Here is a 72,089-nt window from a genome sequence, read left to right on the forward strand (position 1 = left end):
AAGGGAGTGAATTTCAAAAAAACCCTTTCTATCACTGTAGCAAGAATCTACACCACAGCTGAGCAGATGCAACTGTAATACTTGCAGTATAGACATAACCCTTTGCTTCCTAGCCCCTATTCAGATTTTGATCTATAAGAATACTTCGCCTCTCAGTCCGTGACTACTTAGTCTCTTTATTGAGGGACCTGGACAATGGCCTTTTTGGTAGTCCAGATAAACATCAACCGGTTCTCCTTTATTCACTATTTCATTGACATGTTCAAAGAATTTCAATGTGGAGTCCTCATGGCACCTTGGAGACTAACATTTATTTGGGGATAAGCTTTCGTGGGCTAAAACCAACTTCATTAGATGCATGGAGTGAAAAATATAATAAGTAGGTATACATTTTCTATCTGCTGATACTCACACCTTCTTGTCAACTGTTGGAAATGGGCAACGTCCGCCTTGATTGCATTGGCCTTGTTAGCACCACAAAAGCAATTTTCCCTCTCTTGTTAGTCACCCCTTCTGGTCAACTGTTCAGAATAGGCCACTTCCACCTTAACTGAATTGGTCTCATTAGCACTGACCCCACACCTTGGTAAGGCAACTCCCATCTTTTCATGCGCTGTGATATATATACGGCTTACTGTATCTTTCTCTCCATGCATCTGACAAAGTGGGTTTTAGCCCACAAAAGTTTATGCCAAATACATTTGTTAGTCTCTAAGGTGCAACAAGGACTCCTCAGTGTTTTTCCTGATACAGACTAACACAGCTACCCCTCTGAAAAGAATTTTAAGACAATAATGAGACATTTTCCTCTCTAGAAACCATGCTGGTAAAACTCCATCATACCATGATCCTTCAAACATTTTGTTTTCTCTTTTAAATAGTTATTTCAATAAATTTGCCAGGCACAGATGCAAAGCTTTGTGAATCGTAATTCCAGTCACCCACAGACCCTTTTTAAAACGGATGTACAAATTTGCTGCCCTCCACTCCTGTGAAACAGTGGCTAACTTAGATACCAGTCGAGCTAGTTCTGATACCTGGAAACATATGGAACAAATTATTAAACAATCTCGCTGTAGGCATCTAGAGGATAACAGGGTTATAAATGGAGTTGTCAAGAATGAATCATGCCATATTAACTTGATTTCCATTTTTGTCAAGGTTATTGGCCAAGAAGTTAGAGGGAAGCCGTAGGTGAGAGACATTGATGTTATTAAGGCTTCTGACACTGTCCCAGAGGACATTCTCATCAGCAAACTAGGGAAATGATTAAATTACTATAAAGTGGGTAAAAAACTGGTTGAAAGACCATACTCAAAAAGTAGTTATCAATGGTTCTGTGGCCAACTAAGGGATGTATCTACTGCCTGCAGAGGTCCGTCCTGAAGCTGCCGCTACTCAATAGTTTCATTAATTACTTGGATAGTAGAGTGAAAAGTATGCTTATAAAATCTGAAGATCCCACCAAGATGGGAAGGATTGCTAACACTTTGGAGGGCAGGATTAGAATTCAAAACAACACTGAAGAATTGGTCTCGAATCAGTAAGATGGAATTCAGTAAAGACAAGTGCAAACTCTACTTGAGAATAAATAGAGCAATAACACCTACAAAATGGCAAATCACTGGCTATGCAGTAGTACAGCTGAAAAGGATCAGGGGGTTACAAAGGACCACAAATTGAATAGGAGACAACATGAGGCAGTTGCTAAAAAGGCTAATATTCTGGGGGAGTCTAGAAGACATACTAAGTAATTGTCCCCCTCTACTCAAAAGTGGTGAGGACTCAGGTGGAGTACTGTGTTCAGTTTGTGGCACAACACTTTAAAAAGATGTGGATAAATTGCAGAGTCCAGAGGAAAGCAAAAAAACTGATAAGAAGTTTAGAAAACCTGTTCTACGAGGAAAGGTTAAAAACACTGGGCGTGTTTACTCTCAAGAAAAGAAGACTTACGGGAAAGTTTAATAACTGTCTTCAAATACACTGAGGGCTGTTATAAAGAGGGAGGTGATCAACTGTTCTCCATGTGTTGTAAGTAAGACACAAGAAGAAATTTTTCTACTCTACTGCCTGCCAATAATGGCCTCAGCTGGAGTACAGTGTCCAGTTCTGGGCACCACATATCAGGAAAGATATGGACAAATTGGAGAAGGTCCAGAGCACAGCAAAGCTCTAGCAAACATGCGTATGAGGGAAGATTGAAAAAATTGGTTTAGTTTGGAGAAGAGAAAACTGAGGGGGAACATGATAATAGTTTTCAAAAAAAGATTGTTACAAGAAGGGAGGTGAAAAATTGTTCTTGTAAACCGCTGAGGAGAAGACAAGAAGCAATGGGCTTAAATTGCAGCAAGGGAGGTTTAGGTTGGCCATTAGGAAAAACTTCCTGTCAGGGTGGTTAAGCATTGGAACAAGTTGCCTAGGGACATTGTGGACTTTCCTTCATTCAAGGTTTTTAAGAACAGGTTAGACAAACACCTGTCAGAACTGGTCAGTCATGTAGTCCTACCTTTAATGCAGGGGACTGGATTAGATGACCTAATGAGGTCCCTTTCAGTCCTACACTTCTGTGATTCTTCACAATATTCTCACCAGTGAAGACTGATTCAAAAAATAATTTAACTTCTCAGCAATGCTTTTATCTTCCTTAATCTCTCCCTTTAACCCCTTGAGTGACATCATCTGGAGTTCCTCACTCCCCACCCAGGAAGACTCTTGGAAACATCTGAGAACAAAGACTGACCTGGGGGAAGTTCTGGACCTAGGCTAAAGGATTTCTAGCCTGTGAATAAAAGACAAGGGGATTCCAAGCTGTAAAGCAAGTGCAGCTTGGCCCCTATTAACCTGCAGCCTCCTTGTATCATTTCGCTGGACAAAAATCTGCTAATTCATATCCAATCTATTTGGTATATTAAGGTTAGTTTGTGATTTTTATTTATTTGCTAGGTAATGTGCTTTAAGCTGTTAGACCAGTGGTTTTCAACCTTTCCTGATTACTGTACCCCTTTCAGGAGTCTGATCGGTCTTGTGTACCCCAAGTTTTACCTCACCTAAAAACTACTTGCTTACAAAATAATTATGTAGCCTGTTGTAAAACTAGGCAAATACCTAGATGAGTTAATGTACCCCCTGGAAGACCTCTGCGCACCCCTGGTTAAGAACCACTGGACTAGACTATAAACCCCAGAAAGCCAGCATATGCACGCTTACGATACAGGTGGTGATGAAGATCCACACGCATAAGTCCCCTAACCTTCATCCATTTGTGTTGTACAGTAACAACAGGAAGAAACTGGCATTCACTGTGCCCCTGCTGTTACAGAAGACAGCTCCCTCTGTCACCACAAAGGATCATAACGATGTGATGTAACAAGGAGGCTTTTTCAAAAGGTAAATATTTGTCATTATACAAAAGATCAAGATTTGTCTGATACTTGACTTTCCCAGTACGTTCCCTAATAAAGATATTTTAGGTCACACATTAAAAAAGTATAACCATGATTTCCAGAGTTATTTGAGAAATACTATTACATTCTGGTAATTTCTTGCCCATGAGTTTCTGTAGTTATCCCATAACGTCTTCCTTATAATACTTAGGAACCAAACCCTCACACTCCTGCCCAATACAATTTTCAGCCTTCCAGAAAACAGCCTAAGATTACATTTATTCAATACCTTTCTTTTGTGCAGTACTGGAAAGAAGTGGGTGTGTTGGTATCATCTCCACACACAGACCGATTACTAGATAACCAGGATGATTCCAGAGGTGGGGATGGATTTGTGATCTCTCCTAACAACGGGTAGAATATCCACGTGTCCATTTTTGTTTCTTGCCGTTTACCTGAATTGGAAAGAGAGAGTGACCAGTTTTACCATAAGAGGAGTTGATGTAAGTGAACAACAAAGGGCACCTCTTTTGAAAAAAGGAAGTTGGGTTTTTAAAAGAGGCAACATTGTTTCCTTCTGAAAACTTTGTATCTGCCAATGCATACATCTGATTGAAAAATAAAAATCAGGATGTGTTATTTACATCAGTTTTTCTTTTAAAAAATAAACCTATTTAAAATTAAATTTGAAATTGTGACAACTTATGTTAAAGCTTAAATATAGTATAATCTATTAAAATAAACGAACTCATATTAAAGCAGTACATGTTTATGCTGAAATTCTAAAGAAAGTTAAGCCACTGAAGTGATGGAATTCGCTGTGCTGAGCACTGGAAGTACATTTGTTGAAGTGTTAACTAGATTGTGATAACAGACGCCTCTTACAAAGCGGCAGAGAGAATATTTTCTTTATTTCAGCTTATTCAACTAGTTTGTTCAATGGCTACTTCACTGAAAGCTGAGAAATGGATTCAGAATAAAAAAACAGGAGGCAGAAAACCTGCTTTCCTTTCCCAGTCTATGCCCAAGAACTAGGTGAGAAAGGATGAGAGCTCCTGTTGGTAAAATCTAAGGGAAATGGTCAGCAGAAACCAGCAGTTCAATTCTCTAACTACAGATAATATTCCTTGATCAAATCAGCTTTCAATGAAAATACATTGTGCTAATCTTACACTATAAAAAGCATGCAGCACATTTCAGGCAGGTTCAGGGCTGGCTCCAGGCACCAGCAAAGCAATCAGGTGCTCGGGGTCCCATGTGCAAGGGCAGATGCAGCCTGGGAGCTGAGAATCACCAGGGGGCCCTGGGAGCTGTAGTTCCTATAGAGCCAGTCCTGGAGCAGGGAAAGAACTACATTTCCCAGCATTCCTTTCTGTGCACTGCTGGGAAGAGGTGTGGTAAGTTTTCAGGTTTTTCTCCCTTTCAGTGGAGAGGGCGGGAAGAGCTGTTGCTGCAGACACGTGGTGCGGGAGGGCTGGAGAGACAGCTCTGGAATTGACAGTTCTTGTATTTTGGAAGATTATTTCAAAAGTTTCTGGGGAGCTACAATGGCCAGGAGAGTGAAGACAATACTAGAAGCAGGAGAAAGAAAGATCTTTCTTTACTTCTTTGGCCATTGTACAGTGAAGTGTGAATAGCCGGCTTCTATTTTCCCCCTAATTCTTATATGTTCTTTGCCCTGTTAGGCTGCTGTAGCACCCCAGAAACGTAGGTCAGCGGAAGAAAATGGGGAAAATGCCAGGAAAAAGCTTCCTTTTTTTTGGTGCACCTTTCTAAGTTTTGTAAAGTTAACATCTATTTTTGTCCTTTTATTTAAAGTTAAGTCAAACCCATGCTTCAAGGTATTTCATAACCTGCCATGTCTAGAAATTCTTTTCTACCAATACAAATGGCTTCAGGACCAAATACACTTTTCTCTGCACTTCCTGTGGGCAAGTGAACAGAAAAAACATTTTCAATCCCTGTAGAGATTCTTGAATGTAAGCAAATGCTATGACTGGGAATTACCACCTTAGAGCAGTGCCGCCTTCTCTTCCTGCTTGCAAAGAACTAGAAATGAGCTGTATGCAGATACCTCATCAAATATTTCTTTTCTTTTCACAGTGCTATTAGAAGAAACAACTGTCAGGACACCTGGACCAGTAGGAAAGAGGATTTTGTAATTAGCTTTAAGAACTAGGCCAGGCATGTAGGTTCCTGCAAACAAGAAACTTTTTTTTTTTTAAGCAGCATACATCCCTGGGGTTAACCTTTGCTTTTTGACACAACTTCCTTAAATGCTTTACTATCATTAATAGTCAGTAGGGCTCGGATGGTCAAATGTACGGTGTATGTTTAAAATATTTTTTTTCATTTTTATAAGTAAGTTGACATTAAACTTTTATCAATAAACTTTTGGTAACCGAATTGTTTTTCTTAACTATGTGAACAATGGACTGTATATTTTTTTACAGTCTGAAACATACCCACCAGATAGATTTTACCTCTCAACTATGTTAAGCGTGTCTGAATGAAATTTGTATTTGTTTCTTATTGGCATATTCCCACTAATTTTGTGGGGAGGAATTAAAACTAATTTCATTGTAATTATACCAAATCTGCTGTGGTATCTAAATTGCAGAGTTGTCTTCTTGATTAGTCAGTGTCGCCATTACAGTAAAAAGATGCATACAGTGAAGTGCAAGGCATTAACACGTTTATAGCTGTTACCACAAAAGCTGCTCCCCAAACCACAGGGGGAAACCCCAGCCCTGGGGCGGACTCACCTGCACTCAATTGGGCCCCCTGCGCCCAGCCCCCAGCCTGCAGGATCATGCCAAATCCACCAGCAGCCACATAGGCAAGGCCTGGCCTGGCAGCGGGTGTTCAGCTCCCACAGGCTTCCTCCCTGGAGGACCAGCAGCCCCCAAAGCCACAGCAGGAGACCCCGGACCTGGGCCACACTCTCCCAGACTCAATCAGTCCCCCTGCACCCGGCCGCCGGACTGCCCCAAATCCACCAGCGACCTTGCCTGGCGGGATAGATGGCAGGTGTCTGGCTCCCTCCCGCTTGCCCCGTTCAGGACTCACAGCCCCCAAAGCTGCTTGGGGCGACACCAAGCCTGGGGTGGACTCACCCGGAGCCATTCAGATCCCTGCGCCCACCTACCAGCCTCCAGGACCACCCCAAATCCACCAGCGGCCACCCAGGAGAGGCCAGGCCCAGCAGGACAGACGGCAGGTGTCCAGCTCCCGCAGGCTTCCTCCCCGGAGGACCTGCAGCTCCCAAAGCCACAGGGGAAGATCCCAGACCCAGGCCAGACTCTCCCAGTCTCAGTCGGTTCCCCTGTGCCTGGCCACTGGCCCCCAGGACTGCCCCAAGTCCCTCTGCAGCCTCTCAGGATGTGCCCACTTGCATACTGCTGCTCTCTGCCTATGTCTAAGTGAAGCTTTCTACCCACACTGGCAGCCAATGGGCTGTCACTAGGAGAGCAGGGGCTGCGGGTTGGGAGTGAGGAGCACCAGCAGAGCAGTGACTGGGGAGCCCAGGGCTGAGACAACAGGGGCTGCAGGTTGGGAATGAGGGGCACCAGAAGAGCTGGGAGCCCAGGCTTGGGACAACAGGGGCTGTGGGTCGGGAGTGAGGGGCGCCGGCAGTGTGGTGACTGGGGAGCCCAGGGCTTGTACAGGTGGGGCTGCGGTTCAGGAGTGAAGGGCACCAGCAATGTGGTAACTGGGGAGCCCAGGGCTGAGACAGGTGGGGCTGTGGGTTGGGAGTGAGGGGCACCAGCAGAGTGGTGACTGGAGAGCCCAGGCCTGAGACAGCAGGGGCTGCGGGTCGGGATTCAGGGGCACCAGAAGAGCGGAGAACGGGGAGCCCAGGGCTGGTATATCAGGGGCTGCGGGTTAGGAGTGAGGGGCACCGACAGAGCGGTGACTAGTGAGCCCAGTCCTGGGGCAGCAGGGGCCGCGGGTCGGGAGTGAGGGGCATCAGCAGAGTGGTGACTGGGGAGTCCAGGCCTGGGACAGCAGGGGCTGTGGGTCGGGAGTGAGGGGCACGGGCAGAGCAGTGACTGGGGAGTCCATGCCTGGGACAGCAGGGGCTGCGAGTCAGAAGTGAGGGGCACGGGCAGAGCAGTGACTGGGGAGTCCAGGCCTGGGACAGCATGGGCTGCGAGTCAGAAGTGAGGGGCACGGGCAGAGCAGTGACTGGGGAGTCCAGGCCTGGGACAGCATGGGCTGCGGGTCGGGAGTGAGGGGCACTGGCAGACCAGTGACTGGGGAGCCCAGGCCTGGGACAGCAGGGGCTGTGGGTCGGAAGTGAGGGGCACCAGAAAAGTGGTGAGCGGGGAGGGCTGGGATAGCAGGGATAGACTGCTGCCAGTCTGAAGTTCCGTCCGCCAGCTCCTGCAGCTGGATCCTGGCTGCCGGCCCCAGTTCCCGTTCACCCAGACCAGCAGTGGGCTGAGCGGGGCTGGTGACTGCGACCCCAGACCCACACTGGGCTGAGCGGCTCAGCCTGCTGCAGCCCAAGGTTCCGTCCATTGGTCCCACTCAGCCCACTGCTGGCCAGGGATCCTGTTCACCCAGGCCAGCAGTGGGCTGAGCCAGGCCGGTAGCTGGGACCCTGGGAGGCAAGGGGCCAGCAAAAAAATTATCTTCATTGGAGAAGGGGTGTGCCCAGAAGACAAATGTCTCAGAAGGGGTACACAAATGTTGTAAGTTTGGGAAACACTGGTCTAGATGAACATACTGTAAGGTGGGAGCAAAACTGTCTGAAAGATCCTGTCAGAGTAGTTATCGGTGGTTTGCTGTCAAACCAAGAGGACATGTCTAGTGGGTCCCTTACTATTTATTTTCATTAATGACTTTGAGAATGAAATGGAGACTATGCTTTCAAAATACACAGAGAACACCAAACTGAAGTGGGGGGCTTGCAAGCACTCTGGAGGACAGGATTAGAATTCAAAATGACCTTGACAAACTGGAGGATGGGTATGAAATCAACAAGATGATATGCAATCAAGTACAAAGTTCTACACTAGGAGGGAAAAGTCAAATGCACAACTACAAAATGGGGAATGAGTAGCTAGATGGTAGCACAGCTGAAAAGGATCTGGGGTTTCTAGTGGACCAGAAGTTGAATGAGTCAGCAATGTGATGCCGTGATGAAAAAGGCTAACAACATTCCAGGATGCATTAACAGGAGTGTTGCATGTAAGACATGTGAGAGAACTGTCCCACTCTACTGGGCACCAGTATTGCCTTCACTGGAGTACTGTGTCCAGTTCTAGATGCTACACTTTTAGAAAGATGTGAACAAATTGGAGAGAGTCCAGACCAGAGCAACAAAAATGAGAAAAGGTTTAGAAGACCTAACATCTGGGGAAAGGTTAAAAACCTGGGTATATCAGTCTTGAGAAGGACATCGGATAACACTTTTCAAATAAGTTAAGGGATGTTGTAAAGAGGACGGTGATCAATTATTCTCCATGTCCAGAGAGTAGGCCAAGATGTAATGGGCTTAATCTGCAGCAAGGTATATTTAGGTTAGGCATTAGGAAAAGCTTTCCAACTATAATGGTAGTTAACTCTGAAATAGGTTACCAAGGGAGATCGTGCACTCCACATTATTGGAGGCTTTTAAGAACAGGTGAGTCAAACATCTGTCAGGGATAGTGTAGGTTTACTTGGTCCTGCCACAATGAAGGGGGCTGGACTTGATGACTTCTTGAGGTCCCTTCCAGCCCTACATTTCTATGAATCTATGAATCAGCTGAGGAGGTGTGCACAAGGGTATAGTGTCTTGGGAAGGTCTAGATACAACTCCATGTGGCTGTTTTACATAGGTCAACAAGAGGTACACCCCAAAGAGAAGCTTCTGAAGTAGGCTTTGCTCTGGTGGAGAAGGTTCTCACCAATTGCGGTGGAGGAGTGTGACAACTGGTAGCAGAGCAAGATACAACCAGAAATCCACTTCGTTTTTGCAACAAGATTGCATGCCCTTTCATTCATTCCATAAAGGAAACAAAGCCACTAGATGATCTCCTAAATAGCTCTGTTCACTGAAGACAGAATCCCAATACTTGAGGTACATCCAAGATGAAGTTTCTGTTCCTCATTAGTGGTATGAGGTTTTGGGAAAAAACAAAAAACAAAACAGGGAAGTGTGTGAATTGATTCTCATGGAAATCAAAGAAAACATTGGTGACAAATTTAGGGTGTAGTTCCACATGCAGAAAAACTGCAGGATTGAGCAGGTATTTTTGGATATATTCAATCCATCATGCTATCCATTATAAATATTAATTTGAAAACAAAAAGCTTGTCTTTTAAAAATCACTTTTTAATTTAAAAAGGCAACATTTACAAAAGAGAGGGACATATGCTAGATTCCTACAGTATTGATAATTAAAATCATTCACTTGGCATTTTCATAGTGACAGTGTCTCTCAACACCTCTGACCGATGCACAGGCGAATAGGCCAGTCTAGATCAGGTAGAGGTCTCACCTGCTCCAGAAGATGTTTTCTGAGCCTCAACTCCCACACCCGTTGGGCAAGGAGCAGTATCTGCATCTGGTGGAGATGTGTGCTTTTCTAAGGCAGAACAAGCACTTCTGAAGCTTGTCGCTGACCAGGAAGGCTCCAGGGCAGGAAACACAATTTTTGAATCCTGTATCCTTGGGGGTATAATTCAATCTCCACAATGGGACATGGGCAAGGAGTTCCCAAAGGGGATATATGACTTTTCAGTACCTAACTGCACTAAATAAAACTATCTAAGACTACCTGGATGTGCACTAGTTAGTCAAAGTTGAAAGAAGAACTTGGAGGACACTGGATTGTTCCATCTCAGACCATGTGGTGCTAAGAAGGAACAGTAGAGGCAATTGGTACACACCACCCCTTAAACTTTTGGTTCAGAGCACCAGGAGGGGAAGAGCAAAGGCAGACCAACGGACACCCCCAGCAAGACTCTCGTGGTCTCAGGCGCATGGAGCCCATGCATACCTGCAATGGAACACACACAGGGGCCAGCATGTGAAGAACCAGGTACAGAATGGCAAGTGGTGGGCAGAGAAACTGGGAGGCAGTGACAAATTCTTAACTCCCATTTTCAGAAAGCTGAAATAATCCACACTCACTGAGAAGACCAAAGGCTATAATCTGATTTTCTGAAAATGTGATTCCTCTAGGAATTGATTTCTTATTCCTGTGGAATAATTTTGCAGCATTGTGAAGCTGATTCAGTCCACTGAATATTTAATGTTTTGCAAATTTTGTATATAGTATTACTATTGCGTATCAAACTTTTCCAAGGTGAGTATTTTAGTGACCTTTTCAATAGACACTTTGATTTTGAGCCTATTTTGTGCCCTTACTATTCACAATCAATCTTATAATACAGCTGTTTATTTTATGCCACATCTTACAGCACAGAAACTCTATTGGTTAGATATTTGGGTGTGGCATAATAAAGTGCAACACAGGTCCTTCTACAAGGTCCAGAAACACTATCAACTATACTATTCCTTAGCAATGGTACTGTATTTGGGACTGCGTACAGAATGGATCTCTCTGCTCAGCACACAAAATGTCAATCTACCCTCAGGTTATTTGCATGTCCACTTTTAGGACTTTCTGTTTCATGTAACCGTATTTTGGGCTGAATAAACTCTGACGCCAAAGGCTGAGGGGGTTAATTAGCATGGTGGGAAGCACTGGTTAGCTATTAAAATTTTCAATCATGAACATATTTTTAGCTGCAGGAAATGTGAAGCTGGACAACCATGTTTGTTATTCACACTGGAGAAGAAGAGAAGGCAAAGCGTTAACTAATCAGAATGCAGAAATTTCAATACAGGGTGGTTAAAGTAAAGTTTTAACTGTGCAGTTCTCATGTGGATGGCAGAAATAGTCCCATGTCAGTGATAGTCTCTCTGAAATAATTGTTCTCTTAGCTACGACTTCTCTCCTTTCTTCCAGCTGTTAGACTCTCCCTTTCTACAGCAAAATGAGATAAGAGAGAAATCATTATTACTCTTTTATGGATTTCAAGTCACATCTCCCTCAAATCCTACAGCAGTGTCTTCCTCCACCCCCAGGACTGGGCCTTTTGGATGATCAAGTCACAAGAACTTTTTTTCCCCATTTATATATAAAATACACACGTGCGCACACACAAAGTGCAGATATTATAGTTCAGTTTACTCGTTTTGTTTAATGTGATATGTTTTGATTTGGGTTCATCATAGGTACAGGTGTATATAATTTGTTATAAAAATGATACAATTCCATTATGGAAAAGATGAACTGCAATATAAATCAAAGTACAGCCTTCGTGCAAACTACCATTGCATTATCAAACACTTTTCCCACTATGCTATACAACTGTTCAGTCTGAGCTACAAGAAACTTTCCCCATTCCCTAGTAACTTAGAAACACGTGCATTTACAAGGTAATTTTTAAAATATATATATCAAATGTCAAGGACAACATAGATTCACAACACCTCTGCACATGCAAATGACAACTCATTGAGTTTTGCTTCTCTGTAAGTTACCATAAGAATTTTCCCATATTTTTTAGCTTCTCTATAGGAGGTACTTAATTTTGTCCAAGGCCTGGGCTACACTAGCAGGGGGAGGGGGGTTCGAACTAAGCTATTCGTGTAGCTGAAGTCGAAGTATCTTAGATTGACTTACCTGGCCGTCCTCACGGCGGCGAGTCGACTGCGCTTACTGAGGTTGTGTAAGAACACAAAGATGAGTTGCATTTACCCGTAAACACGGAGCAAGATCATTGACTATATGAATCCACAAACCTGTAATGCAGCAGGAACTCAGAACCTTCTAGTTAGCAGAACTCATAGACATTAAGTTCTGATTGTTTTCCCCTTAGTTGGCATAAGTTGTACCTGTCCAAGGCCTGATCCAAAGCCCACTGAAGTCGATGAGAAGCCGAAGAGCTTCCCGCTCTCTTCAAATGACTTTGGATCAAGGTTGCATATACATGGATTTTCAAAAAGTGAAAATATAAGCTGGCAATGAGGAAAAACAGAGCTCATTCTCTAACAAAGAAAAAACTGACCTGGAAGCCTTCAAATCTTTTTGATCATTATATAACACGTTCAAGAAGAAAAAATTAAAATACAACAAATGTCAGGAGGGATTTCAGAAGATGATTTATTACATGGGCTCTATAAATAGAAAATAAAATGTTAAGTTCCCTGAGAGTTGTGAATTCATACACAAAGAACACTAAAATAATGTAAATATATCCTGCATATTTTTTTCCAGCTATGAAAGATTTTTCTTTTAAAGGAAACAGTAGTGTGTGCACTTTGTAATGCTATTTAATTTTAATGGACACTGACAGATAGCATTGATATTTGTTCTTACAAATCCTCTCAGAATATTTTAATTACAATTTTAAGTCACTAAAATACTGATGCATCTGCACCAATGAGCGGTGTCAAGATTGGACAAATGTTTGCAATCACTACAAAGTAGAATGGGCAAGGGCCCCATCCTGTAATCCATATACATCCTTAAAGACCAAAGGAATTCTGTATGCTGAAAAACTGCAGGATTGAGCAAATCCTTTCAGGATTTATGTAATCCATCATGCTATCTGTTATATAATTCAGTTTGCAAACAAGTTTGTCCTTAAGGAAAGGACAATATTTACAAAGACCAGGGGGAAATGTATCAAATTTCTAAAGTATTGCTAATACATATTAACCTTTACAATATGCTACAAAAATTCAATCACTTGGAATTTTATAGTGTCAGTGCTATTAGAGTAAAACAGTATCGGTCACTTAGGAGTAGTAACGGAGTAGACAGATTACCTCTCCCCTCTTCCCCATTCTTCTACATAACTATATATCTGTTACTCAGTTGCGAAGAGGTCGGCAATATCTCTAGGATTTTCATTTAAAAAAAATTATATCCTGTATACACCACCATTTTTAAACTATGTCAGAACTCTTAACATCCAGGAGTTTAGCTTCTGGTGTGGTGTGGACTGGGGGTTTTATTTCTGGTGAGCCAAGTTAAGTCAATCCTTCTAAGCACAAACAGAAGACTGCCAACAAGGAAAGTGTCTCTCTCCCCAAACCAGGGAGTGAACAAGGCTTGGAATCATTGCATAAAGACATGCAGTATTTTTCTATTTACATCACTGCAGAGAGATTTGTGTATTTATCATAATTCACCATGTGATCATCCAAATAGACATACCTTGTATCATTCTGCATGAGATGAGGTGAAGGATCACAAAAAAGTGTACTGAATATCACACATGCAATTATAAACCTTTACGGTCATGAGTAAACAGTCATTTATTCAAACATACATATATAGAGATTTTTTAAAAATCCATCCCATAACATGCAAGTCGGTCTAAGCAGTAGCAAGGATACCTCTCACCTTGTCTCATGAGTCTGTGCATTAAACAACAAAACATCTAGCCTGGTGAGATAGTTTGAGTGTGCCTACATGGCTGTGAAAGCAACATAACACTGTGACAGACTACTCCCATATTGATCCTTCTGACAAGACTATGATACATTTTGTAAAAAGTGAGCTATTATTTGGACACTCGTAATCTGCTGAACATTATTGTCCTGGTAAAATATATGTGGTAACACTGTATATAAACATATACGATTCTACACTGTATAACATTGCTGTGACATGCTCCAGAGTTAGAAAAGTGGATCCTAACCATTTTTTCAGAGAAAAACACATTGACACCCTGGGCAGGTATCGGCATAATCAAATGGGCTATCATCTGGTTAAGCAGCCATTATTTGGTAGGGAAAAGGGTGTGGATGAGAACTTTACATATTGATAATGGAACAGTGAGGGGTCTTCCATGTAAACAGACTGACTGGTGCCTGATCTCCAGCTGAAGCTAATCCTCAAAGAGGGAAGCAGGGTATAAGAATGAGAACCAGAGGCTGCTAAACCACCTCTCTCCACTCATCTCTACTCACAACTTCAAGAACATTTGAAAGGCAAAGGAAGCATCATTGAACTGGAGGGGGGTATTTTATCTAAACCAGTGTGCTTGGATTCAAGTGTTTGAGAAGCCCCACTTGAGATAACAGGGATTTGCACGCTAGAGGCTGTGAATGGACTGGCCAGGAATGGTTGATCTCACAGCAAAGCAGTGTAAAAGGCACCCCAGAGTGGGGAATTGAGGGGACACTGCTGTTCAGCAATCCACACATGGGTCAAGCTAATTAGTTGTTAAACAGTTTTTTAAACTGGTTTAAAAGCCACTGTGGCATTAAAAATAATTACTCCAAAGAAACCTCATGAGCGATGTGTGACTCTCGCATTGGGAGAGGCCGGGCCCAAGGGCCAGAAACTCCCTAGAAGTGTGTGAGGCCCATCAGTGCCTGGACACATCAGCCACATTGAACCCCACTTCTTAGCAAATGAAACAATGATTGTACAAAGCTCTATAGACAACACTGCTATTCAATTTCAATCCCTTCTATAACAGATTTAATTTAATGTAACTGTTACTCTTTCTAAACCAGCCAATCAGACTTGATATCCAGAACCTCATGAATATGCATGATGGACATTAGTGTCAACTTTCTGCAGTTTTTCCACATTTGATTTCAATCTTCATTTAAAAGTTCCAATGTGCATTAATTGATGGTGCTTAATTGAAATAAGCCCTGCAGTCTGAACAGTGATTAAATATCTAACCAGGTATCAGAGGGGTAGCCGTGTTAGTCTGGATCTGTAAAAAGCAGCAGAGAGTCCTATGGCACCTTATAGACTAACAGATGAATTGGAGCATAAGCTTTCGTGGGTGAATACCCACTTTGTCAGAAGCATGTCATGGACATTTCCAGAGGCAGGTATAAATATGCAGGCAAGAATCAGTCTAGAGATAATGAGGTTAGTTCAATCAGGGAGGATGGACACAAATGTAATATACGCAGCCATGTGCCAGCAATGCCCCTCTGCTAGATACATCAGGCAAACTGGACTGTCCCTACGTAAAAGGATAAATGGACACAAATCAGATATTAGGAATGGCAATATACAAAAACCTGTAGGGGAAAACTTCAACCTCCCTGGACACACAATAGCAGATTTAAAGGTAGCCATCCTGCAGCAAAAAAAAAAACAAAAAACAAAAACAAAACAAAAAAAACCCCACACACTTCAGGACCAGACTTCAAAGAGAAACCTCTGAGCTTCAGTTCATTTGCAAATTTGACACCATCAGCTCAGGATTAAAGAAAGACTGCGAATGGCTAGCCAACTACAAAAGCAGTTTCTCCTCTCTTAGTATTCACACCTCAGCTGCTAGAAGGGGGCCTCACCCTCCCTCACTGAACTAACCTCGTTATCTCTAGACGGATTCTTGCCTGCATATTTATCCCTGTCTCTGGAAATTTCCACTACATGCATCTGATGAAGTGAATATTGTTGGGGACTTGAACCCAAAGGCAAGGTTCGTTGTCTGACCGTGCGAGAGAGAGACAGGCAACACCAGCAAGGTCCAATCAAAAGCTCTTTATTGAAGGGTGCACACAATAGAGAGCAGCTTGTCCCCAGAGAGAACCAGCTTCTTCCTTTCATCTTAGTATAAGCCTATATAGACAGTTCCGTCGTGTCATAGATTATTCACTTGCCTAACCCACCCCCTTCTTCTAACGACTAGAAACTAGACACCTTTAGTATACATGCATGCCTATTCCCCTATGTTTTACAGCATTAGATGATTAAGAATATCTTAACAAGCACCAAAAGTTAGGAATGTAGGGGAGTCAAAACAGAAAGAGAACAGGACCAGGGAGTGAAAGCAGGGAGGCTGAGAGGCTGGCTTCTTATCAGTTCTTCAAACAAACTGCTCCTAACACAGCACAGCTGGTACTATGCCAGGAATGCAGCCCCTCTCTTATCTCACTTTTTCCCAGCACTTCGTGAGACATGCTGCTTCTCAGTATTTTTCCACGCAAGGATTTCCCAGAAATCTGTGTTAGCCTGACTTTGGTCAGGTTGACATACCTGGTTTTGTCTGCTATATCTTTATTCAGGCCTAACAGTATTCACCTATGACAGCTCATGCTCAAATACGTCTGTTACTCTATAAGGTGCCACAGGACTCTTTGCTGCTTTTACAGCTCCAAACTAACACGGCTACCCCTCTGATACTATACTGATCAATGTTTTGTTGCATGGCTGGAGTCTGCACTTCTCCCCTAACTCCTGCACGCTCTCATGTCCCTAGCCCCCTGCACTTCCTCCCCTTGTCCCTAGCCCCTGTATGAGGGGTCTCAAACACACAGCCCATAGGTAGTCCATGGAGCTATTTCCTGTGGCTTGCCATAGGCACCTACTCACCCCTCTGCCACTCCCCTCCTCCCCACAGTGTGCCACATCCCCACTCTTCTGCCTACCTTCCAGGGCTTCCTGAGGCCAAACGCTGTTTGGCAGCGCTTAGGACTTTCCAGGAGGGAGGAGTGGGGATGCAGCATGTGCAGGGGAGGAGGCAGAGAAGAGGCGGGGTCAGGGCAGGGATTTGGGGAAGGGGTTGGAATAGGGGCAGGGAGGGTGAGCATGAGCTGTGTGCTATTCTGGTTTATGCATCATCAGCAGAACTTTTGACTACGAGTCGAATCCAACCCCCATTGAATCAATGACATTCTTTCCATTTGATTTCAGTGGGAGCTGACAAGATCCTAAATTCCCATGGTAGAATATAGTACTGGTAAAGAAACGTAAGTGAGACAGAACACTGCTGGACTGAAATTACAAGGGACATTTGCAGACCAGTGTAAAAGGGGTCCACTCACCGCAGGAGCACTTCCTTGTGGGTACTCCACCCTTTTAAGCCTCCTGTAAGAATCCCTCATCCAGGGCAGAACCACAGCTCTAGCCAACTCTCCTCCTCGGCTCTAGCCAACTCCTTTTCCCTTTCGGGAGTGGTTGCAGACCTCCACCCTGCAGCCTCCTTCCTGTGAGCACTTCCTGGCTGTATCATCCTAGGACACGTCTTCCCCCTGCTGGGCTTCATCTTCCAGTAGTTCTTATCAAGCCCTGACTTCCCTCCAGGTGCAACATGTAAGGTTCATTGGCTCTTTCTGGCCCCTGGTTACTCACTCGGGACTTGTGTGGGGTGGACACCCCATCACAGGCTGACAGAAATTTTTATACCTCATACAATTAACACATTAATGCTGCCAGTTATGTGGCCAAAAATGAAATGGCTGTCAAAATTAGCACGGACTTTTTGCATTACAGTTTTTAAAAAGTGACTGCATTGACTTTTACTAGCGGACTGTATTACTTTATTTCTGTATCGTTGTATGAAACGGTTTCAGTGAAATGGCCCTCGGGCCAATGCCAAAGTTTGCAGATGACACTAAACTGCTCAAGATAGTTAAGACTGTGAAGAACTTCAAAATGATCTCACAAAACTAAGTGATCGGGCAACAAAATGGCAAATGAAATTTAATGTGGAGAAATGTAAAGTAATGCACATTGGAAAAAATAACCCCAACTATACAGACAATATGGATGGGAGCTAATTTAGCTACCAGTAATCAGGAAAAAATCTTGGAGTCATTGTGGATAATTCTCTGAAGATGTCCATGAACTGTGCAGCCGCAGTCAAAAAAGCAAACAGGATCTAGGAATAATTGAAAAAGGGATAGAGAAGATGAAGAATATCTTATTGCCCTTATATAAATTGATGGTACACTCACATCTTGAATACTGTGTACAGATGTGGTCACCTCATCTCAACAAAGATATACTGGCATTAGAAAAGGTTCAGAGAAGGGCAATTAAAATGATTAGGGGTTTGGAACGGGTCCCATATGAGGAGAGATTAAAGAGGCTAGGACTTTTCAGCTTGGAAAAGAGGAGACTAAGGGGGATATGATAGAGGTATATAAAATCATGAACTGATGTGGAGAAAGTAGATAAAGAAAAGTTATTTACTTATGCCTATAATATAAGAACTAGGGGTCACCAAATAAAATTAATAGGCAGCAGGTTTAAAATAAATAAAAGAAAGTTCTTCACACAGCGCACAGTCAACTTGTGGAACTCCTTGCCTGAGGAGGTTGTGAAGGGTAGGACAATAAAAGGGTTTAAAAGAGAACTAGGTACATTCATGGAGATTAAGTCCATTAATGGCTATTAGCCAGGCTGGGTAAGGAATGGTGTCCCTAGCCTCTGTTTGTCAGAGGATGGAGCTGGATGGCAGGAGAGAGATCACTTGATCATTTCGTGTTAGGTTCAGGCCCTCGGGGCACCTGGGATTGGCCACTGTTGGTAGACAGATACTGGGCTGGATGGACCTTTGGTCTGACCCACTATGGTCACTCTAATGTTCTTATGTACTAGTCCTCAGGTGGCCCTCGTGGTGATTTGAGTTTGAGATCCCTCCACACGCCCGCTGGTCTCTTACCTCCAGCAGCTACACGCAGCTCAGCCGTGCAGCCCGCCGTGCCCACCTGCTGCTGCAATCCCAGTGCCAGGGAGAACCTGGGTTCCGTGTTATTGTTTTGATTCTGCAGTTCCATCAATGTTCTCGTTAACACAGATAACATGGAAATTGGTATGGAAGAGGCACAAGGATCTCTTTTATTTGTTGTACTGTTAAAATAATTTCAAATTATTATACCAATGGTGCTTGACTCCTATAGGCCTTGAATGCACGGAAGTGAAGTCTATGAAGGGATAAGACTGTTATTGAAAACTGTGTCTTTTAAAGATTTAATTCATGTCTAGGTCAGGGGTTCTCAGCCTTTTTCTCTCTGAGGCTCCCTCCCTCCAACATGCTATAAAAACTCCACGGCCTCTCTGTTCCACATCTGTTTTTCTCCAAAGATAAGCCAGAGCTGGCATTAGAGGGTAGCATAGAGGGCAACCGCCCAGGCCCCATGCCACAGAGGGCCCCGTGGACCTAAATTGCTCAGGCCTTCATCCTTCTGCCTTGGGCCCCAGCGTGTCTAATGCCTGCCCTACTTGGCCTGCTCGAAGACCCTTGATTGACAGCCACTGATCGAGGTCACCCATCCAGTCATTCACCTTTGTGGCGCTCCTTATTCACAGCCAAACTGAATCCAGAACCAAAAATAGATTTCTCTGAGGGCCTCTGCTCATGCAGCTAGTCTCTCTGGTGAATAAACTCTAATATGACCAGCACAAAGAACTAATCCTGCACCCCTTGGCTGCAGCCAGAGATTCAATAGCTGCTGAAGGACTTTTTCTACTATGGCACCTTTAGAATATTCAGACAACTCTCCAGCTACCTTATCTTCTACTTCTTTTTTCTTTACTACTTTTTTGTAGTTTTAGCTTGCAAATTTCATTAAGAGGGGAAAGAGAAAACTCCACTCTTATGGCTTTCCTATTAACCTTCCTGCGCTTCTGCGCTACTCCATCATCATAAGATCTCTGCTCTTTTAAAATGCAACTATGGATCTCCAATAAATTCACACACAAAAATGATTTAAAAAACCACCCAATCACCTGTGAGTGAACACTTTCCACAAAGTGATCACATTATATCGGACGTATCCGTCCTCATCCTCAAAGGAACCTCAAACAACATTTTCAAAAAATGAGCCTGAGAGCTTAAATTCATAACTCTGGTAGACACTCAAATTCCTGACCTGAACAGACACTGGATTTATGGTTCATTACAACAATCTATAATCCATTAGCCCCTTCTTTTTGTCTTATGACTGCAGAGGTGCTAAACAGGCCACTCTACTATGAATGGTCCCTTAGATTAGAATCATAGACTTTAAGGTCAGAAGAGACCGTTATGATCATCTAGTCTGACCCCCTGCACAACGCAGGCCACAGAATCTCACTCACCCACTCCTGTATCAAACCTGTGTCTGAGCCACTGAAGTCCTCAAATTGTGAAGACCTCAAGCTGCAGAGAATCCTCCAGCAAGTGACCTGTGCCCCACGCTGCAGAGGAAGGCAAAACCCCCCCAGGGCTTCTGCCAATCTGCCCTGGAGGAAAATTCCTTCCCAACCCCAAATATGGCAATCAGTTAAACCCTGAGCATGTGGACAAGACTCACCAGCCAGCACTCAGAAAAGAATTCTCTGCAGTAACTCAGATTCCAACCCATCTAACATCCCATCACAGACCACTGTGTAGTCAAAGATGAATTAATTGCCAAAATTAGGCTATCCCCCCATACCATCCCCTCCATAAACTTATCAGGCTTAGTCGTGAAGCCAGATATGTCTTTTGCCCCCACTGCTCCCCTTGGAAGGCTGTTCCAGAACTTCACTCCTCTAATGGTTAGAAACCTTTGTCTAACTTCAAGTCTAAACTTCCTGATGGCCAGTTTATATCCATTTGCTACCTCACCCACCTTGTTTCTCCAGGTGTCCACCCCGACCCCCAACCCCATCCCCTCTCACTCAAATTAAAAACTAGCAAACATTGCCAAGTCTCCAAAAATACAAGAATATTTACAAGTGATAATAAATAGTTAAAACTAACCTGATACTAAATAAGTAGAATTTCAGAGAGCTCACCATACAATATGCATGTGAACTTTGTTTTACATTGATTACTGCACAAAATAAAGTAATCAAGGTACATTTGCCAATAATTTATGTGTATTATAAATAAGACAGGGAGATGTACTGAAGGTTGCTCACTGTTAACCCTGTTTGGCTTTAATTTCCCTAGTTTTAGAAAAACTGGAGTATAATTCATGATGAACTCTAGATCCTCAACATATGGGTCAGAGACTTGTGAAAACTGAGTCTGGTGCAGACTTCACCTTGGGATTTCAATATAGAAAAATTGTGACAGAAGCAGCACTACAGAAATCCTGCCACCATCACTATAGCCTATTCCGAAATTCTATAGGTTACTCCATCTCTATTGAAATACCTGGGGCCCTTCTTTTCAATATGCATTAGTTAGAAAAGGCTGTACATGAGAGAAGGGAACTAAATCCTTTCTGAGGAAGGGAGCCAGGTTGCTCTCTTGTAAGTGCATTCATGGCATTGTTCCCCAAGTGACTAAGGGCTCGTCTATATTACCCGCAGGATTGACAGGCAGCAATCGATCCAATGGGGTCAATTTATCTTAATCTAGTCTAGATATGATAAATCTACTGACGAGCGCTCTCCCGTCAACTCCGGTACTCCACTGGAGTGAGTCGCAGGCAGAGTCGACGGGGAAGCGTCAGCTGCCGACTTATTGCAGCGAAGGCAGTGATGAATCCTAGTCACTTGCCACATGAGGCACTTTCTGCATATGCTAAAATGACAACTGGTATACTCAGAATGGTACAGTTTTGTGTTTCCACTGGGCCTTACTATTTGAAGTCACTAAATGAACGGTGCTCCTGTTTTCACCATTCTTTATGGTTAAAATACATTGGAATGCTGCCCTTGAAATCAGAAAGCCTGAAAATCTGCACCTCTTTTCTCAATATTACATTCTACAAGAGAATGTAAGAAAGCCACATTTTTGCATAATATTCTCACCAAAATTATCTAAAACCTTACATTTTTATCCTCAAAACACCTGTTCAACTGAGTAACTTAACAGGATTTTTTAAAACAAAACAAATTCTATGTAAATGCACACTTCCACTGCATTCTTGGAATTCACCACAAACACATAAGATATTCAGCAACATGCAAAGTACAGAGATCGTTAATTTGGGGGTGAGTAGGTGGAGAGGACAAGTATGGTCAGATTTTTTTTAAATTCATTACTGAAAAGAGTTACCAAGGAACTGGACACACTAGTTTTAAAGATATTTAATTTTACAGATTTTTATTTTTTTCCAAAAAGGTCATATTAATACAAAACTTTGGTCAAAATTTTAAAGTCTGGTTTCCATATATAACTGGCCAAGCTAACACCTCACAACTCTACAATATTCAGAAAAGCCTTACAAAACAGAGAATTACAGATTCAATTGAAAAAACCTACCGAATTAAAAACCAACCCTTATGCAAAACACCACTGTGCTGGTTTTGCTCCCTGAGGGTTTGGTATTTGTGGTCTTATTTAAGTGAATTTAATATTTCTGAAATGTGGCACACTGACAATACTGGACACAGGTACAATAGAAGTATAAACTTCCCCAATACTGCTCCACTGATGTGTTTTCATAGCTAAAGAGGGTTTTTTTTTACTCCTTATGTCTATTCAGTCCTTGGCCCTCTCTGCTGGGCCAGTCAAATGTGCCGAAATGTGATGTGGTTACCTATCCACTAGCAACAGGACAGACTACCAAATCATATGAAATAGGTTTCAATCTTTACGCAGGACCATACATGACAAACATCTTCAGTTCCAATCAAAGCTGAATTAAAATCAACTACTTATCAATAGTAATTATTTTTATTGAACCTGAAATGTATTCTTGTGTTTTACTGAAATAAAAGGCTAGTCTCTACTCTAATTTCATTCTTCCCTCATTCCAGTGTTTGGTCTAAAATTACTCTAATTCTTTACTAACTTTCACATCTTCTGGTGATCTGAAGTACTCTCAGGAATATTTCCCCCAGTTTACCTACTTTGATAGATAAATCTAAGTCTCAGCAATGACCAAGTCAAAATTTTATTTTATTTTTTCAAAATAGGACTATTCCAAGGGATCTCTTAAGAAGTTCTGATTTTCCCCAGTGACTTCACTAAGGAACAGATACTGGAATTTGTAGAAAAATGGGAAGCTTGACTTCATAAATTCTATGAATTCCTACTGAGCAAAAGAAAATTGATATTCACAAGAATGAAACTTGAGAGTTCTCTCTTTTCAGAAGCTTTAAATTCAGTATTTAAAAAGGGATATTCTATCCAGTTGTACAAGTGTCGTTACTGATCTGCTTGTGATGTGCAAATCTTGATGGGCTAGATCCCCTAACATGGAAATAAAGTTTCAGGAATTTGGGTATTTTAATATCCCCCCAAATACCGAATGAAAAAAACTATCGATTTCAGTGCTATTTTTTTAAGATCAACTTTTCGCTACATCAAAAGAAAGAAGAAAACACCCCAAACACATCTTTAGTTAAACATACAAAAATAGCTTCTTACTCTCTTAACTGTACAAGTCTAGGGAAGCTTGTAATGAAGCCTGTGTGGAAGGTCTGCTGAAGCTTTGTTGCATAGTTATGCCGAAGTTCCTTCTAACTAAAGTAAGTTAGCACAATCATCTGAATTGGCTCTCTGCACACTGGACAGGGTTTATCCCGCTTCTTCAGTTTCCTTGCACAAGTAAAACACAACATAAGATGTCCTGTCTTGCCATGAACTATGCAGCCATTTTTAGGTTTGCTCTGACATATGACACAGGGCTCTGTGCTGGAAGGGGGTAGGCTGCATTCCACACTATCCTCTCTGTCTTCTGCCTCTTTTTTCTCAGGTTCTTTGCAATCCTCTTGGCTGCTACAAAAGAGACTCCTAGATGTAGATGGCTGAGAGTATTCTTCACTTTCCTTGGATTCAGAAGGTCGTGCTGCTGTATCTTTACTGTCTTCAACACTCAGTTCTTTATCTTCATTCGCTTTCACTTTCTTACAGTCGGGAACATCAAAACCCTCTTCACGCTCTAGCTGTGTGGAACTTTCCAATTTTCGCTTTTCAGATAGGTCACTCTGTCCATCAGGAAGCCAGTGCTCATGAAGAGAACAGCATTTGGAGCAATGCTGTGGAAAGGGAGGGTTCATTTCATTGCATTTAGTGCACTTCCAACAATCCTTTAGTGTATTCAAAGTTAAAAAGTTAAACTATTTTCATTCCTACTATTACTGAAAAAAATTAAAGGAGATTATAGTTTCTTTATGTTATTGCTAAAGTATTTACTCAATACTTGTAAACAAAATTGGTCAATATCCACTGAATTCATTCATGATACAGGTCTTGGTCTTTCATCTCACAGACTTGTGATTTTTTATGAACCAAGAATTTACTCACGGCCAGTGAATTTTCAGGATCTTCATCAACTGAATCAGCATCACTCTCTTCACTCTGATCAATCATCATCGGACATACCTGATGGAAGAAAATGTATTTTAACTTCCTTTTACTTGTTTTTTAATTTTAAACAATTTATTAAAAAAAACAACTGTCAGGGTTCCCTCCCCACTCTATGGTACAGATGTGGGGACTCACGTGAAAGACTCCCTAAGCTTATTTCTACCAGCTTAGTTAAAAACTCCCCAAGGCACAAATTCTCCCTTGTACCTTGGATTAGGTAAATGCTGCCGGCCACCAAGTGATTAGACAAAACTCAGGGAAAGGACCACTTGGAGTTCCTCCTCTCCCCAAATATCCCCCCAAGCCCTACACCCCCTTACCTGGGGAGGCTTGAGAATAAACAAACAAGATGAGCACAGACCAACCTGGGGTTTATAGGACACTTAAAAACCCAATTAGATTCTTAAAAAAACAGAACTTTCTTAGAAAGAAAAATGGTAAAAGCAGCACCTCTGTAAAATTAGAATGGAAGCTAATCTCACAGGGCAACCAGATTCAAAACAGAGGATTTCCCTCTGGGCAAAATTTTAAAGTTACAAAAAGAAAACCAGGAATACACCTTCCTCTCAGCGCAGAGAAAATCACAAGGCAAAACAAAAGCCAATGCATTCCCTGGCTAGTACTTACTAATTCCAATGGAGTTAGACTACTTGCTTTCTTCATCTGTCTCTGGCAAGCACCCAGAACAGACAGACAAAGCCTCCTCCCGTAGAATGAAAGTATCTTGTCCCCTTATTGGTCCTTTTGGTCAGGTGCCAGCCAGGTTACCTGAGCTTCTTAACCCTTGACAAGTAAAAGGATTCTGTGCCTCTGGCCAGGAGGGATGTTATAGTACTGTATACAGGAAGGTTGTTACCCTCAGTATAAAACTCAGTATAAAGAATGGCAGTAGATATTTGCCATACAGCACATACAGTCATGAAAGATGATTATGGAAATATTTCATATTGCATTCCAACAAAATGCTTCTGCTATAACAGTTCAGATGTGGGGGGGGGGAGAAATATACATGCCTCATCATCTTCATCTGTGAACTCTTCTCCTTCTTCATTATGGCTATAATCTTCGGAAGAAATGGACTCAACTTCATACTCAACACTGAACTGGTCTGAAACACAATCCTGGTCAAATCAAACATCAGAGTCTTTGCTTCATGACCTGGCATGAAGATCCAGAATAAAACGGGCAGGGGAGAGAATATATTTCACTTCATTAATACATTCTTATGTCTCCTCCTGCCACATGTGTATTTAAACATACCAGTAAAGAGAAACATTGTTTAAATGGCTGCTGGCCAGAGATAATAGTCATGTATCAGCCAAATACCTCATACCAATTGAGATGCTGGGACTTCTGCTGCAGTTGCACAATTTAGAAATATATTATTGTACTTATAAAACCTTTACAGATATTTTTAAATGAATGTAAAGAACATTGGAACTGGCTCCGAAACTAGTATGTTGAAATACAACACAAGTGAAGTTTGAACTTACTTTTACTAACATTTAAAATATACAAAAAGCAGACGCTATTTTGCATGAATTTAACAACAAATATTTCACTTCTGCGGACTGAAATGTTATAATAGTTACAGCATCTTTCATCAAATCTCAAAATGCTTTAACAAAGGCATGTAAATATTAACCCCCATTTTACAGATTGGAAACTGAAACACGTGTAAATAACTTACTCTAACCACTAAACGTACTCGCGCTGGGAATACAGATATTCATACACAATTCAGAGGCACAACTTTTCTACTGTACCAAGGGCTAAGAATTCATTGGTTTTGCTTCCTTATCTGAATATTCATAATGAAGAGTTAAGAAAATTCCATTTCTTAAGTTTGGTGATCCAAGCCACATAAAATACAACATTCGGGTTCTCTATCATCACTAGAACCATTATTTGTTTCAAATATTAATGTGATAGCCAAGATGCATGTCTGAGAACTCAACATAATTAAAAGTACATCTTGCTTACAGAACCTGCAGAGTCTAGTGAGTGGCCGCTGTTGCTTCCTTCATGGGATAGCTCACTTGTAACACCCTGAGAAAGGCTTTCATCACATGTGACCGAAATGCTGGCTGAATTATGCCGTTGTCTTTCGTCACTAGGTTGTCCATCTGAAGGACTTTCTTCTGTGTCAGAGAGAAAAAGTGTATTAGTCCAAAGGCATTTTATGGAGCGTACAATGTTACATGCATTTTAGTAGATGTTTAAACTGGAGTTACTTATTCAGAACTTCATTATAATTATTTAGGGCTTTTCCAAATGGTAAATGGAATAAAGGCACCTGACCTATTTTAAAAAGAAAATGAAACAAATTCTTGCTGTATTCCTAAAAGAAAATGGTGTAAAATGGGCAAAAGACTGACATTTCTGAGGTTGTTTTTTATTGACTGCCCCATCATTAAGATAGATGAATGGTAATTTCCCCAGGCAGTAGATACCATGATTAAGGAATCATAAGAATGAACTCCTGGCAACCTGTGGAAATCAAGGATTTTATTTTAGCTTTGCATGCCATGGTATATTTACTGATATCAGAATTTCTATTACAACCGCAATTTGTGGACATATAAAAGTCCACACTAAAAATTCCTTCAAGGCTAAAACATGATGCTCAAGATGTCAACTGTGGAAACATTGTTTTAAGCTGAAGAACTCAAAAATACTGCTTTTTGGATGTTTCTGACATTTTGGACTCCGGTAGCATGCTGGGAGGGAGTAGGGAATCAGCATTTTGAGGATAAATGTATCAAAATTCAACTCTACCAACATTAAGAAAAGGCATTATAAAAGAACTTGACAAAGACTTAAAAAGCAGCTGCCAAGTCAGTGTGTAATAAATGCAGTGGAGTGAAATTCCCTACCAGGGTTGGCAGATTGGTTCAGTGACCATTCAGCAGAGGCTGCGGCCGCCTACAGGTGTTGTGACCAAGTTCCTCCTCTACCTTGGTGGGTCCCGTGCTTATTGGCGGATTTGCTCACCTCAGTGATCTTTCCCTTTGGTGGAACCCACAGTTTGGGTCAGCTCCTCTTGTGTCTGATCAGGAGTTGGGAGGTGTGGGGGGAACCCGGGCCTGCCCTCTACTCCGGGTTCCAGCCCAGGGCTCTGTGGATTGCAGCTGTCTATAGTGCCTCTTGTAACAGCTGCACGACAGCTACAACTCCCTGGGCTACTTCCCCATGGCCTCCTCCAAACACCTCTTTCTCCTCACCACAGGACCTTCTTCCTGGTGTCTGATAACGCTTGTACTCCTTAGTCCTTCTGCAGTGCATTCTCTCACTCTCAGCTCCTTGTGCCTCTTGCTCCCAGCTCCTCACACGCACTTCCTCTCCTCTGGCTCCCCCCCCTGACTGGAGTGAGCTCCTTTTTAAACCCAGGTGCCCTGACTAGCCTGCCTTGATTGGCTGCAGGTGTTCTAGTCAGCCTGTCTGCCTTAATTGGTTCTAGCAGGTTTCTGATTACTCTAGTGCAACCCCTGCTCTGGTCACTCAGGGAGCAGAAGCCTGCTTCTCCTGGGGCCAGAGATCTCTCTTCTGCCACTCTGCTGTAGAGGAAGGAGGGAGAGGGCTGCTGCTGCTGCTGTTCCTGCTGGGCGCTGGGCCCTCACTGCTGCTGTTTCTGCTGCTGTTCCTGCTCCTGCTGCTTCCCTGGCTGCGCTAGACACCACCACCTACCCCTCTCTCTGCTGTCTGTTTGCTGGCTGGCTGGTGGTTCCCCCCCACCTCAGTTACTGCTGTTATTCCACCTACAGCCCCTTGGGGGGGGGGCTGCTGGCCTGCTTCCCAGAGAGGAGGGGAGTGAGGGACCCCAGCTCTTGTTGCTGAGACCACCACCCTCTGAGCGGGGTCCCTCCTGCCTGGACGCCAGACCACCACCACCTGGAACTGCTGGGCCTACTGTGGATGTTGCTAGGGAGCTGTTGGTGCCCGGAGAAGGAGAGGAAGGAGAAGAGGACCGCCTGCTGCTGGAGACAGTATGAAGACCACTGTGGAGGGGGCTTTTCTGGACTGAGTCTTTTTCAAACTGTGCTCTTGTGGTGGGGGTTTGGACTGTGTCTGCTGGGGCACCGGGGGTGTGGCGTGGAGCCTGCCCCCAGTCCATCCGTGTCCCCCTTTGCCCCCACCACCATCGTTGCCCCCTCCACCACCCCCGCTGGCTGTTTTCCTTCTGCTTTGGACTCCTGCCTCTGGGTCTGAGCTGCTCGCCTGGCTCACCACGCCCACTTCCACCATTTGGGCCTGCAGCAGCAGCAGCCAACCATTGACTTTTTGGCACAAGTGCCTGTGGGTGCACCACCTCCCCCCTCATACTGGACTGACCCCCTCCCCTCTGCCACATTTGTCCACCCCACCTATTTCCCTCTGTTGCCTGATAGTTCTGCCCCAGCCCTGTAGCTGTCCCCGTGGTCCCTCTACCCCAATCTCAGCTCGCCCTTTCCCCCCACCCTGTGCTACCCCAGCCCTGATCGGTTCCCCCTCATGCGCCCACGCCCCCTCTCAGGCGCTTGTGCCCTTCCCCATTTGGTTTCCCCTTGTTCACTGCACTCCCCCCTCTGCCGTTGCCCCCCCGCTCTCCTAGTGCAACTGGAGGAGCCGGAACCCCCCTCTGCGTTGGTGCCCTGCACCAATCCCACCCGTAGTCCTTGGTTGCTCCCTACGCCCCTTTAGCCTTCCCCTTCTGGCGCCCTCCTCCCCTGCCTGCAGCCTAGCGGGGAAGGGTGGCCGCCTCCTCTCCTCACCCTCCCCTCGCTGTTTGTCCCCCTCCCCGCTCTCGTTATGGCAAGGGATGCGGCGGGGGAGACCCCTCGCGATGCTCCCACTGCCCCTCCTCCACCTGCCCCCGTGTCCACTGCCCAAGCCTCTACCTCGACCGCCGCTGCTGATCCACCTACCACCGCCCCTGCTGGGGCACTGGCAGCAGCGAGTACTGGGGAGACCTCCGTTGCTGCCACGTCACTCGCCCCTTCTGATTCGGGGGGAGCCCCCCCAGCCGGTGGGAAGGGTCGGGGTGGGAAGAAGGGTAAGGGCCCCGCTAGAAAGGCCAGGCCCTCCATGGCGAAGACTGCCCCCACTGCCGCAGCCCCACTACCGGCTGCGGCGTCCCTCCCCGCTGTTCCCTCCACCAGCTCTGCAGGTGTCCGTACCCCCGCCCCCAGGGCGTACGCCCAGGTGGCAGCGGCCCCCCCGCCTGCCGCTGCTCCTCCGCCCGCTGCTTCCGCCAACATCTACAGCGGCCGGGGCCCCTTTCCCACTTTGACCAGGAAGCACGGCGTCCGTTGCCTCCTGGTGCCCGCCTCGCCCCACGTGGAGACCTACGTGCGGGCGTTGGCCAGGGTAGTGGGGCCCACGGCCATCGTGGCAGCCTCCAAAATGTACGGGAAGGTGGTCTTCTTCCTGGCATCGGAGGCTGCCGCCCAGGAGGCGGTAGAGACGGGCCTGGCGGTGGGGGGCGTGTTTGTCCCCCTGGAGCCGTTAGAAGACCTGGGGGTCCGCTTGATCTTGACCTCCGTCCCTCCCTTCCTGCCCAATGCCACCCTGCTGCCCGCCCTTTCTGCCCTGGGACGCCCCATCTCTGTCATCAGCCCTCTCCCCTTGGGCTGCAAGGACCCCGCCCTCCGTCATGTTCTCTCGTTCCGCCGGCAAGTGCAGCTTCAACTGCCGCCGGCGGCGCGTGGCGGAGAGGCGCTCGAGGGGTCCTTTCTGGTCCCTTACCAGGGAGCCCACTACCGGGTGCATTACTCAACGGGGGAGGCCCGGTGCTACCTCTGCCGGGCGATGGGGCACGTCCGGAGGGACTGTCCCTTGGCCCAGCACGGAGGAGCGTCCGGGACCCCCGAGCCCCGGCAAGGCGCCGGCCCTGTCATCGCCGGTCCCCCTAGCTGCCCGGCACCCGAAGCTGCCCCTCCTCCTCCTTCTCGGTCCACCTCTGTGGAGGAGGGTGTGGCGGGACTACCGCCAGCCGTGGGAGAGGGCTCGTCCCAGGGGGAATCCTCCCCGGTTTCTGCTGTCCCACCACTGCCTCCTCGAGTCCCTGAGCCATTGCCCTTGCCCCCCGAGCCGACCCCTGTTAGCCAGCCCCCGGATGATGCCATGGAGGGCTGGTCCTTAGTGCAGGGGAAGCGGGGCAAGCGGAAGGCTCGAGTTTCTTTACATACTTCGGATTCGGAGGCCCCCCGGAAGAGCAGGAAGGGGGGCGCCAATGTCGAGTCTTCCGCCTTGTCCCCTGATGACTCCCAGTTTGTGGTGCCGGCTGGGGATGCCGTGGCAGCACCGGAAGGTGACACCGCCCCTCCTCTGGGGTCCCTTCCCGTGGATGCCCCCGAGGGAGCCTCTCTCGCCCCCTTCCCACTTGGCGCCTCTGAGAGCGCCGCGGTGGGTATCGCCTCGGGTGCTGGAGGGGAGGGCCCTGGGGTGGTGGACTGTGATCTCCCTCCCATCTACGCAGAAATCGAGGCCCTGGGTTTGACCCCGGTCACGCAGGGGGAGGACGACCCTCTGCCGGCGGGCCTCGATCTGGGCGACCTCACTACGTCCCCCCTGTCCCTGGGTTCCCTTCCCCTACCCGCTGTTTCTGCTCCCACCTCTGAGGGTCCCTTGGAATCTTCTATCGACCTGGCTGCGGGTGGCACTCTGTTGGCAGCTGCCGAGCCCCTTGGGGCGACGGCCAGTGCCCCGCTGCCGAGACCCGCTTCCCAGGGGGTGTCCCTCTTGGGTGTGGAGGACCCGCCCTCCTTCCTCAGCGGGGACCCCATTGACCACCATCTCTCTCTGGGTGCCGAGGCTGCCGCACGTGCCACAGTGGCTGAGCCCAGCATCGTTAGGGGTCCCCTGCCCACTTCCCAGATCCTTGAGCCTGGCCAGGAGGAGCCACCTTCTGGCGTCTCACCTATGGAGGCTCCGGATCCTGCCTCTACCTCCTTCCCGGATTCTCTCCCTGATCCCCGCCCTACTCCTGTTGGCTCTGTCCTTGTCCCCCCCACTTCCTGTGATGCCAGTGCCGCCCCTGGCAATACCTCCCAGGGAGCGGGTTCACTAGTTCTTTCCTGTCCCGACCCCCCAAGGGCTGCTGTTCTCCTTCCACCGCCCCTTCTTGAATCTGAGAGCGGGGCGGGTTGTGTGGCGTCGGTCCATCTGCTGCCACGTTGGGGATCTGCCCCCTGCCTACCCGCCTTGGTGGGCCACGGGGCTGTGACGGGGGCCCCACTGGGGGCCAGTCATCGATCAGTGACCCCACCCCCCCATGCGCTGAGGGAGGAGCTGTGGGAGTTCCTCGAGGACGTCCGTGGCTCCCGGAACAAAGTCCATCTTGCGCTCCAGCGGTGGGGGGATTTCCATCAGGTCCTCCGGGCCGCGAGGGCCCACATGGGGGAGGGTAGGAGGACCGGGAAGCAGGCCGCCGCGGCCTACCGGCGGGTCCGTGTCTTCCGTGACTCTTTACTCACCTTCGGGGTTGGTCACGGATTGCTGCGCGGCCTGCCGGAGGCCGTGGGCGTGTCTGCCAGCGAGGATCCCCCCCAGCCCTCCTCATGGCGCCGATCATCCTTGCCACCTTAAACACCCGAGGCTGTAGGATGGGTCTCCGCAGGAGCCAGGTGCTCTCCTTCCTCCGGGAGGGGGGGTACTCTGTGGTTTTCCTGCAGGAGACCCATACGGATCCGGCCGCTGAAGCTAGCTGGCGGCTGGAGTGGGGGGATGGGGCCTACTTTAGCCACTTCTCTGTCTGCGCGGCTGGAGTGGCGACCCTGTTCTCCCCCGACCTACGGCACGAGGTGCTAGGGGTCGCCGAGGCTGTGCCGGGTCGCCTGCTGCACCTCCGAGTCCGCATGGAGGGGCTTGTGGTTCATCTCGTCAACGTTTACGCCCCGACATCGGCCCCGGAGAGGCTACCTTTTTATCAGCAGGCATCCGCCTTCCTTGGCTCCCTGGACCCTCGTGAGTGCCTGGTCCTGGGAGGGGATTTTAACACCACCCTCGAGGAACGGGACCGCTCGGGGACCGAGCAGTGCCCGGCAGCTGCGGACGTCCTCCGGGAGATTGTCGACCGCCACTCCCTGGTGGACGTCTGGCGCGACCACCACCCAGACGACGTCTCGACGTTCACCTTCGTCCGGGTGGAGGCCCATCGGGCGTGCCACTCCCGGCTGGACCGTATTTACCTGTCACGTTTCCACCTTTCACGGGCCCACTCCTCCAGCGTTCGGCCGGCCCCCTTTTTGGATCACCACCTTGACACCGTGACGGCCTCTCTGCGCGGAGAGGCCGGGGCCGGCCTATTGGCACTTTAATAATAGTTTGCTGGAGGATGCGGGCTTCGTGGCGTCCTTCCGGGAGTTCTGGCTGGCCTGGCGAGGGCAGAGGCATGCCTTTTCCTCGGCGCGGCGGTGGTGGGATCTGGGGAAGGTGCGCGCCCGGCTCTTCTGCCGTGACTACACTCGGGGTGCCAGCCGACGGAGGGATGCGGCGATAGGGCAGTTGGAGCGGGAGATCTTGGAGCTGGAGAGGCGTCTGGCCATCAACCCCGCGGATCCATCCCTCTGCGGAGCGTGCCGGGAGAAGCGGGAGGAGCTCCGGGCCCTCGAAGACCATCGGGCCCGGGGTGCTTTTGTTCGATCCCGCATCCACCTCCTTCGGGAGATGGATCGCGGCTCCCGCTTCTTCTACGCCCTGGAGAAAAGGAGGGGGGCCAAGAAGCACGTCACCTGCCTCCTGGCGGAGGACGGCACCCCCCTCACGGATCCGGCGGAGATGTGCCAGAGGGCCAGGGCCTTCTACGCCACTCTTTTCTCCCCGGATCCGACCGATTCTAACGCTTGCAGAATGCTCTGGGACGGGCTCCCGACGGTCAGCACGGGCGACCGGGACCGGCTAGAGCTGCCTCTCACTCTGGCCGAGTTCTCGGAGGCCCTCCGTTACATGCCCACCAATAAATCTCCGGGCTTGGACGGGCTGACCGTAGAGTTCTACCGCGTGTTCTGGGACGTCCTCGGCCCAGACCTGGTCACTGTCTGGGCTGAGGCTTTGCATAGCGGGGTCCTCCCTCTCTCGTGCAGGCGAGCCGTGCTGGCCTTATTGCCGAAGAGGGGGGACCTCCGCGACTTACGGAATTGGCGTCCCGTCTCGCTCCTCAGCACGGACTACAAAATTGTTGCGAAGGCCATCTCGATGCGGCTAGGGTCCGTGCTGGCGGACGTGGTCCATCCAGACCAGACCTACACCGTCCCGGGCCGCACCATCTTTGATAACTTGTATCTGGTCCGGGACCTTCTGGAATTGGGGTGTAGGGATGGTCTGTCGTTCGCCCTCCTGTCCCTGGATCAGGAGAAGGCGTTCGACCGGATGGATCACGGGTATCTCCTGGGCACTCTGCGAGCGTTCGGCTTCGGACCCCTGTTTGTGGGTTTTCTGCAGGTGCTGTACGCTTCTGCGGAGTGTCTGGTCAGGCTCAACTGGACCCTGACCGAGCCGGCCAGCTTCGGGCGGGGAGTGCGGCAGGGGTGCCCCCTCTCGGGCCAGCTGTACGCTCTGGCGATCGAGCCCTTCCTCTGTCTCCTCCGCAAGAGGTTGACGGGGTTGGTGCTTCAGGAGCTGGGGCTGCGGCTGGTCCTGTCGGCATACGCTGACGATGTGCTCCTCGTGGTCCAGGACCCGGGCGACTTGGCGCGGGTGGAGGCTTGCCAGGCTGTGTACTCGGCGGCCTCCTCCGCCCGGGTCAACTGGGTCAAGAGCTCTGGCCTGGTGGTCGGGGACGGGTGGCAGGCGAGCTCCCTCCCACCTGCGCTTCAGGCCATCCGGTGGAGCGCGGGTCCGCTGCTCTATCTCGGCGTTTACCTTTCTGCCACGCATCCGTCTCCGCCGGAGAACTGGCAGGATTTGCAGGGCAGGGTGACGGAGCGGTTCCGGAAATGGACAGGACTACTCCGGTGCCTCTCCCTTCGGGGGAGGGCACTGGTGCTTAATCAACTGGTCCTGTCCATGCTCTGGTACCGACTCAACACCCTGGTCCCGGCCCCGGGTTTCCTGGCCAACCTCCGGACGGTGATTCTGGAGTTCTTTTGGCTGGGGATGCACTGGGTCTCTGCAGGGGTCCTCCACCTGCCCCTGGAGGAGGGGGGGCAGGGCCTGAAGTGCTTACGCGCTCAGGTCCATGTCTTCCGCCTCCAGGCCCTGCAGAGGCTCCTGTTTGGTGCGGGTAGTCCGGCGTGGAGCGTATTGGCGCACGCCTTCCTCCGCCGCTTCCGAGGGCTCCGATATGACCGGCAGCTCTTTTACCTCCATCCGAGAGGTCTTCCGCGAGACCTCTCCGGGCTGCCGGTCTTCTACCAAGACCTCCTCCGGACCTGGAAGCTCTTTTCAATGACCAGGTCCATGGCGGCCACCGTGGGGGTTGACCTCCTCGCGGAGCCCCTGCTACACAATCCCCAGCTTCGTGTGCAGGTGGCGGAGTCCCCCACGGTGTGCCAGAGGTTGGTCTCGGCAGGAGTCACCAGGGTCGGAGACCTCCTGGACTACGACCGGGGAGACTGGCTGGATCCCCTGACGCTCGCTCAGCGCATGGGGCTCTCCAGACCTCGTACTCCCCAGCGCGTACTTCAGGAGGTGAAGGCCGCTTTACTGCCCGCTGCTCGGGCTTACCTCGACCGGGGCCTGCAAGAGGGCACGCCCCGCCCACCCTCCACCCCAGGCCCCGTGGACATTTTTATCGGGCCCCTGCCCCGTGGACCCAATCGGCCCCCTCACCCTTTCACTGCCAGCCGGCTGCATGATCTGCAGCCGGTTTTGTTCCAGACCGCGCCACGGAAACATCTGTACTCGCTCGTGCTCCATACCCTTCACTACCTCACCCTCGCGTCCCGCCCCGATACCAAATGGCGGGACCTCCTGCCACCTCTCGAGGGTGAGGAGCCCCGGTGGGCCAGCTTGTACTCTGCCCTGGTCCCGAGGCCCGCCGGGGATATCAGTTGGCGGCTCCTTCACGGAGCCGTGAGCACGGGTGTGTACTTGGCGCGGTTCACATCTGTCCCTAGCACCTGCCCTTTCTGTGGTGAGAAGGAGACCTTGGCGCACGTTTATTTGGAGTGCGCCAGGTTGCAGCCCCTGTTCCGGCTCCTCCTGAATATTTTCCTGCGTTTTTGGTTGCACTTTTCCCCTCACCTTTTTATCTACACGCTCCCCATCCGTGGCCCCACGAAGTCGCGGGATCTCCTTCTCAACCTCCTCTTGGCCCTGGCCAAACTGACCATCTACAACACCAGGGAGAGGAGGTTGGCCGACGGGATTTCCTGCGACTGTGGGGCCTATTTCCGTTCCTCCGTCTGCTCTCGCATCCGGGCAGAGTTCCTCTGGGCGGCGTCCACTGGCTCCCTTGACGCCTTCGAGGAGCAGTGGGCGTTGTCCGGGGTTCTCTGCTCGGTGTCCCCATCGGGTTCCCTTCGTTTAGCCCTATGACCTCACTCCCGATCCTGTTTTTTTCATTAGTTGTCCCCCGTAATTATTTGGTGTCCCAGACCTGTGGGTCCTCCCCTTAGGCTGGGGGGAGGCCCTTTAGAAGTGGGCGGGCTTCGCCCACCCACCCCCGTTGGATGCCAATAGGCCCAGTATATTTGCCCTCTACCAGACTGGCCTGGGTCTGTCACAGTGTCTTATTCCAAACTCACTCTAATGCCCAATCCTTTCTTTGCACTGTAAACAAAAATTTGAAAAATCCCCCTCAGTGCCTCTAAGCCTGGCAACTTTCGTTTTAAAAGAAAAAAAACACCACCACTTGTACATACTTTGTGACTCCTCTTACTTTCCCTTGATGCTTCTTGGCTCAATCTCTCTCTTTTCTTTTTGCACCCTGAGAACCCAAACCTTCAAACTTAGATGCCCCCAGGCACAACCATTGCTCCTGTCCATCGTTGTCCTCATTAAGTTGTCATCTCTCCATGAGGTACCGATAACATGCCAACACATAGTTTCTAAACATTTACAGCTTAAAACAATGTTTCCACAGTGGACATCTTACCATCCCAATGTAATGGGCATAATGCTTCAAGGGAAGATGTGATGAAGTGGAACTGTTCTTAATGTTTCCTCTGAATACTGACGGGGTGCCTCAGTTTCCCCAATGCATTTCTTAAGTCTCTAGGTGGTGGGATAAGGGGGTGTAATTGTTGCAGAGCAAAGGGCCAGTGCACACAAATGGCCAAAACTCTGTCTCCTTTAGCTATCTCATTGCAGGGGGGAAGGGCCCCAGTCAACTAATGACTGGGGCCCTTTCCCCCTGCAATGAGATAGCTAAAGATGTTGGAGAACAAAGGAATCAGGTGGCCTCCTGGTCCGGGAAAGGAAAAAGCCCAGAGGAGGAGGGGACTGGAGGGTTTCTCCATTTGGAGCTGGCTGGGGACGAGGACTGAGTGCAGACGTGGGTGTCTGACTCACTGCCCCTCAGAATGGACCCGAGTGAGGGGTCCTGTCCTCTGTACCTACAAGCTCTCTTTTAGACCGTGTTCCTGTCATCGAATAAACTTCTGTTTTACTGGCTGGCTAAGAGTCACGTCTGACTGCGAAGTGGGGGTGCAGGACCCTCTGCAATCCCCAGGATCCCACGAGGCAGACTCGCTGTGGGAAGCACACGGAGGGGCATATGCTGAATGCTCCAAGGTCAGACCCAGGGAGGTGGAAGCTCAGAGAGAGGAGCCTTCACCAGAGTCCTGACTGGTTTCATAGCCAGCAGTTCCAGAGCATCGCCCTGGGGACTCAGTGACAGAAGATTTCCAACTAACTAAAAAAACACTGTACATAAAAAGACGATATTAAAAGAATTTTAAGGCTGTAATAAACTGACATATGGATGCAAAACCAGAGTTAATAATTAAGCTGGCAATAAGCAGGCACAACAGAACACCTGGTTACTCTGTGAATTTTCATCCTTTCACCAGTTTGAGTTACAACATTTGTCCTAACTCTCCTACTCAGATCTGAACCTTAGAGTTCAGAACATGAGAAGCTAGCATGAGACCTCCAAAGTTTAATTACCAGCTTAGATCTGATATCGCTGCCACCAGCCAGAAGATTCCAGTGTCTGGCTCACTCTCGTCTCCCCAAAACCTTCCCTGAGGGACCCCAAGACTCAGATTCCTTGAGTCTCACAACAAAGGGGAATAAACCATTTCCTTTCCCCCTCCTCCCCTCCAGGTGTTCCCTCCCTGGGTTCCTGGAGAGATATACAGATTCAAGCTCCGTGAGTCTAAACAAAGGGATTCCACCCTCTTTACCTCCTCCCAGATTTCCCCACCCTGGGGACCCTAGGATACTCCCTGCTTCAAGTCCTTGAAACACAAGTACCGAGAGATCTAATCTCTCTCCCCCCTCACCCAGAGGGTATGCAAAGTCAGGATTAGTAAATCTAACACAAAGAGATTTTCCCCCTCCCTTCGTTTCTTAGCCTTAACCCGTGAAAAACACTCAAACAGGTCTTAAAAAGAAAGCTTTATATAAAAAGAATGAAAAAGGACACAAAAGGGTCTCTGTATCAAGGTGACAATATACAGGGTCAATTGCTTAAAAGAAAAATGAATAAACAGCCTTATCCAAAAAGAATACACTCCAGCAACTACACACTTGTAAATACAAAAAAACCCAATATAAACCTATTGTCTTACTATCCTTGTACTTACAACTTGGAAACAGAAGATTAGAAAGCCTGGAGATTCCTGTGGTCACTCTCAGATCCGAAAGAGAGAACAGACCAAGAACAAAAGACTCACACCCAAAACTTCCCTCCACCCAGATTTGAAAAAGTCTTGTTTCCTGATTGGTCCGCTGGTCAGGTGTTGTTTGTTACCCCTTTCCAGGTGAAAGAGACATTAATCCTTAGCTATCTGTTTATGACAACATTAAAGAGTTCTTTAAATGTAGTGTGAATGGCTTAGAAATGCAGTACAGTTTTATGATAGGCTAAGATGACTGCAGCCTAAATAATACAAATATAAGCATATCTGATTTCAGAGTAGCAGCTGATCAAGTGGGTTTTAGCCCACGAAAGCTTATTCTCAAATCAATTTGTTAATCTCTAAGGTGCCACATGTACTCCTGTTCTTTAAGCGTATCAGAAATACCTTACATAGATCAAGCAACTGAACAAAATATTACTGAACACAGGAAAACACAATATAAAATCATAGTGTGACAGGTTGGATCACAGAAACCCTCTTGGGAGCTGCCACCCGATGTGCCAAAAGTACTTCTATCCCTGCCTTCCCCACCAGCTCGGGGCCCCAATACCCTGTCTTGCTGAGCCAGACACTCCTGTCTGCTCCAACACAGACTCAGGGTCTGAATTACTTGCCCCAAAGCTGCAGGTTGACCTGAAAGCAGCTCACAGAAGTGTGCTTGCCTTTAACACTCAGATGCCCAGCTCTCAACGGGGTCTAAACCCAAATAAATCTGTTTTACTCTGTATGAAGCTTATATAGGGTAAACTCATCAACTGTTCTCCCTCTATAACACTGGTAGAGCGATATGCACAGCTGTTTGCTCCCCCAGGTATTAATACATACTCTGGATTAATTAATAAGTAAAAAAGTGATTTTATTAAATACTGAAAGTAGGATTTAAGTGGTTCCAAGTAGTAACAGACAGAAGTAAGTCACCAAGCAAAACAACATAAAATGGGCAAACCTATGTCTAATCAAACTGAGTACAGATATTAGAGGGCTAGCCGTGTTAGTTTGGATCTGTAAAAGTGACAAAGATTTCTGTGGCACCTTATAGACTAACAAATGGATTGGAGCATGAGCTTTCGAGCATCTGACGAAGTGGGTATTCACCCACGAAGGCCCATGCTCCAATTCGTTTGTTAGTCTATCAGGTGCCACAGAACTCTTTGCTGCTGAATACAGATAAGATCCTCACCGGTTCCAGAATGCTCCCTACCCCTTGTTCCAGTTTCTTCCAAGTATCCTGGGAGATGGTGGGGTCTCCCACGGGCTTAAATAGACTTTCTCATGTGGGTGGAGACCCCCTCCTCTCTCCTACGCAAAGTCCAGCTCCAAGATGGAGTTCTGGAGTCACCTGGGCAAGTCATATGTCCATGCATGACTCACAGTCTACAGTTTCTACAGGCAGAAGCCATTGTCCACATGGTATCCTGTATGGCTCCAAGAAGACTTCTTATGTGGACTGGAGCATTCCAAGATGCACTGTTCCCCGAGTGCTTCCTGATCGGGTACTTAACCTTGTGAATTCCTTCCGAAAGGAGCTGACCAAATGCCTCACAAAGCTTACTTAGAAATCTAGCAAGTATACAGCCAATATTCTTAACCTCAAGTATAGAATGATATGTGTGTACCAATAGGATGACTAGATATAGCAGACCATAACCTTTACAGAGATATATTACATGGCACAGGCAGCACAAAACATATTCCAGTTATGTCATATTCCCATAAAGCCTCACGGGAGGTACCGTCACACCCTCCTCCTGAGCTTACTGCCAGAGACTCGGATGCTGTCCATGGTGGAGGCAATACCAGTAAAATTCCTGTTTGCCTTTGGTCACACTCCTTTTCAGTACCTTGAATCCATACGATGTCATTCCTAGGGGTTCTAGCTAGTTTTGGGGTTCCTGGTCCCCAGAGGCCTGAAAACAGATCGGGGTGTAATATTGCTAACAGAACGCAGACAGTAGTATCTGTTAAAGTGTAGGTGTCTTGGCATTTAGACACCAATGCCATGAGGCAGTGTGCCTCAGTTTCCCCTTCTACCCAGCAGCATGGGCCTGTTGTGCTTTTGCTGCTGTGCCAAGCTTCCAGTCTGTTTACAGGTATAGGCTGAAAAGGATCATGCTTGTGGGGCTGTCTTGTCACCATCCCTAGTATGTACAACAGTTTCTTCCACAAATCAGGTACGTCCCACATCGTAAAAGGTCTTATGAAGTATGAATTCCTTTGTTTTATCTCATAGGTGAATTAGCAAAAGACACAAGGTTAACAGCAAATCTACGCTGGACAGGCTTCGTTCACTCAATATGACATGTTTAGCGTCTGTTGCATTTTCCCAGTTCTCTGTGCCCTCTGGTACACACTCTGATGCAGATTCTTCTGCCTCTTTGGGAAGGATTCTAATTCAGGCCTGTGTTTGGGGCGTTGGCCAGGAAAGGGTGCACTGCATCCATGCCTGTTCTCAGCCCCTCACAAGTGTAGCAAGAACAACATCTTTCAATGGGGTTCTCTGGACCCCTTTGGGCATTCCAATTCCTGTTCCCAACAGGTCAGCTGGTTGGACTCCCCCACCCTAGGAGACCTGACCCCAGTTTCCCTTAAAGCCTGATCCACAGGAGAGGGGGCTGGCATTTGAAATGCAGACTTTTCATCCTCCTTCTGGGAAAGTCCCTCCCTACAAAAGGTGGGCGACTCTCTGCCCCCCGTTTCCCTCTGGGCTCCCGTTTGGGTCAGACACCCCTGTGTCCTCCAAAAGGACAGGTGACCCTGCTCCAGCTGTGGGTTCACAGCTACCAGCCATGGGAGACCTTTCACTGGCCAGCAAAATCCCCCTACCCCTTTCACTCGGGTTCGGCTGGCACCCAGCTACAGAGTCCTTGGGGTCTGTTCCCACCGCAGTGGTCACCAGGACCCCAACTTCCACCTTTGGGACACATGTCTCTGTGCACCCCAGGGCAGGCCCTGCCCTCTGCTGACCTGCAACTTCCTGGCAGTCAGCAGCCAGACTGGCCCCTCTGTTACAAGGTGATACATCCCCCTCCTCCGGGGGAGATGATTACAGGACAGGAGCTGGCTTTGTCCAGCCCCTCCCTCTGGAACTTGCCTGGAGCCCTTGGGCTGCAGGAACTGGCCACAACCATTCTTGCCCCCAAAGCTGCATCCTTTACTGCTGCATAGGAACCTAAGAGACACCCTCCTATTCCCCCAGCAGTCACTGTGACTTCAACACCCCCCGCCACACCCTAGGGCTGTTAGCACAAGATTCCTGCTCCCTGCTAACCAAGCCTGGGACAGATTCTGCCAAACTGAAGAAATCATTCCCAAGTAGAAACGGTGCAAAATTGTGTGCCAGCGTTGCAACAGTCAGTTCAGCCTGCAAATCCCGAGTTTGCATGTGTACCTTAGCTAAAGCTGCAAGGACTTTGTAACCCCCAACCAGCTCTAATTCCGCCATTTTACCTGGCAACGAATCCTTCTCCTGGATCAGGTCCCTCCTGACCACGGGAATCTCAGCACCCGTGTCCCTCAATCCCAGAAGCACTTCACAATTCAATTTAACAGCGTGCATATGCTCATTGCCTGGTTGTGTGGAAGCAAGCTTTACAAATCCTGTGTGGAGAGAGGCAGTGGCTGGGCTCTGAGAAGCAGCAGCTTCATGTGTTACTTGCTGCTTGTTCCCACTCAGCACGGGACACTTACTCCTCAGGTGCTCAGTGGACTTACAATGCTAGCACCTCTTGGCCTCCTCTGCTCGCACAGGAAATTTGGGACCAGTACCAGGGGAATGGGGAGGTGACCGCCCAGCCTCCTCCTTCCCAGGGGCAAAATGGTGATTCTGCTTCCCCCCAACCCTGGACCCCTCTGCCAGTGCTTTATGTCTGACTGCAGCTTGTGCTTGCTCATAAGAGTCTGCAAGCCCAGCTAATTCTCCCACTGCATCCACCTTTTTGGCCCACAAATACTGTTTTACATCATCACTGCACATATTCAGGAATTGTTCCTGAGTAACTACATCACACATCCCTTCAAAGCTTCCAGTGCCTTTCCCCCGCACCCCCTTATCTACCAAATCTCTCATTTCATTAGCATAAGCCACATTACTCAATCTAGAAGTGGAGACAGCGGCAATCTCCTGGCAGTCAGCAGCCATGGCCACTGTGATGGGTTGGACCACAGAAACCCCTTTGGGAGCTGCTACCAGATGTGCCAAGACTACTATTGCCCCCTGCTTTCCCTGCCAAAAGTTATCATCTGGGGGCTGTCTGAAGAGTTACCGGACATTAGTTTGATAGTCTCAGGGCTGGATGTGAAAAGATGTCCACATCACAAAGAAAACACCGCTGATACTCTTGTTGGTGACATCAGTATAAAGGCAGAGGATTGAACAGGCATGGAGACTGAGTTACCATATCACCTGACTAGTAGTCCTTGCAGATCAGGACTGACCCATGCTGGTGAGGTTATTACATGTATTATCATAGCACCTAGAAGCCTTGGTCGCTCACCAGAGCCTCAGTGTGCTAGGACAGTGGTTTTCAACCTGTGGTCCACAGACTCCTAGGGGTATGCAAACTATGTCAAAGATTTCCAGAGGGATCTGTGTGTGCAGTCAAAAATGTGTAGGGATCCATAAATGAAAAAAAGATTGAAAACTGCTGTGCTAGGAGATGTATAAACATGTGGGGAAGTCTATATTGCTATTACCTTGTGTAACAGGGTGCTGGCTTAAGAGGCACTGAACCAGCCCCTGTTAGCTCACAACCTGCTAGCATACCTCCTATCAAGTTCTGGCTGGAGCTGGCGGGGTGTGGCTCATTAAACGGCCTGAGAGCAATCACCTGTGAGCCTGCTGAAAGGAAGGCCTCTAAAGCTGGCAGGAAGGAAGTAGGAGGGAGGAACAGGAAAGTGAGGACCTGTTGCTCCCAGCTGCTGTAAGAGCAAGCTGTTCCCTAAGGGGCTACCTGACTGGTATTGCATTGTATATACGTGGTGGTGGGAAAAGACTGGGAAATAAAAGGGCACTGGTGTGTGAAAGAGTGGTCTCCAGAGAATTTGTACCGCGAGCAACGAAGCGCTCGAACACACCCACATTGTATCTATTCTATGGATTAGCAGAGCTGCTCATTCTCCAGGGCTGTTAATGTGGTACCTTTCACAATGGAGAAAACCATGAAAATGTGGACTCCTCCACAAAAAAATGACATGAGCCAGTGACATGCAAAAGCAGCAAAGAATCCTGTGGCACCTTATAGACTAACAGACGTTTTGGAGCATGAGCTTTCGTGGGTGACATGCATCTGACAAAGTGGGTATTCACCCACGAAAGCTCATGCTCCAAAACATCTGTTAGTCTATAAGGTGCCACAGGATTCTTTGCTGCTTTTACAGATCCAGACTAACACGGCTACCTCTCTGATGAGTGACATGCAAGTTTGCTCTAGGTGTACGTATCACATGTTGAAAATCCTGCATTATAAATGTGCAAATACCGGATTCACCAAGCGCCCTCCTAGAAGAGGCAGTTGGATTAGCAGCCAAATCTGGGGATGTCTGCTCCTCGTCAGCTAACTCTTGCATGGATTCCTGTTTAACAAAAACACTAAGTAAGCAGAGTATTAATGTGGATAGGACGAAATTAATTTTCATCTTTCAACTGCATCCAAATCTCAATGGTAAAGCAAATCAAGTTGTGAAACTTGAAAAAATGGGTATGTTAGATCACCTTTGGAACATTGCCTTGTTCAATCTGGCCCCAGGTCTCACTCTCATATGGGATTATTTTCATACACACTAAAAAAGAAAAATACATAAAGCAATGCGTCAGAAAGGAAATCCCGGCAGGCTCAAGAGACTGCAGTGAAAAATATACTGCAAATATTTTGTACATATTGTTTTAAACTTTAATTCAGAGGATACTTAACATTTACAAAATCACTTCATACTCTGAAGAAATGTTCAAGGTTTTCCTTGGAACATTACATACACAATTATAAGAAAAAAGAAACGTAACTGTGTTTGGGTATTTTTCACAGAAGAAAGAATGTTGGGAGAAAATATTCTTATAAATAAAACACACTTTTTAGCTAGATAGCAACATGATGATACACCACTATTTACAAGGGAACACTTACAAGGGAACACATACAAGATCCACTGGTTGCAAAAGGAGATATCAAGCTCTGCAAGAGATGTTTACAATCACTAGTGTATTATTAAGACACAGAAATAATTGTTCTAACTACACTGTCAGAATGGACCCTGAGCTACACTACATTCTCAGACCAGATCCTGACCTACACAATACAACTAGTTATTTTCACAACAAAAGGTGTCCATTTAGAACAAAGTCTAGTAAGCACATACCCTCTTTATTTGAGTAGATTTGATCTTAGATCCTTCTACTTTGCTGTTCTGGCCAAGATTTGCAAAAATAGAAGCCTAATGTTAAGCCCAAAAGTCTATACATAGGCACTTGCCTGATTTTCGAGTACTGAGCACCCAACTGCACCCACTCAAGCCAGTGGAGATGTTAGGTGCTCCAGACTTTGGAAAAATCAAGCAGATTACAAGTATAAATGTAGTTTTAAGAGCCTTTTTTAAAAAAAAAATCACCCCCATATTTAACTTTCATTTCACTCATTTCTTAAATGTAAGTTACATCGTAGCTGTATTATCCAACCTTCTCTTGCAGATGTAAATAGACCATAGTCTATTTTATGAAATTATATATGTATTTAATAAACTCATAACAACAAAATTTTTCCCTGCTTCTTTTATTGTTTATCATGTCAAGTATTGCAAGAGAAATGTTAACTCAAACTAGACCAGGTAGTTAAGGATGAACCAATATTCGAATATTTTGGTTTTTAAATTTGTTTCTTAGTATGAGTTGAGTATGTAAAGAAAGCAGCCTCAAAGTCGGCACAGAATGCCTTATCCTGTTTCCGCTGAATCCAATGAAAGTTTGGCCATTGACTTTACTGAGAACAAGTTCAAGCCCATTTGCTGTGCTAGACCCATAATCTTAAAACAATTTATTTGTAAAAGATGCAATTCACCTCCAACAATGCTATGAAAAGGGACAATAACTACAACCTCTATCAATGACTCAAGTTAACTGAATATTGCCTACAAAGTAAGTGAATACAGCTTTCAGAACTTCTGCATTAATAAAGACCCTCCCCTTCAAAAAAGGGGGGTTCTTTCAACACTAATTTACCTTGTTGACTGACTGCTATCAAGTTTCTGAAAACCACTGAGTATATTTTCCTTGAAAGGAGACAAAACAGACATTTCATACATTATAAATTAGAAGTTCCTATTTGCTGTGGTAAGTTTAGCCAAACTAGAAGAGAGAAAGACCAAGCTGAAAACACTGATTATTTTGTGGGGTCATGATCAGAGCTGACAGGAAAAGAGCTAAGTGCACTTTAAGAAAAAGCCAAAAGAAATTAAAATGTTTCTGGTTTGCTCAAAAATTTTCACAGCATTTTCGGATGTTTTCATATTATTCTGGTGGGGAAAATATGACCAACACTTGGGTTTTGCTTTTTTAAGCTTTCCACTCCTCTTTCACCACCCCAGTGTAAAAAGGAGAAAAGAGTATAAAAAGTGAAAGTGTTCCCCCTCCGCCCCACCAAAACAAACTGAAGAAACTTTAAATGCTTTTTTCCTAAAAAGTTGGGAAAAATTCGATTTTGAATTTTTTTCAAAAAATGAAAAATTTCAACAAGATCAAAAATTTTCTTCTGAACCTTTCAATTTTGTCAAAAAGCCATTTCTCACTTAGCCAGCAGTTGGACCATCTCTAATCATGAGTCAAAGCATTTTTAATGGAATTTGTACAGCATTATTTCAGGGTTTAATTCAGAGAAAAATATCTTCAACTTTCAGGGCAGTGGCAAGACCCAGGTCATGCATACTGGCTTTGCAGCAATAAAACCTATTTCAGAAGAAAGTTTAGCCTGCTGCAAAGGGAAATCTTCAACCACTGTCACTTTGCACGGATGAGTTGTGTAGCTGCCAGGAGAAAAACAAAAGAGAGTATGCAACCCCCTTTACTTGGGCTTAGTCTCCCATGCATAAGGAGTTCATAATGGAAAGGGGACAGGCTTAAGTGTTTGTATAATGTCTAAATTACATTGCTGTTACCTCAAGGGGTGCAGGAGAGAATCTCTCTTCAAAGTAGACAGAAGCCCCCAAGGTTACTGAACCTGAGAAGTTTGTGTAGCTTCTGAGCTCTGGCACTTATAGATATCAGTGCGGGCAGAATCAGGCCTCCCTCTCAAAAACCAGACACCTGGGCAGGGGGCATACAACTTTGACAATTCCATCTATCAAGACTTCATCAAATAAAATATGCAACAAATTGCAAACCAAAACATATGTTCAGTGTGTTACATAAGCTTTATCTGGATCTCTCACACAAAAAATATGAAATGTTACCTGGGTTCTTTTAGCGAAAAGCTTGGTTCCCCAAATAGATCTCCAAGAGGATCATCTGCACAGTGGACAATATCCTGCTGTTTTTCATCATATAATTGTTTAGACATAATATATCGGCCAAGATAGAATATTACCTACAATGCAAGTCAAGTTTGGAATATTAAATATATTTAGAACTTTAAAGTATAAAACCAATATAAAATAACCTATTTCAACCCCCCTAAAAAGTCTATTCTCCTTTCAATCATCCCCTGCAACTCCATATTAATATTAACAGCATTATAAATAAATACTAGTTAACACAGCAGGTTTCATCTGTAGTTCTCAAAGCTATATATGGTACTCCATTTTACAGACAGAGAAATGGTGATATAGATGTTAAGAACTTGATCAAGGTCACAAAGCAAGACTGTGACAAAGCCAGGAACAGAACCACCTCCCAGCTTCCATACCGATGCCCTACCCAGTACATCACATTATTTTTCTTTCATTATGGGGTAACTAATAAGTATGATAAACTTGTAAGAGTGAAACTTATATTTATTGCTTTCAATCATTCCAAATGAGAAATTCCGATAATTTACCTCCATCATTGTTAAAGTGTCTTTTGGGGCACCAGCAAATTTTAACAACTTCAAGAATAGTGGCTTTGGTTTATACTGAAAGAAAAAAAAAGCAAATAACATATTTCATTTTTATAGTGCACGTCCTTCCCAAAGAGTCCAAAGCACCATAGATTACTTGAGTATTACACCCACAAAAACTATGTTATTTACATTGAAAAGTCAAGCACCTCAAAGTTAGGATATGGCAGATTTTTGGTTCCCCCTGCAACCATAATTTTGTCACTCACCCAATGCATTTACCATTCACATGAAATGAAACAGGGGCCCTGTGAAAATCTGTGTGTCGTCACATAATTTAAGACTGTGCCAAAATACATATGCACACGGAGACTAAAGTAAGGTTGCACAGGCAACGACAGTCTTTGCAACCTAAATAAGATTTGTTTACATGCTTAGGTAATTTCCTAGGTTTTTCTTTTTAAGAAAAAAGATAAATCTTATTACACGCAACTATAACGATCCTCCCTCGCCCAAATCATACATCAATACTTGGGTGTGAACCCTGAACTTTCAGACTGCTCCCCTTTGAACTACAAGACTTACCACGTTACCTGGTAAGTAGAAGGCTGTTATCCCAAGGGGGGACCCAGCCTACCTCTCTTGTACCACCAGGCGGTGTGGCAGCTCCTACCCCACATGGAGCCCTCAAAGCGAATCAGCTGGCTCATTAGAACTATTTGCAGGGTTTGGGCATAAGCCCATCTCTCTCTCCCTACTTCTTCTTGTGCAACAGCTCTAATAGTTCTTCAGCATTCCCAATATAGAGTGCAATGAACAGGTGAGAGAAGGGAAATGGCTTTTTTCAAAAAGGCATCTCTCAGCAAAACCTGAACTGAATGTCATGGGACAAACCGGGCAGCTCTTCAGCCCAAGGACTTTCCTCCTGCTGTATTTCAAAGGTTTCATGCAACCCATGAAGCAGCTAGAGCTTCTAAAAACAAAGGGCCACAATAATTTTTTATACGGAAAGTGTTAGGCAACCTAATTACTGGCTCAGCCCACTAATACAAACATATCACTGAAATGCAACAGATGGATATATAACAGAAAGGAACAAACTCCATCAAATCAAGTGTCAGAGTATAATTAGGGAGTCCAAAAAGAATTTGAAGAGCAACTAGTAAAACACAAAAACTAACAGCAAATTTTTTAAAGCACATCAGAAGCAGGAAGTCTGCCAAAGAATCAGTGGGGCACTAGAGATCGAGGTGCTAAAGAAGCACTCAATGAAAACAAGGCCACAGCATCAGTCCTCCCTGCAGAGGATACGGGGGAGATTCCCATACATCAGCCATTCTTTGTAGGTAACAAATCTGAGGAAGCAGATTGAGGTGTCAGTAAAGGTGGTTTTGGAACAAACTGATAAATTTAAGCATGGTAAGTCACCAGGACCAGACTGGTATTCACCCAAGAGTTCTAAAGGAATTCAAACACGAAACTGCAGGGTAACGACTGTGGTATATAACCTATTGTTTAAATTAGCCTCTGCATTAGATGTCTGGCAAGTAGCTAACATAATACCGATTTAAAAAAAAAAGGCCTCAAAGCAATGCTGGAAATTACAGGCTGGTAAGTCTAATATCACAATCAGGCAAACTGGCTGAAACTGTGTGTCTGACAATTGTGTTCTTTACTATAGGTCAAGAGTAGTCAATTATTTTTTATCAAGGTCCAAATATCTTGGTCATGACGTAGGCAAAGTTCAGACTCCAGAGAAAATAATAAAATACAGTGCAGTAACAATAATTACGAGTAAATAAGATTTTGGGGTCCAACTGAAAGCATCTGGCAGTCTGGATTTGGCCCCTGATTCGCCTATTGACTACCTCTGCTATATAGGAACACGATATGTTAAGGAATAGTCAATGGCTTTTGTAAAGGGAAATCATGTAGAATCCAATCTAGTCAAATTATTTTAAGGTGTCAACAAATATGAGGACAAGGGTGATCCCGTAGATATACCTGGACTTTCAGAAGGTCTTTAACAAGGTCTCTCACCAAAAGGTTCTTAAGCAAACTAAGCAGTCCTGGGATAAGATGGAAGGTCCTCTACTAGATCAGTATTAAAATACAGTAAACAAAAGGTAGAAATAAGTGGCCAGTTTTCAAATTGGAAAGAAGTAAATTGCTGGGTCCCTCAAGGATCTGTCCTGGGACCAGTGCTGTTCAATATATTCATAAATGACCCAGAGAACGGGGTAAACAGCGAGTGGCAAAGTTTGTAGACAATATAAAAATACCCAAGATTGTTAAGTCCAAAGCTGACTGAAGAGTTACGAACGGATCTCACAAAACTCAGTGACTGGGCAACAAAATGGCTGATTAAATCAAACCATAGAATTGTAGGACTGGAAATGACTCTGGGAGATCTTCTAGTTCGGTCCCCTGCACTCATGCAGGACTAATTATTACCCAGACCATTCCTGTCAGGTGTTTGCCTAACTTGCTCTTAAAAATCCCCAATGATGGAGATTGCACAACCTCCCTAGGCAATTTATTCCAGTGCTTTACCACCCTGACAGGAAGTTTTTCCTAATGTCCAACCTAAACCACCCTTGCCACAATTTAAGCCCATCGCTTCTTGTTCTATTCTCAGAGGTTAGGAGAATAATTTTTCTCCCTCCTTCTTGTAACAACTTTTTATGTATTTGAAAATTGCTATGTCCCCTTCTCAGTCTCCATATTAAACAAACCCATGTTTTTCAATTTTTCCTCATGGGTTATGTTTTTTAGACCTTTAATCATTTTTGCTGCTCTTCTCTGGAGGACCTTCTCCAATTTGTCTACATCTTTCCTGCAACGTGGTCCCCAGAACTGGACACAATACTCCAGCTGAGGCTAATCAGGGCGGAGTAGAGCAGAAGAATTACTTTTTGTGTCTTGCTTACAACACTCCTGGCTAATACAGCCCAGAAAGTTTGCTCTTTTTTTGCCACAGTGTTACACTATTGACTCATATGTAGCTTGTGATAAATGTAATGTTGGTATGTGCGAAGTAGTGCACACTGGGAAAAGTAATTCCAGCCATACATACAAAATGGAGTCTAAATTAGTTGTTATCACTCAAGAAAGATCTTGGAGCCACTGCAGATAGTTGTCCGAAAATAGCCACTCAATGTGCAGCAGCAATCAAAAAACAAACAAACAGTGTGTTAGGAACCATCAGGAAAGGGGTAAATAATAAGGCACTAAATATCATAATGCCTCTACATAAATCCATGGTAAGCCCACACCTTGAATACTGCATGCAGGTCTGGTTGTCCCCTCTCAAAAAAGATATATTAGAATTAAAATAAATATAGAGAAGGCAAAAACGATTAGGGGATATAAACCAGCTTGCGTATGAGGAGAGATGAAATACACTGAGATTGTTCATCTTAGAAAAGAGATGAATCATAGAATCACAGAATATCAGGGTTGGAAGGGACCACAGGAGGTCATCAAGTCCAACCCCCTGCTCAAATGACTTCAAGGGAATATGACAGAGAATTATAAAATCATGAATGGTGTGGAGAAAGTCAATAAGGAAGTATGTGAAGGGGTAAATAATAACATAAAACTATGGATCACCCAATAAAATTAGTAGGCAGAAGGTTTAAAACAAACACAAGGATGTACTTCTTCACCCAATACATGCTCAACCTGTGGAACTTGGTGCTAGAGGATGTTAAGATGGCCCAATGTATAAGTGGGTTCAAAAAAGTTCATTAATGGCTATTAGCCAAGACGGTCAGGGACGCAACCCCATGCTGTAGGTGTCCCTAAACTTTGACTGTCAGAAGCTGGGACTGGACAACAGGATGGTTGGATCACTCAGTAAATTGTCCTGTATCCTTCATTCCCCCTGAAGCATCTGGCACCAGCCATTGTCGGAAGACAAGATTCTAGGCTAGGTGGACCAGTGGTCTGACTCAGTATGGCCATTCATACGTTTTTACAACAGATTCATGAAGGGAATGAACATCTCACTGAAATAGAGAGAATATACCATAAGTAGAAAGAACCTCGGGCTAGTCTACAATGGCAGCGCTTTAACATGGCTTGTGTAGTCACAGCAGAGCACTGGGAAAGAGCTCTCCCAGCCAGGGCTGACTCTAGGTTTTTTGCTGCCCCAAGCAAAACAAAATTGGCTCCCTCCCCGAATTTTTTTTTTGCTTTTGCACTTTGAAGTTTTGTTTTGACTGTTTAAAAATAAAAAAAATGAAAACAGAGAATCTGTAGTTAGTGAAACAAAACCATTTCCTACTAGTGTAATTTTAATATTTAATTTTAACAAAACCCTCCCGCCTGGTCCAACTCTTACCTTGCTGCGGAACTGGCTTGAGGCGGATTCAGCTCCCGTCACTACCGCTCCCAGAGCCAGAGGTTGGGGCTGCTGCTGGATCCCAGCCCCGCTCGTCCTTGGTCTTTGCCTTGGCCCTGGCACGAGCTGGGCTCAGCATGGGCTGCCACTCTGCTCCCCTCTCTCCTCCCCTGGCAGGAGGCGGCACAGAGGGAAAGAGGAGGAGGCGGCAGCGGAGGAAGCAGGGACAAGCCAAGGAGGAGCAGCCTGCCTGGGCGTCATGTCCCGCCGTCCTCTGCAGCTGGAGCAGGGACGCGCTACAGGCTCCCGCCTGGGGGGTGGCCGCTGCCTGCGGAAGAGCGGAGGGGACAAGCCGAGGAGGAGCGGGCCGTCCTCTGCAGCTGGGAAAGGGCCGCGCTACCACTCTTCCGCGTCAGCGGTCACCACCCCCATGGGTAGTGTGGTCCTGCCCCAACTGCAGAAGACAGGCTGCTTCTCAGCTTGTTCACGCCGCTCTCCCGTGGTCAGCGACCACCCCTACTACCCAGGCGGGAGCCAGTAACGCGGCCCTGTCCAGCTGCAGAGGATAAGCTGCTCCTCAGCTTGCAAATCAATTATGGGGGCCCTTTCCATAAAAAAAAGTTGCAATACTACAGAATACTGTATTCTCGTGGGGGCTCCTGTGGGGCCCAGGGAAAATTGCCCCACTTGTCCCCCCCCAGCGGTCCTGGGAAAAATAAACATTTAAAAACCTTCTGCATCTCAGCACAAACCCAGTTTTGACAAAATTGCTTTTCAAGTCACCTTTACAAGGTATCACGGTTCTCAGCATCAGCTAGTGCTAAAAGGTACTAAAGCTCATTAAAAAGGTTGGACAAATATTTTCCGTCAAAACTTTTTTTGGATCGAAAACTAGTAGTTTTTAAAAAGCAGAAAAAAATCACAGACAACATCTGCTTTCTTTCAAAATTTGTTGTGGTTTTTCTAATTGAAAAAGCTCAAACAAGTCTGCCAAAACCTGAACATGATTTGGGGTTTCAGAAGTGTGTGGCCAAATATTTGCTGTGTTTGATTGTTTAAAGAAACAATAAAAAAAACTCTGCTTAAAAAAAATCCAAAACTTTTGAATTTTAATGGAGTTAGACTTGAAATTAGACCAAGGTTTCTAGCCATTAGAGGAGTGATATTCTGGAACAGCCTTCCAAAGGGAGTAATGGAGTTAGACTTGAAATTAGACCAAGGTTTCTAGCCATTAGAGGAGTGATATTCTGGAACAGCCTTCCAAAGGGAGTAGTGGGGGCAAAAGACATATCTGGCTTCAAGACTAAGTTTGATAAGTTTATGAAAGGAATAGTATGATGGGATAGCCTAATTTTGGCAATTCATTTGGCAACTGATCTTTGATTATCAGCAGGTAAGTATGCCCAGTGGTCTGTGATGGGATGTTAGATGGGGTGGGATCTGAGTTACTACAGAGAATTCTTTCCTGGGTGCTGGCTGGTGAGTCTTGCCCACATGCTCAGGGTTTAACTGATCGCCATATTTGGGGTCGGGAAGGAATTTTTCTCGAGGGCAGATTGGCAGAGGCCCTGGAGGTTTCTCGCCTTCCTCTGCAGCATGGGGCACGGGTCACTTGCTGGAGGATTCTCTGCAGCTTGAGGTCTTCAAATCACAATTTGAGGACTTCAATAACTCAGACATAGGTTAGGGGTTTGTTACAGGAGTGGGTGGGTGAGATTCTGTGGCCTGCATTGTGCAGGAGGTCAGACTAGATGATCATAATGGTCTCTTCTGACCTTAAAGTCTATGAGTCTATGATATGGCTTGCCTCCTTGACCTTCTATGGCGAAAGCATGCACAACAGACAAAGACTTTCCTCCCTCCCAGATTTGAAAGTATCTTGTCTCCTTATTCGTCCTGTTGGTCAGGTGTGAGCTACGTTATGTGATCTTCTTAGCCCTTTACAGGCAAAAGAGGAATTAACCCTTACCTGTATGTTTATGACACACTCTAAAAGCTTACCAGACGTCACTGCTCAATCTGACGGGGGCCCTAGTAAGCCAAAGTTATTCCAGCCCTTCTGGAACGGTTGCGTTTTTGGGCAGAAGGACTTGTCTGCTTGCTGAATCAAAAGAAGGCCCTGAGTCATTTTAGATGCAGACTTTTTATGCCAAAAATCCTTTCTTAGTCAGCTGGTCTCTGGAAAACCTAGTTTGAATCAGTTTATGCAAGCATCCCCAGGCATGGTACCTCTCTGGAGGTCTTTACAATCTGAGTGATTCACCTTAAATCACCACCCACTGCTTTTAGTTCCTGAAGGAGCTGTGGTATCATTCCCCCTCACTCTCCTCCATTGCCCCAAGTTGAATACAGTCCCTGGCCAACAGTGATACATAAACCATTCGTAAGCTTAATACAGTATGTATCACCAGAGATACTGCACAAGGCTGCAACATATGTCATAACAACCTAGTACGACATTAGTCTCTTTTTGTAGCTGCATCATATTGACACATTCACTTTGTGATTCACTATAATCCCCAGATCCTTTCCAGCGGTACTACTGCCTAGCTAGTTATTCCCTATTTTGTAGTTATGCATTTGATTTTTCATTCCTAAGTGTGGTACTTTGCACTTGTTTTTATTGAATTTCATCTGCTGATTTCAGACCAATCCTCCAATTTATCAAGGGCATTTCAAATTCTAATCCTGTCCTCCAAAGTGCTTTCAACCCCTCCCAGACTGGTGTCATCTGCAAATTGCCTAACTGAACTTTCGACTCCATTATCCAACTGATTTATGAAAACATTGAATAGTGCTGGACCCCTGTGGGACCCGCTGGACACACTTCCCCACTTTGAAAGTGTATCATTGATAACCATTCCTTGATTACTGTCTTCCAACCAGTTTTTCACCCACTATTTCACCTACCTGCACATGACTGAGCCGTAGAAGGCAGGCCAAGCACATACTTGGCTAAAATAATGTAGAAATGTCTTGTGGTTAATCTGCAGAGCAGAAATTCACTATTTTTCTTCTTTGCCCAAGGAGTGACTCAGTTGTAGCTCAGAAGGAGGAATGTGCTCATGCCATCCAGCAAAAGTAACAGTTTCAGCCAGATATCTAGGCACTGGGACGGAGGCTGGGTGAGAAGCTGAGGGTTAAGGTAAGCAAGCCATATTTAGCAGGTGTCCCCTATGAGACTGAACTCAGGCCAGTGGGCCATTCAGGCGAGGCATAAGGAGCATACAGAAGCCTGTGTGGTTACAACTAAAGCTGGGTGAGTTTTTTGTTCAATCAAAACAACATTGAAGAAAAAATGTGCAGAAAAATGTTGTTTCATTTAACTTCTGTTTTCCACTTAAAGTCTTTAAAAATGGTTTTCACTGAGCTTTTCCTCTCTTGGCCTTTCCTTTTCCTCGCACCCTTTTCCCTCTCAGGGCCGGGAGAGAAAAAGGTAAAGAGGGAGAAAAAGGAGGTGGAATAAAGGGGTAACACCACATTGTAAACCTTGGAGGCTTTTTTGGTTCTTGATTCACCAAGCAGAAAAACAAAAACAAACAAACAAATAAAAACCCTGCTAAACATTTCAAATGAAATGAGATTTTTTTAGAATCCTTGACCCATCCTGCTCCTTGTCCCCTGACAACCACCTCCCCAAGACCCCCCCATCCAACCCCCCTTGCCTGTTCCCTGACTGTCTCCCCAGAACCTCTGCCCCCTGACTGTCCACGGGACTCCCTGTTCCTTAGCCAACCCCCTGGCCCCAGCCACTTACCCCCGGCTCACCACGGGCATCGAGAAGCTGCCCTGAACAGCGCTACAACCACATGACTCCGGGCAGGCCTGAGCTCTTCCCTGCTCAGAGCCGCGTGGTAAAGGGAGGAGCCACTCGGCCCGGAGCTCGCAGCCTCACCCCCTTACCACGCAGCTCTGAGCGGGGCGGATCTCAGCCCCCGCAGGAGCCAAGTGGCTGCAGCGCTGTTCAGGACGTGCTGGGGGAATGGTGGGAGCAAGTCTCAGCCACTCTCGTGGGGGCCCCTGCGGGCCCGGGGCAAATTGCCCCACTTGCCCCCTGCCGGCGGCCCTGGCGCGAACAAGCCGAGGAGGAGCGGCCCGTCCTCTGCAGCCAAGCAGGGCTGCGCTACCGGGTCCCGCCACTCTTCTATGGTCGGGGCCATCCCTCTCTCCCAAGTAGAGCCGACAGCACGGCCCTGCCCCAGCTGTAGATGACCAACCACTCCTCCTCGGCTTGTTCGCGGTGCTCTCCCATGGTCAGTGGCCACCCCACCACTCTCCTAAGCAGGAGCCGGTAGCGCGGCCCTGCCCCGGCTGCAGAGGTTGGGTCACTCCTCGGCTCGCAGCGGCAGGGACAAGCCAAGGAGGAGCGGCCTGTCCTCTGCAGCCGGGGAAGGGCCGCGCTACCAGCTCCTGCCTGAGGAGTCAGGGGTGGCCCCTGCCTGCAGGAGAGCGGCGGGGACACGCTCCCCACTTAGCAGGCTCCCTGCCCCGCTGTACCCGGTGGCAGAACAGGCTGGTTACCGCCCTCCGGGCCGTCAGGATCCAGCCGGGACGCCGCTTCAGGGATGAGCTGGGGCCCCAGCCTTATGCCTCCCCCTATATTTTGCCGCCCTGGGCACCTGCTTGTTTAGCTGGTGCCTAGAGCCGCCTCTGCTCCCAGCACTCTAAAAACCCACCACCACGCGGAACGTAGCTCTCAGCGCTGGTGCACTGTCTGCACTGGTGCTTTACAGGCCAAAACTTCCTGTGCTCGAGGGAGTGTTTTTTCACACCACTGAATGAGAGAGTTGCGGCACTGTAAATTGCCAGTGTATTATTTAAGACCTTAATTATTTAAGATCTGATCCTGCAACTGGATAGGTGTGGGAGGAAGCTTGTGCCCACAAGGAGCCCTGCAGATGTCAGTGGGACTCTATATAAACACAAGGGTCTTCCCAGGCATTGCAGATCTGATTGCAGAAAAAGGTCTTACAATTACTCCCTTGATTTCCGTGACAAAATCCCTGAATTTTAAGGTAGTTTGATTTTAAATAAATCACTGTATTTTTCCATCCTAAGCTGCATGGTATTTTTTGCATGAACATCTAGCTTTTTTCATGTTTTCCTACCTTTCTGGCCTTTTAAACGATTCGTAACTACTTAACTTTTCTAACCAAGTAAATTCACTTGGAATAGCATGCCATAACTTTTTTAGTAACTTCAGTCACATCTGATGTGAAAGAAACCATAGGACAGCGACTAACACCTTTGCTGCAGATCTGGTACAGCACTCAGACAGAAGAGTGACACACTTTATGGATCAACACACCCTTGGGCTTTTCATTATAAGGTTTATGTCTCTTACCCTGTCCTGCTTTTAAGCTCTAATGCAGCACAAGGTGGCATTGTGACATACTGAAAACCTACAGTTGAATTAAAACAACAAAGAGTCCTTGTGGCACAAGCAAAATTATATTAAGTGAATCCAATTTCCCCATAAGAATTAATGTAAATGGAGGGGTTCTTTTCCAGGGATTTTTTTTTTCACGAGACAAAAGATTAAAACTTATACTGTGTGTGTGTGTACGTGTACATATATATATAAACCAACAGTTTAATACTGGTACACAGCGATGATGATTGTGAAGCTTGGAGTCAGAGGGTGGGATATTCCCCTGGGAATGCCTTACTGCTAAATGATGAACTAACTGGCTGAGCCCTCCAGAGTTAACTTCTTGGTAATGCAGCCTGACACTCTACAAGGCAGAAGGAATGAAGGGAGGGGAGACCGCATAGCAGAGAAACACACTCTGTGTGTGTGTGTGAGAGAGACAGAGATGTGCATTTCCCCTTTAAGTATGCTGACCCTTGTCTTAGGTACACTGCCTTGTTAATTAGATCAGCAAGGTGAGACCCATACAGCTGCTGCTAGGAAGCTCCCTCCGTCCTGAGCCCTGTCTTGTCCCCCCCCCCCCGATGGAAGATGGGGTAAGCAGGTTTCAGGAGCAAGGGGACACCCAGACATTAGTGCCGCCTTCCTCCCCCCTCGGGCACCCCAGCAAGCAGGAGGCTCTGGGAGCAGCTCGGGAGAGATAGCTGACCTGCCGGCAATAGCTAGCCTGCTGGGTGGCGGTCGCACAGGGAATTTAGGGGAGCAGGGAGCTGCTAAGGGGGCTGCTGGTCCACCTACCCACCAGCTAGTGGCAACGGGCTGCTCTTCCTGCAAGCAGTGGACAAAGCCTGCGGCTGCCGAACGACGTTAGAAGGGAGCATGACACAACTTTAAACGAGCAACAGAAGGAGGCTCAGGGGCCGCCCTGCAGTGAGGGGTCACTGCACAGACTAAAGGCCCCTGCCAGCGCACAGCTCATGGAATCGCTTCCAGTCACTCCCTCGGGAACAATCCAAGCCCCATGTGCTGCTGGACCCTCCCAGGGCGCTAGCAGGAGCCTGGCCAGCCAGCCCCGGGCAGGGCTCTCTGCGGAGCGGATCGACTCACCTGTTCGGGGCTCCCGCCTGGCGTGACACCCAAACACCCGCTGAACCCCTGGAAATGCACCTGAACCCCAGTCTCGGGCGCTGGGTCCGCCTCCCCCACCCCCGAGAGCTGATCTGCGCGGTGAAGGGCCCCACCCGGCTTCCACCCACCAGGGAACCGGCCCGGGCGCTACTCACCAGCGGCTCTTGCGCGGGGGGGCAGGCGGCAGTGGCGCCGGGGCGCTCGGCCCCCGCCGGCACCTCGGGGTCGCACATGGCCTGGAACGGGGCCTCGGGGGCGCGCTGGGGGGCTGAGCTGAGGCCGGGCCACCATGCAGCAGCGGCGCGTCTGAGCTGGACCCAGCGGGAGGGCGCCCCCTAGCGAGCCGGCGCGCGCTGCACCCGGGGCTCTGCCAGCGGGGTCGGTCCTCTCGCTCCCCACACCCCCTGCCCGAGGGGACCCCCTTCCCAGGCGGCTGCAGAACCGAGCGCCCCCTGCCTGAGGGGACCCCCTGCCCCGGTGGCTGCAGGACCGAGGCCCCCTGCCCGAGGGGACCCCCTTCCCGGGCGGCTGCAAAACCGAGCCCCCCCTGCCCGAGGGGACCCACTGCCCCGGCGGCTGCAGGACCGAGCCCCCTTGCCCGAGGGGACCCCCTTCCTGGGCGGCTGCAGAACCGAGCCCCCTTGCCCGAGGGGACCCCCTTCCTGGGCGGCTGCAGAACCGAGCCCCCTTGCCCGAGGGGACCCCCTTCCTGGGCGGCTGCAGAACCGAGCCCCCCCTGCCTGAGGGGACCCCCTGCCCCGGCGGCTGCAGAACCGAGCCCCCCCTTCCCGAGGGGACCCCCTGCCCCGGCGGCTGCAGGACCGAGCCCTCCTGCCCGAGGGGACCCCCTGCCCCGGCAGCTACAGGACCAAGCCCCCTTGCCCGAGGGGACCCCCTGCCCTGGTGACTGCAGGACCGAGCCCCCTCCGCCCATCCGAGGGGACCCCCTGCCCCGGTGACTGCAGGACCGAGCCCCCCTGCCCAAGGGGACCCCTGCCCCGGCAGCTGCAGGACCGAGCCCCCTCCCCACCATCAGAGGGGACCCCCTGCCCCGGCGACTGCAGGACCGAGCCCTGCTCTGCTCCACCTGAGGGGACCCTCTGCCCCGACGACTGCAGGACCGAGCCCTGTTCTGCCCCGGCCTTGCCCACCCTGGCGGCTGCATTTCTCCACTGACCCAGGGGTGGGGTCCCATCCCTCCATATTTCCCGGACATGTCCGGCTTTTTCACCGTTCAGTAGCCATCCGGGAGGAATAGGGTGACCAGATGCTAACTGTAACATATCGGGACCACTGGGGGGAGCACTTTTTTAATTGTTACACTCGGGTCTCTGGTGGCATTTCGGCAGAGGGGTTTTCAGTCGCTGACAGTCTTTGGTGGCATTTCAGTGGAGGGTAATAAGTCTTGCTGCCAAAAGACAGAAGCACCCACTGCCAAAATGCCGCTGAAGTCAGCAACTGAGAGACTCCCCGGATGGATGAGTGTAACAAAAACAAACAAACAAAAACACCTGAAACAAAATATCAGGACAAATGGCATCCCCACCGTACTTCAGTTGGGATGCAGGACAAACTGCTCAAAATCAGGACAGTCCCAATTTTATCGGGCCGTCTAGTCACCCTAGGGAGGAATTGGTAATAAAGTAGAAAGGTCCAGGGGTCAGGGGACAGGGAGTGGTTGGATGGGACGTGGGAATCCCAGAGGACTGTATGGGAGCAGGGGTATGGAGAAAAGTTGGGGCAGTCAGGACAAGGAACATAGAGGCTTAGGTAGGGGGTGGGGTCCTGGCCCAGGACTCCTGGGGCAGGGCCGGCTTTAGGAGGTGCATGGCCCAATTCGAACAGTTTCGATGAGAACCGGCAGGGATGACTAAAAAAAGGTGAGAGCTATAGTTTTGGGGGGAGGGATAGCTCAGTGGTTTGAGCATTGGCCTGCTAAACCCAGGCTTGTGAGTTCAATCCTTGAGGGGTTCATTTAGGAAACTGGGGTGTAAAAATCTGACAGGGGATTAGTCCTGCTTTGAGCAGGGGGTTGGACTAGATGACCTCCTGAGGTCCCTTCCAACCTTGATATTCTATGATTCTGGACCTGTATTCTACCACTCACACATCCCCCCTTTCAGCTTTCTGTCTGCCCTGAGGTTACCACAGTTGCAGTTTTGTGACTGTTAACAGCTTGTCATGTTCTGTTCTGCGATCAATACTCAGTGAAATCTTTTGAGGAAAAAATTGAACAGGTAATGGCCTATAAAGGGAATACCACCTATCTAGAAGGAATGAATACAGCAGACAGACTCAACTGCGTCAATTTGCTGCCAACTTACCACTGGAAGGTGAGCAATTACTTTTCTTCAATGGAAACCTTAATCCTATACATGATCTTCCTGATCTGCCAACACAAGATTTACCTGAAGTGTTCAATTTACCTTCACTGGGACCAGGATTAGCATGACTAGTTTTCTTCACATTTCCAAGAGTGTCTCCTTTGCCTACTGCAAGAGGGCCTCCTTGGTCTCCCATCTGTATCGTTTTACAAACCCTGCAGCAATCCTTGTTCTGGTTCAACACTCTGTGCAATTCATTTATAACTGAGCCCCACCTATGTTTGTCAGCTGTCCGGTTCTCAGTACACCCGCTAGAAAAGGGACTCCAGCAGCTCCAGGCAGCAATGTTGACTGGATTGGTAAAAGTCCAGGTGGTGGTGCAGCAGGGCTAAGGCAGAGTCCAAGCTTTCTGTGGCTCTTAGCACCTCTCGGCGGCAGTGCCATGTCCCACCCCCCAGCTCCTAGGCTCACCAGCAGCCAGGCCGCTCTGTGAGCTGCACTTTCCCTTCCTCAGTCACTGACTCTGAAGTTCCCCTTGGCCGGGAACTGTGGCCAATGGGAGCTTCAGTGGAGGAGCCTGTGGATGAGGCAGCATGCAGAGTTGTCCGGATGCACCTCCGAGTAGGAGCTGGAGGGGGGATATGCTGCTGCTTGCAGGAGATGCCTGAGATAAGCATCACTCAGAACTTGCACCCCTAACCCCATCCCATGCCCAACCTCCAGCCCTGATCCTCCTCCTGTCCTCCAAACACCTTGGCCCCAGCCCAGAGCAACCTCCTGCACACCGAGCCCCTTATCTCCAGCCCCCCTGAGCCCGCACCCCCCCAGACACCTCACTTCACACTCTGCCCCAGCCTGGAGCCCCTTACTGCATCCTGCACCCCTCATTTCTGCCCTCACCCTGGGACCTATATTCCTAGTCCAGAGCCCATACCCACTCCTGCACATTCAACCCCGAGTCATATATTGAAATCACATGCACCCACCCATTATCAAAGGTATTCTGATATCTTGTATATGCATATGACTTATAATGAATCTGACTTTGAAAATGTCTGATAATTGTTTAGTGCAGCAGGTGATATCATCATCACATCTCCATCTTACCTGACTATCAGAGGGGACACTTTTCCATTCTGTCAAGGGAAGAAAAGTTGTCGTTGTGCACACCATGAAACAAGCCCTACAACTCTGAATAATATCATGGCAGTTCACAGGGTGGACATCAAGGAATAGTCAAAACAACAATAGCCATGAACACAAGATACTATTGGCCTGGGATGACAAAGACATCACCGATTGGGTCTATACTGGAATAAAACTAAATCCTGTTTAACTAACTTTATATTTACATTTACATTGTAAAGAACATAATTATAAATTTGCTGGAAAATGTACAACTCCTTTGTGACGTTATAAGTATAATATAATATCTCATAGAAAGGTGACAGGGCCAGAAAGAGTTAATTAACTCACCAACTAACCTGACCTCCAGCGGTGAACCTTAAGGACTGGTTAGAAAGATATGTAAATGAATTGAGATTTGAAATACAGTCTGCATTGTTAGAGGCAGAAGGGGAGATGTTTGCTCAGGTCTTGTGATGTAAGCAAACAAGTCTTGTCTATTACTATAGTTTTAATTCAAAGATCAAAAAAAGGAATATTAACATTTATGATAATACTTGAGTGAAATAGTATATTGTCTATGTGTCTCTTTTGAAGGTTGTGGTAACCTGTATCTGAACTGTTTAATGGATAAATTACTCTGTGCTAATTGCCAGGATGTTTGGGAGAAGGAGTTAAGCCCATTGTTTTCTCAGGCCAAAAGGCTGCTGGAAATGTATAAGAACCCTGGAACATGATCCTTCATCTCAGATCTGCTTTGGGTTTCAAGAGGGGGAAACCTTAAGCCCTAAGGACTGAGATCCCCACTCATTGACTGGAGCCACCCTGAATACGGATATTGGACCGTAACTTATGGACTATTTCTAAAAGGACTTTTGGCAACTATAAGCTCACCTCTGCTATGCATCAGAGGGGTAGCCGTGTTAGTCTGGATCTGTAAAAGCAGCAGAGAACCCTGTGGCACCTTACAGATTAACAGAGGTTTTGGAGCATGAGCTTTCGTAGGTGAATACCTACTTCATCATGTATGTAGTGGAAATTTCCAGGGGCAGGTATATATAAGCAGGTAAGCTAGAGATAATGAGGTTAGTTCAATCAGGGAGGATGAGGCCCTGTTCTAGCAGTTGAGGTGTGAAAACCAAGGGAGGAGTGTCATAAACAGATAGCTAAGGGTTAATGTCTCTTTCACCTGAAGCACCTGACCAGAGGACCAATCAGGAAACCGGATTTTTTCAACTCTGGGTGGAGGGAAGTTTGTGTCTGAGTCTTTGTTTTCTGTCTGCCTGCTTTCTCTGAGCTTTGGAGAAGTAGTTTCTGCTTTCTAGTCTTCTGTTTCTAAGTGTAAGGACAAAGAGATCAGATAGTAAGTTATATGGTTTCTTTTCTTTGGTATTTGCATGAATATAAGTGCTGGAGTGCTTTGATTTATATTCTTTTTGAATAAGGCTGTTTATTCAATATTCTTTTAAGCAATTGACCCTGTATTTTGTCACCTTAATACAGAGAGACCATTTGTATGTATTTTTTCTTTCTTTTTTTATATAAAGCTTTCTTTTAAGACCTGTTGGAGTTTTCTTTTCTGGGAAATTTCAGGGAAATTGAGTCTGTACTCACCAGGGAATTGGTGGGAGGAAGAAATCGGGGGAGATCTGTGTGTGTTGGATTTGCTAGCCTGATTTTGCATTCCCTCTGGGTGAAGAGGAAAGTGCTTTTGGTTTCCAGGACTGGGAACGGAGAGGGGGAGTCACTCTGTTTGGATTCACAGAGCTTGTGTCTGTGTATCTCTCCAGGAGCACCTGGAGGGGGGAAGGGAAAAAGGATTATTTCCCTTTGTTGTGAGACTCAAGGGATTTGGGTCTTGGGGTCCCCAGGGAAGGTTGTTCAGGGGGACCAGAGTGCCCCAAAACACTCTAATTTTTTGGGTGGTGGCAGCAAGTACCAGGTCCAAGCTGGTAGCTAAGCTTGGAGGTTTTCATGCTAACCCCCATATTTTGGACGCTAAGGTCCAAATCTGGGACTAAGGTTATGATAAGGTGTGAAAACCAAGGGAGGAGAAACTGGGTTTGTACGTTGGCAAGCCATTCACGGTCTTTGTTTAATCCTGAGCTGATGGTGTCAAATTTGCAGATGAACTGAAGCTCAGCAGTTTCTCTTTGAAGTCTGGTCCTGAAGTTTTTTTGCTGCAGGATGGCCACCTTAAGGTCTGTTATAGTGTGGCCGGGGAGGTTGAAGTGTTCTCCTACAGGTTTCTGTATATTGCCATTCCTAATATCTGATTTGTGTCCATTTATCCTTTTCCGTAGCGACTGTCCAGTTTGGCCGATGTACATAGCAGAGGGGCATTGCTGGCATATATTACATTGATGGACGTGCAGGTGAATGAACCGGTGATGGTGTGGCTGATCTGGTTAGGTCCTGTGATGGTGTCACTGGTGTAGATATGTGGGCAGAGCTGGCACCGATGTCCGTTGCATGGATTGGTTCCTGAGCTAGAGTTACTATGGTGCGGTGTGCAGTTACTGGTGAGAATATGTTTCAGGTTGTCTGTGGGCGAGGACTGGCCTGTGATCCAAGGTCTGTGAAAGTGTGGGATCATTGTCCAGGATGGGTTGTAGATCCCTGATGATGCGTTGGAGGGGTTTTAGCTGGGGACTGTATGTGATGGCCAGTGGAGTCCTGTTGGTTTCTTTCTTGGGTTTGTCTTGCAGTAGGAGGCTTCTGGGTACATGTCTGGCTCTGTTGATGTGTTTCCTTATTTCCTGGTGCAGGTATTGTAGTTTTGAGAATGCTTGGTGGAGATTTCATAGGTGCTGGTCTCTGTCTGAGGGGTTAGAGCATATGCAGTTGTACCTCAGTGCTTGGCACCTCAGTGCTCAGTAGACAATGGATCGTGTGATGTGCCCAGGATGGAAGCTGGAGGCATGAAGGTAGGCATAGCAGTCGGTAGGTTTTCAGTATAGGGTGGTGTTAATGTGACCATCACTTATTTGCACCATGGTGTCTAGGAAGTGGACCTCCAGTGTACATTGGTCCAGGCTGAGGTTGACGATGGGGTGGAAGCTGTTGAAATCGTGGTGGAATTTTTACAGAGACTCCTTCCATGGGTCCAGATGATGAAGATGTCATCAATGTAGCGTAGCTAGAGAAGGGGCGTGAATGGACGAGAGCTGAGGAAGCGTTGTTGCAGGTTGGCCATAAAAATATTGGCGTATTGTGGGGCCATGCGGGTGCCCATAGCGGTGCCACTGATCTTGAGATATATATTGTCATCAAATTTGAAATAGTTGTGTGTGAGGCACAGAGCTCAGCAGCCAGTTGTGCTGTGGCATCATCAGGGACAGTGTTCCTGACAGCTTGTATTCCATCTGTGTGTGGGATGTTTGTGTAGAGAGCCTCTACATCCATGGTGGCTAGGATGGTGTTTTCTGGAAGATCATCAATGCATTGTGGTTTCCTCAGAAAATCAGTGGTGTCACAGAGATAGCTGGGAGTGCTGGTGGCATAGGGTCTGAGTAGAGAGTCCACATATCCAGACAGTCCTTCAGTGAGAGCGCCAATGCCCGAGATGATGGGGCATCCAGGATTTCCGGGTTTGTGGATCTTGGGTAGTAGATAGAATAACCCTGGTCGGGGCTGTAAGGGTATGTTGATTTGTTCCAGTGTTAGTGTAGGGAATGTCCTGAGTGGATGGTGCAGTTTCTTAGTGTATTCCTCAGTGGGATCTGAGGGAATTGGTCTGTAGAATTTGGTATTGGAGAGTTGTCTGGCGGCCTCCTTTTGGTAGTCAGACCTGTTCATGATGACAACAGCACCTCCTTTATCAGCCTCTTTGATGATAATGTCAAGGTGGTTTCTGACGCTGTGGATGGCATTGCGTTCTGCACGACTTAGGTTATGAGACAAGCCATGTTGTTTTTCCACAATTTCTGCCTGTGCACGTCCATGCAACAAACCTCAATGAATTTTATTGACCTTCATCCAGTTTACCTCAGACCATTTCTCCAATTTGTCCAGATTATTTTGAATTTTGACCCTGTCCTCCAAAGCAGTTGCATTCCCTCCCAGTTTGGTATCGTCTGCAAACTTAATAAGTGTACTTTCTATGCCAACATCTAAGTCGTTGATGATATATATTTTAGCAGATAAGTAAGGAGAAGGCAGTACAAGGACAAAGCTCCTGGTTGAAGATAGAGCCAGTTGCATATTATCCAAACATAATTACCCGCCTAAGGATCACGATTCTTGTAACAATCCCACCGTAGCAAGCATTTCCACTGATGATGATAGTCAGATCTTGAATAATGATAATACATTGAAGGAATATTATTTTGTATCCTTTACATTAGTTGAAGTTATCTGTACAGTTATTAGTTGTGTAATTTCACGTTCTCATTTATAACTTATGAAAGGTGCAGTGCGACTCTTGCAAGAGGTGGGCACACGTAGCCTGCCTTCCAGAGGGAATCAGTGAAGAAAGAATACAGATGCGACACGCGTGCATAGTTCACCTATTTAACTAAAATTTACATTGTGGAACGATTTTGTTAAAAGCAGTATTTTTGTTCAGACAACACTTCTGAAATATAAACAAGAAGCAGAGAAGTGTAACCTTGCATAACATGTCAGAAAAGGAAAAAAGTGTTAATAACTATCTCTGAATATGTTCAGATTGTTTTGTGTAAAACCAGTTGAAGTGAAATGTACAAAGTTCTTGGTTCTATATCTTGTTAGAATAGGGAAGATTTTCTATTTTGAAAAATTCCACATCTTCAATGGAGATTTCACAATGGTAACAAATTAAGACAGAGCATCCCTCATCCGCAAAAGTTTGCTACCTTTGAACTTTCTCATGCTGCACTCTCAGGCTGATGCCCTGTGCCGTACACAGCATCTTGTGCCAGAGGTACCCCCTCAGTCAAGGCCGGCTCCAGGCACCAGCCTAGCAAGCAAGTGCTTGGGGCAGCCAAGGGGAGGGGGCGGCACGTCGGACTCTTTGGCGGCAGGTCCCGCATTCCCTCTCGGAGCGAAAGACCAGCTGCCGAATTGATCCAAATATCTGACACTGCGGAAGAAGACTGCACCTCGACTGTCTATATAAAGAACAGCCTCTGAGCAAAAGGTGCTCAGACTCTTTTTTTAAAGACACATGTGCCAAAGCGGCAGCGGTAGAACTGATCATGATCGCAGTTTTTTTTTTTTTGCACTGCTTGGGGCGGCAAAAATCCTGGAGCCGGCCCTGCCCTCGGTCATACTTTGCTAACCGTGGACCAGAAGTGTTGAATGGTTTTTGTTCATTTCCTTGTCAGCATAGTCCATTCTATGCACTTGTAGCTGTTTCTTTTTACATTTACTGTTGTTCGTACGTGTTCTGGGCAGGTAGCCCCATTTTCCATACTGGAGTTCAGGTGTCCCTCAGGGCAGCTGAGGCAAAGGATGGCTTGGGCTCTAAAAACGTGTGAAGTTTCTTTATGGAACTTTGGCAGGAACAAGGCCAACAGACATTTGGACTGTTCCAACTGTCTCCTAGAGACCTACCTACCTCACAACTTTGGCACATGCGTCTTTAAAAAAAGAATCTGAGCACCTTTTGCTCAGGGGCTGTTCGTTATATAGACAGTCAAGGTGCAGTCTTCTTCCGCAGTGTCAGATACTTGGATCAAGACCACAGGACCATGCCATCAGATCAGGATCACCAGCATCTGTAAAGACATTAAAGATTGTTAACATCCAGTCACTGACCTTCAACACTGTGGTGTTCCTGAGTTCCAAAATCCTACCTTTGTGTACACCGGGAAATGGTCCTGCTATTGTGGGGAACTCTTCTGGCTTCTGCACTACCCCAGTGAAGTGGGCTAGCGAAAGGATCTGAGTCTTCGCTCTCACTTCCTTTACCCAGAGGCCTCCCTTCCCATGAGGTCTCCCCTTCCACTCTCCTGTCTGGCAGAGTCCTCATAACCCCAACAAGGCTGGGCCCAGAATTCCTGGGGGGCTCGACCCCCAACCCTGCTGTGGTCACCCAGGACAGGCACCTCCCTTACCCACTGACCATTTCATACAATTTAAAGCAAGTGCAAGTTGTTTAATTAACAATTTAATTTAAAAAAAAAGAATAAGAAAAATGGGAAAGGTTAAAGGAAAACACATCGCCCTGCTCTGTGGCAGGGAACACCACAAACAGTGTCTCTGGACATCAGGGCACTTCAGTCTGTTCCTTGTAGGTCTCAGGCCTCCTTCTCAGGCCCTGGCTGTGCTGCAGGGATGCTGCGGGTTGGACACTTGCAATGGTGGTGGCCACACACCAATGGGCTTTGGGTTGTGGGACCCTTCTTCCCAGCGTCAGCTCCCCATAGGCTTAAGATCCCCCTCCCAGTCTGGCCTGCAAGGACCTTTGGCTGGGGGTGTCTTTCTGCACTGGGCCCTTTGCCCAGGGTCCCCCCTTGGCTGGCCTCAGTTGCTCGCTGCAGCTCTGCTCCCAGCACAGGATCTGCTCTCCCTGGGCTGTGTCTGGCTCTGCTCCCTGCTCTGACCTGCTTCCTGGGCTGCTTTTATGGCCCAGCTCTGCTCCCAGTTCAGCTTCGGGCCCTGCTCTCTCCTTAGCTCGGCCCCCCTCTGTCTGACCCAGGCAGCTCCAGCTCACATGGAGGATGGAATCTCCCTGGTCTTCTGACTCCCTGATTAGCCTTCCCACCCTGTCAATCAGGCTGACCTGGAGCACTGGTCTCTCCCCATTATTCCTGGGGACTGTCAGTCCCAGGGTCCCAACCTTCTATCGACCCTCCCCATTTTAGGGCTGGGAGCTAGCAACCAAAACACCCCCACTGAATGTCAGTAATGGGAAAACTGTCCCCATACATTTGGGACTAGTCACCAGGATCCAGAGGACTATCACCCAGGGTCCCACTACGTCAGCTTCCAGATCCCGAGAGACTGTGGATCACCTGTGATGACAACTACATCTTAAACTCATTCCTCCTAGTTAAGAAAACCTGGAGACAGTAAAGTATTTTTGGGCTATTCTTTAGTTCTCTTCTGTTCAGTTGTTGCCAAGGTTCCAGTTAGTTAGGACCTGAGGTTTTTTTTATAGTTCATGATTTTTTCCTTTTCCCATTGTTACTTAAATAAATCTGTTTGCAAAAATAATTTCTCTCTCTCTTTTGTACACTACAGCACACAAGAGAAGTGGGAGGCACCTCAACTTCTGTCTAACACCTGGTGATAGATCCAGAGGGGTGAAAAGATCTGCTCCTGAAATCAGAATTGTAGCTGGCTTATTTATTCTTGAGTTAACAGGACAGGGAAAAGTTGAGAGGACGAACTGGAGGCACACAAGGTGATGTAACTTGAAATCCAGGCGCTCATTTCCCTGTACTTTTCTTCAGAATCCCAAATTATAAAATGTCTGGATTTCCCTGGTTTCAGAGTAGCAGCCGTGTTAGTCTGTACCCGCAAAAAGAACAGGAGTACTTGTGGCACCTCAGAGACTAACAAATTTATTTCAGCATGAGCTTTCGTGAGGATTTCCCTGGTAAATTCTCCAAAGGCCTAATCAGTGTAATCTCTCTGGTATATTCCCCCACTCTATTTCCAGCAGCAGCAGCTATTATCTGGCAGATTCATCAGCTGAAACTCTCATCTTTCCAAATGTCATCTTGTGTGTATTTCATTTTGTGCTGAGTCAGAGAAGCCAGATGAAAGTAGGGAGTGCAATTGGGCTGGACATGTGCAGAGTTTAGCAGAACACTCTTCTAACAAGAGAGAGATCGGTGTGATACTTTGCATTCTGTCAGCTGCAGTATTCAGCATTAGTTTCTTGGCCATGTCACTAGGACGGACAAAAATACTTTAGCACTCTGCACATGCAAACCTTCCATCAACATCTGAAGGGATGCATGCCCTGACCCTATCTGGTACTGCCCCAGAAATTCATGTAGCTTCCAAACTCATTCATGGTCAGCCTCATGCTCTGCTTTCTTCCACCTCTGTAAAATCATAATATCTTCTTCATTAATGATCTGGATGGTGGGATGGATTGCACCCTCAGCACGTTTGTGGATGACACTAAGCTGGGGAGAAGAGGTAGATACGGTAGAGGGTAGGGATAGGGTCCAGAGAGACCTAGACAAATTGGAGGATTGGGCCAAAACAAATCTGACGAGGTGCAACAAGGACAAGTGCAGAGTCTTGCACTTAGGATGGAAGAATCCCATGCACCTGTGGTCACTCTGGCCAGCACAATGGTCCTTAGTAGACTATGGATGTGTCTCTATGTGTACAAGAAGGTTACTCACTCTGGGGAGGGTGCAATGGCACTATCCCCCTCCAAGCCAGAAGTGTACACAATTGATCTGTTTTCTTCATTGTGATATGGAGGAGCAAACAGCTGAGTTGGCATCTAGGCTCTTCACTCCTTTGGCCACAAGGATCAGTGATATACATGAGAAGAATGGAAGTCTACAGATCCTTACACACAGAAAGAAAATGCCTTCTGATGAAGCAGCTCCCAAAGCTGTTGGACACTGCTCAAACAGATACAGTCACACACTGCTTCAGACAAACATTACTGGGCACTCTGCAGCTTGGTGGCCCTAAACTATGACCCTCCTGGCCCTGTCATTACTCCACCTTATTTTTGCCAAGGCTCGAGATGAGCATAATTTTTCTAGGTGATTATAAGGTACCTTACTAACACACATAGCAGGGAGCTACTTTCCTTTTATTGTTAGAGTTAGTGACATCACTAACACTTAACAGAATGAAAATCTCCACTCAGGAATTGTTTGTTAGATAAATGCTTATTTTTATTTGCAAGTATTAATAACCATGTAAGACACGCAGTCATTTGGCATCACACAAACTGTCAACAGCTAATACAGATACTGTCTTTGTTGCAAAGCTCTAGATGCTGTCATTTTGCAGTGCTTTTACTACGAAAGGAAACATTCAAAAAAGTTGAGAGCTTAAAATAGGATTTTGCCACAGAACTATTTCTCACCTCTCATTTTTACAATGTAACTGCCCACAAACTGGATTACCTCAATTAATTTCACTCAGATTTCATCCTATTCATTTGCAAAGATGAAGGAGTGAACCTACTACTGAAGGAGAGGCAAGGTTGTTCCAGCTCTTGAAACTGACTTCCAAGCATTCAGTTTCATTGCTGGGAACCATCTGCTTCTCCTAGCTACAAGACTGCTTACTGTTTTAGTCAACAAAGCAAACCAATGCAATACAAACAAACCCAACTGAGTAATACATACAACTGCTGTTCTGCGAATCCTGGAGATTCTGGTACAAATTATGTTTTCAACAGCATTAAATAGCAATAGTTATTTCCCTACTTGCTTTATTTTAAATAGCACTTTTTTTATGTTAACTCCTTTTCATAAATATGCTTTTTTCAAGTATGCTCAACTCTTAAAAGCAATGATGTAATCACAGAGCTTCGTAAAAATATGCCCTTTTACCTTTTATGTTCTGCACACCATGTTATGCTGTATTCTGCTAAAATCTTAACCTTCTATATCTTAGCTACATTAACTCCATTTGTTTTCCCCATACGCTTAGAATTTGTATCTGAAATGAGACCTAACCTTGTGTTTCCCAATCCCAGTGAAAACTTCCCTGGCATCATCTTATTTCTAGTTGAAAATTCTCTTAAGTTTGAGAATCCGGTTTTGATCTCGTGTGAAGTGCAGGACTACAGCTGACTAATTCTGTAAATAGACTGTAATCGTACTTTTTGGAAATGAACTGTAGTGTAACAAATGGTTCTCAAAAATCAGCTACAAGACAAAACCTTCCATATATTCATTGTTATGCCTCTAAAACGCCTTCAATGAGAATTCTAACTTTTTCAATGCAACATGTTTTCTTTTAAAAAAGTTACCACTAACTGTGCATTGCAGGAAGGCTCATTAAAACAAAGAGGTATTCATTTGTGTGTAGAAAAGTAAAATATACCTTTGGAAAGAGAACAGATTTAAGCAAATCCATTTTTTATACTAAAACTTACTTTTAAGAATTGAATTTACCTTCAGCTTTGAGACTAATTCACTCTTTTTTATCTAAAATGTATGTGTGTGTAAATATATATATATATAAAAACATGTGCTTAACAAATATTATACTTGACCATAGTCTCAGGTAAACTGTTTGTTTTTCAATTGCATCTCAAAGCCAAGACAGCTGCTTTTTAACTCTAACATTGTTGTATGGTAACTTTAATTTAGCACTTGGTTCCTATGTGTGCAGTAGATGAATGAAGCATTATGCATCAAAAATCCAATATTTTCAAAAACAGCAGTACAGCACTGAAAAATCATAAAGCAGCTCAGATACATTTAACCCAGATTTTTACAACTGCAAAAGCTTGAAAATCAACTTCAAAAAGCTTGTTTTTCCTCAAGTAAAAATATGAACAACCTGAAAGTGATCAACTAATGAATGGAACTGTATCAGTGGTTACTACATACACCACTCCCTCCGGGATATTACTGAGCCATTTATATGTCACCACCCATGTACTTCCTTCCCAGTGTTCCTCCTTCATAATAATCCATTGGTCTTTCATACCATTCTTGGGATCTGTTAGTATTGTCTAAAGTGTTGCATGTGGTTTGTCTGGGTCTTCTAAATCACTGTTTGACGTTAAAACTTCCAGTGA

General features: G+C 46.7%; 1 protein-coding gene and 1 pseudogene across 1 annotated transcript; both read right to left on the bottom strand.

Annotated features, from left to right (window-relative positions):
* The window catches only part of LOC127033545 (uncharacterized), a 20,189-nt pseudogene extending 13,992 nt beyond the window's left edge, over window positions 1–6,197 (bottom strand).
* A 17,342-nt stretch (window positions 6,198–23,539) lies between these two features.
* LOC127033546 (E3 ubiquitin-protein ligase Mdm2-like) lies at window positions 23,540–47,411 on the bottom strand. The gene is given in 10 exon segments (XM_050921484.1): window positions 23,540–24,109; window positions 24,327–24,404; window positions 25,403–25,562; window positions 26,365–26,530; window positions 43,594–43,687; window positions 43,827–43,894; window positions 45,324–45,373; window positions 46,550–46,683; window positions 47,134–47,208; window positions 47,403–47,411. Coding segments are annotated over 10 exon segments (1,404 nt in total).
* Window positions 47,412–72,089: the final 24,678 nt, after the last annotated feature.

The sequence above is a fragment of the Gopherus flavomarginatus genome, chromosome 13, assembly GCF_025201925.1.
Source record: "Gopherus flavomarginatus isolate rGopFla2 chromosome 13, rGopFla2.mat.asm, whole genome shotgun sequence".
NCBI lineage: Eukaryota > Metazoa > Chordata > Testudines > Testudinidae > Gopherus > Gopherus flavomarginatus.